Source organism: Magnolia sinica, chromosome 9, assembly GCF_029962835.1.
Source record: "Magnolia sinica isolate HGM2019 chromosome 9, MsV1, whole genome shotgun sequence".
NCBI classification, from domain to species: Eukaryota; Viridiplantae; Streptophyta; class Magnoliopsida; order Magnoliales; family Magnoliaceae; genus Magnolia; species Magnolia sinica.
This window is the reverse complement of record NC_080581.1, coordinates 12,642,160-12,714,248: the sequence shown is the minus strand read 5'-3', so window position 1 is coordinate 12,714,248 and position 72,089 is coordinate 12,642,160. Positions and strand designations below refer to the sequence as shown.

General features: G+C 39.4%; 2 protein-coding genes across 3 annotated transcripts; both read right to left on the bottom strand.

Moving 5' to 3' along the window:
• Positions 1-28,229: 28,229 nt before the first annotated feature.
• LOC131256138 (putative leucine-rich repeat receptor-like serine/threonine-protein kinase At2g24130) lies at positions 28,230-32,227 on the bottom strand. Its single transcript, XM_058257186.1, has 2 exons — positions 29,615-32,227; positions 28,230-28,875 (listed from the first exon to the last, which is right to left on the bottom strand). The coding sequence occupies exons 1-2, from the start codon at positions 32,187-32,189 to the stop codon at positions 28,478-28,480; spliced, it is 2,973 nt and encodes a 990-aa protein (XP_058113169.1). The 5' UTR covers positions 32,190-32,227; the 3' UTR covers positions 28,230-28,477.
• A 20,984-nt stretch (positions 32,228-53,211) lies between these two features.
• On the bottom strand, positions 53,212-71,866 carry LOC131256920 (serine carboxypeptidase II-2-like). Of its 2 annotated transcripts, XM_058258022.1 has the most exons (10): positions 71,547-71,866; positions 70,156-70,263; positions 63,658-63,753; positions 62,125-62,217; positions 61,405-61,490; positions 59,275-59,538; positions 58,542-58,678; positions 58,249-58,344; positions 57,107-57,212; positions 53,212-53,554 (listed from the first exon to the last, which is right to left on the bottom strand). In XM_058258022.1, exons 1-10 carry the CDS (start codon positions 71,836-71,838, stop codon positions 53,393-53,395), a joined length of 1,440 nt encoding a protein of 479 aa, XP_058114005.1. In that variant the 5' UTR covers positions 71,839-71,866; the 3' UTR covers positions 53,212-53,392. The 2 variants fall into 2 exon arrangements, with proteins under 2 accessions (XP_058114005.1, XP_058114006.1); XM_058258023.1 differs by lacking the exon at positions 63,658-63,753.
• Between the last annotated feature and the right edge of the window lie 223 nt (positions 71,867-72,089).

Here is a 72,089-nt window from a genome sequence, read left to right as displayed (position 1 = left end):
TTTCAATTGAAATCATGACTTAAAAGGTATAAACAAAATCTGTGTGGAAAGAAAAGTAAGACTTAGGCCTTGTTTGCTTGCCACTTAAAAATGATTTCATCTCATTTTAGTTAATAGCAATTATGCATTAGTGATTTCGGTAAGAATTAAAAATTACTCTGATAACCCATTATTAACAAAAGGGTTTGTTTGTTTTGCAACAAATTTCATGAAATTTTGCACCAAACAGAGCCTTAGTCTGTGTTTGGATGCACAAGTGAATTGAATTGCAAAAGAATTTTTTTCTTCACTTCTGAGCCTTACCACAACAAGTCCCCCGCCTCAGGTAATTCAAAGTGCTAAAGGTAATTCTTATGTGGACATGTTCCTACTTCACTGGAATAATATTGCAATTGAATTCAATCATGCATCCAAACGAACCCTTAAAGTATTATAGTTGGTGAGGTTTTATTGAGGATTGAACTTTCTATGGGTATTACTGTGAGGAGTCAACAAAGGGTGGTAGAAAATAAAAAAATTGTTCCTTTGGTTACATACATTGAATCACATGAACTGTAGACTGTTAAAAAGTTCCAGAGACACTTGAAATGAAGAATTTTCCACAGATTGTGCTATCTTTCCAAAGAGGTGGTGTGAATTCCTACAATGCCCGGTCACGGCCACGACAGCTAGGTAATCAATCACATAGCGTATATGGATACAATATGTTTTTTTTTCAACATCCATTTTTTCAGTGTGTGTGGTCCACCAGATGAACAGATTAGTCTGACATTTGGGTCATGGCATGTACACAGTGGGGGCCATCTTATGATCGGATGGATTGTGTATAAACATGCTACATTTGCAAAAAAAGGCATATGTTTGCTCTATGATTTCTTCTAAGAATGCCAAAATATCAGGTATTATACAATGCTCAGGTTGAGAGTTTCTACAGCATGCCCTGGTTTTCAGTTTGTACAAGTGGGGCCCGGGGTTCAAGTGATCCAAAGCGTTGATAATTTCCCAAATCTGGAAGGCCCATGAACTAAATAACTCCAGATGGTAAAATTCTCACCCTCCAATTGGCGGCACAGTAAAATTCATGTGACAGTATCTGGCTATTTGAACCACTCATTGGGTGTGCCCCACCATATGGATTGGCCACAACCCGAATGTTGAAAGAGTGTTATCTTTCCTTCTAGGAGTGATTGCTTTGTGCCCTCATTTTTGAAACCTTGGTGAGAAAGTTGATGATGATCTAGTGGGACCCACCAATTCAAATTCTTGATTACCTCCATTACTAGTCAATTACACGCACTGTCGCCTCTTGTAACAGTAGAGGACAATATCCCAAGCGACGAAGCTACGGTCGCAGTCGTGTCAGCAACAAGATACTGCTTCAGTCAGTCTAAGTCATCTGCTGCTTCGATCACAGCGGGCCTCTTGGGTGCAAAGAATGCCCAGTTTGATAAGTTCGTCGACCGCAACTTCCCACATGTTTTTAGTAGGTCTCTTTTCCCATGAAGCTCGCCAACTTGCCAAGGTAATCTTCTTCACCCAGTTCGGCAATCTCATCCTACCGTTGAACAGACCCTCGGTGGGCCTTCTTCGAGTCACCATTTCAAACGCCGGAATGCTGAAACGCTATAATCAATGTATTTCTTCTCCTTCCATACTATTGAATAGTCTTAAATCAGGTTGATAATGTTGTATTGGGAATGTGTGTGCCAAACGCGGCACATGTGTGCAGGATCTGGGGCCATTTGTTAATTGGGACCCAACATGTTTGTGCATTGGCCTGAGAATCAGTTTTGTCCTGTCATCAAGTGGGCTTCATGTGTATGAAAAAAATAGCCACATTTGACTTACATGTGTGGCCCACTTCCACCTGGTTACTGGTCTGGCCTGATTATTGGGCCATGGCTTGTAGAGGAACAGCATGGATTCACTCACACATGCCACATTGAAATAGCAGATCTTGAGTAGCCAAAACAGAGAGTTTGGAGCCTTCAAGAGGGAGAAAAATGTTACCTGGAGCACTGTACAAGCACCTGTATGTTATCAGCTCTCATTTCGGTTCTTAATTCACTGAAGAAAGCATATTCAACTGTGGTGCGTTTGGATGCTCAATCGAACTGGATTACAATCTAAAACAATTGCGATTTCGATTTGGGGGGCTAGTTCTTAATTTCAATTGAGTGGGCCTCGCCTCAGTTTCATAGTTTTTGCTTTATTGAATGAAGATCGCCGGCACAAAAGCATGCCGGTCTGCTCATCAGATGGACAACGAACGGTCTGACTCAACTTACAGGTGTGGCCCACTGAGCAAGAGGGTGAGCATATTTTTCGATGAGGCAGTTCTTCATGGTGGGGCCTACCATTTTCATGGTATGGATGTCCAATACAAGTGGTCTGTTTACAGGAAAGATGGCATGGCACCTTTCTTTAGCCCTTAGTTCTCCCAAAAGTAGATGTCGGGCTCGGGCACGGGCTCAGGCCATGGACTTTCCGGACGTGTCTTGGACAGAACTAGGCCCAACCCATTGGCAAACCCTAACACTGAACCAAAAAATACATCGACATAGCTATGGACGCAGATTGGGTACTGCCCCTGCCCCTACTAAGTAGGGACAGCAACGTGACAGAATTTGATTGGTCCACAGGCTATTGTTAGAGATGGGCCTTGGTTGAGTATGTATGCGTGGAGTCCATGTCTGATATGGACCTGCCATCCAATCAAATTCCACCAGATCTCATAGAAATAGGTGCATTTGTGTAACGAAAATGGATACTTGTGTAACCATGTCATTGTTTTGTTCTCATAAGAGAAATTATTATATGATTATGTGGTACGCATATTTCAACATTATACATATGGGTTTTCAATTATGACAAGTGGGCCACATGGTTTTCTAATCAGGATATTGTGTCCATATGGATGGACAACGCTAAAAGTTCTTCTTGGTCGGACAACCTTAGCCTTTTCATATATGAGATCTTCTAATCACCGATACTTTTGGAGAAAGCAGCATGCGGCCATGCAATGGTCTCTCTCTCTCCCTCTCCATGTGATGAATGGTCAATATTGAAGGAGGCCCCGCACGATGGGTGGTCCATATCAAAGGAGGGGCCCACACAATGGATGGCATGTGGGGCCCACATGATAGTGGGCCCCATATTATGGATGACCCACATCAAGGTAAACTCACATAATGGATTGTCCACATCAAAGGTAGGCCCCTAATGATGCTCACATCCAAAACAAGCCCCGCGTGATGGATGTCCACGTTGAAGGTGGGGCCCGCATGATGGACAGTCCATTTAAAAGGTGGGCTTCACATGGGGGGTGGATGTTGAAGGTGGCCCCACATGATGGACAATAACATTGAAAGTGGGCCCTACATGATGGACGGCCCACATCAAAGGTTGGCCCCTAATGATGAATGCCCACATCCAAGCTGCCCGCATGATGGATGGCCCATATTGAAGGTGGCACCCACAAGATGGACGGTCCACATCGAAGGTGGGCTCCACACAATGGACAATTTATTTTGATGGTGGGCAGCACATGATGGATGAACCACATCAAGGTGCGCCCCACATGATGGACGGTCCACATCAGAGGGTGTAGATTGCGTACTATCCCCTCCAAGACCTAGCTAGAGACAGATGGTCCTGGCAGAGGCTCTATGAGGCCCACCGTGATATATGTGTTTTATCCACACCATCCATCCATTTTGACGGATCATATAGGGCAGGAGTCCAAGGAGGCAGATGGGAGTCTTGAGTGGACCACACCACAGGAAGCAATGGTGACAATGGCCTACTGTTGAAACCTTCTTAGGGTCCACCGTGAGGTTTATTTGCCATCCAACCTTCTCATAAGGTTGGAAAGACCTGGATGAAGGGAAAACATAAATATCGGCTTGGTCCAAAACTTTTGTAGCCCTTGTGAGGATTTTAATAACAGGTGTGCCATCCCCACTGCTTTGTGTGATGTAGTCCACTTAAGACTTTGATTTGCCTCATTTTTGGGTTCATGCCCTAAAACGATTTATCAAAATGGATGGACAATATGGATAAAATACATATATCATGGCGGCCTTATAGAGCCTCTGTAAGGATCATTAGTCTCTAGTTATGTCATGGTGGGGGTAGTACACAATTTGTGCTCCATATCAAAGTTATCGATAATGAATAGTCCATATTCTGAAATTGCGCAGTTATATGACATGATACCATGACATGCAAAAGCTCATGGAGCTTAGAATTATGGCCAAATAGGGGGGGGGGGGTGTGGTATCTTGTTATTTACCAATAAATTCAATTAAGTGAATCCAAGATCCTAGACTATGAAATATACAATTGTATGAGTAACGAGTCTAAGATTAGAGATAGAAATATCTAGTGTGTGCGATGAATTAAGCTCCTAACATATAATCTATTTATGCATTTAATATAAATGAATCAATCATAAGCATAGATAGAATTGCATACATAAATAAACAATCGCAAACATAAGGTGTATAATGATTCAACTAAATACCTACACCACTCCCAGCTGACGCACTCTGTCACGCCCCAAACTTGGAAATCGGGCTCACAAAATTCCCGATCGCCGAATCCGGCGCCGACAGCCTCCGTAGAACCCCATTCTCGGCTCCCAGTGCCCATTCGCCAGGTTCCGATCCTGGGATGCTACGAGGAGGATTTTCAACATCAGTTTGATTCGTAATAAGCATAACCAAAGGCATAACCCCCAAACAACAACTAAAAACTCCATCACATTTTAACTATGATAAAAAACTTTACAAGTATAATGAGCATAAAGGAAAATACAATGATAATGAACAAAACTCCAAAATAATCAGCCACGTGCCCAAGCCTCAGCGCTGCTGCGATCCAACATCACCTGCACGCAACGGTCGTGTATAAGTTTATAGAAAGCTTAGAGGGTAGTGAAAGTGTGTGCTCAAGATGGTAATGCAGTTATGCAGTATCAGAGTAATGCGGAACATGCTGATGAAAGCCAAGAATACCATTAGCCGTACCAAGGTCATGCGGTGCAAAGAATGATGTCGGCCATACCAAGGCCATGCAATACGAAATGCAACTCAAGCATACAAATCCTTATCTAAGTCCACATATCAATACAGCTCAAAATCTGAAATATCACCAGGGTCTAGTACACTCCAAGCCAGATTGCCTCCCCATCAAGCGCAATAAGGTGAGTGGAAAAGACCTCAGTATCCGCTGCCAATATCGGGCTCGGCTCGTCAATAGCGGACCCATTCCTCGAGCTGGTCAGACTCAGCTTAGCATTGCCCCCTACTCTCAGGAGGGTAAGGCCGCAGCCCCTTCCAACCGACCACGACACAGTGGAAAGTGCAACCGTCTGGTAATCGGCACTCGGCGCTCATGCACCCACTCGGTGTAGACGTTGGAGCAACCTCTTCGTACCATAAGGGTTTAGGGACTTTCACCCAAGGATATCTATAGCACCCCATGTAGAACAAGATTTTCGGTATCCAATCCTGCCAACCACGATACGCCTGTGGAGGCTACGGCCCTGATGTCGCTAGGGTGTACGGTAACCATGTCACACAATGTTAATGCATAAATCACACTATCTAGTCATGCAGAAATCCTGCGCGTGTCATGCGCTCATGTAAGGCAACACCGCCTATCCAGGAGCCCCTAAACAATCTGTCCGAAGGCGTATGCTATGATCAGTCATTTCTCATATCAAGCATACATATGATGCGTATGATCATGAATCATGGAACTATACTAATCATGTTATGAAGTAATGCATTATCCTTACAACGCAGATGGCCTAGACGGCCTACACACAATGAGTACAGGCCTATCAATGGGCCCTAGGGAGAGTCGTAATGTGGACGTTTAACTAACATTTAAACGTGCAATGTGGATGTCAAACCAACATTGCTCCCAAGGCACGACTGTCATAAACATCATTACATAAGCCATGTTGGGATCACACATTGCAATAGACCTTAGGTACATCCCATTGGGCCTTAAATACATCAAATGGGCCAAATCGCATGGGCCTTATATTCATCAAGTGGGCCACATCAATGGGCCGCACCAATGGGCCTTATGTACATTGCAATGGGCCATAACCCGTGGGCCTTAGAATGCATCAAATGGGCCTAATCTCATGGGTCTTATGTGTATCAAATGGGCCACACCAATTGGGCCCTATATGTACATCAAATGGGCCTCAACCCATAGGCCCCAATACATCGAATGGGCCTCATAACATGGGCCTTACATCCACATCAAAGTGGGCCCCAATGGACTACCACAGATAAATTAAGATGGGCCTCATCCACATACCAAGGTGGGGTCCACTTGAGCTATGGATCTGGTTCATTCTTTATGCCTATGCCATAAAATAAACTTTTTAAAATGGATGGACAGGTTGGATGCAGCACCTACCTCATGATGGGGGTCCACATGAAGGCCAACCATCAAATATTTTATATTTATATTATAATATATAATCTATATAATATCTACACACACACACACACACACACACACACACACACACACACACACACACACACACACACCCGTCGTCCCATACGTGGGGGATGGCTCCCACCGTCCAGCCCTGGACGGTGTGGTGAAGACACATGCACCATGGTGGTTCCATCGTCCATGGTGGACGGTGTGAATAAAACAAATACATCACTGTGGGTCCCATGTGGGGCCCACCATAATGCTTATATGCCATCCATTCTGTCCATAAGGTCACGCAGACCTAGATGAAGAGTAAAAACAAATTTCAGCTTGATCTAAAACTTCTGTGGACCCTCAAAAAAAGGGTTTCAATCTATAATGTGGGCCACCTGAGTCTTGGATGGACCTGAATTTTAGAGGGTGGCCCACTGCCCTGAGGGCCCACTATATGAATGGTTTGGATGACAAATAAACATCAAGGTGGGGCCCACGGCTAGGGCCGTGGGTGCTGTCCGCCCGCCCGTCCCTGTGCGCAGGCAGCGCCTGCTGCCTTCTGACACAGCAGCAGCGCCTGCTGCTGCTGTTATATATATATATTTTTTATTATTTCAAGCCTTTGTGTGGTTTTCACAGGTGGGGTCCACATCTAGAGAATCCACTCCGTCCAATGGCCCTCCATGGCTCCAGACAAGCAAAACAAGCCCAATATTGGGCATATTTCGGCGTATAAAAATATTAGGGAAGGTTTCAATGGTGAAAACCACCATTTGCTACGGTATGGCCCACTAGGACCTCGGGTTGACACCATTTTTTGGTTCAACGCCTAAAATGAGGTTGGGAAAGGAATGGACGGCGTGGATTGAAGACATACATCAAGGTGGGGCCAAAATAAGTGAGCCACCCCCATTGGCTTGGAACCAAGCTAATATTTGTGTTTTTCATGCACGTCCAGCGTCCCTGGACGCTGGACAGTCTAGGCCTCACATGCACAAGGTGGGCCCTATTTAGGTGGGCCACCAAAGGGTAGGTGGTGTGGGTGCAATACATATAAGGTGGGCTCCACTTGAAGATGGTTTGGATAAAATACCTGTTTCAGGGTGGGGTCCATCCAAGTGGGCCATACAACCCTGTTATGATCACATAAAAAAATGAAATAGAGAGGGAGAGAGAGAGAGAGATAGAGAGTGGGACACGCATGATGGAGGGACCCCGGCACTGTGGGCCCTCCCTTGCAACCAAACATACATCAAGTGGGTCCTATTACACATGGGCCCATTAAATCAAAAATCCAACGGTGGAGATCCCTTCTCCACAAAAATAGACGGTCTAGATGACCCTAGGTATGCAAGAAAAATAAACATCATGATGGGGTCCATGGAGAATGGCTCCATCATGGAATGATCATGATGATCCAAGTGGGCCATCGGCCACATCTTAGGGTCCAAAGTGAGATCCAAACCATTGATCGGTTGGCCTCACTTGGCCCATCTTAAAAAAAATTAAAATTACCCTATCAAAGCACCCACCGCTTGATCTTCTTGCTCCCTTGGCTTCCTTAGCTCCTTGTGCTTCTCTTTGATGGAGGAAGATGAGAAATGGATGGCTAGGATGAGAGATCTAGGGATGAAAAGGTGAGCCTCACACATACATTTTTCTCTCCATGGGAGGGCTTGGACGTGTGGAGTTCTTCCTTGCTTACTTGGGAAGTGAGTTGAGAAAAGAGAGAGAGAGTTGTAAAGAGAGATGGGTGATGTGTGATGGAGTGATGGATGGGAAGAGAGGGATGGGTGAGTAAGGCCTCTTTTGACTTTTGTGGTTGCTTGGTGTAAGAAAGGCATGGGTGAGTAAGAGACTTTTTGACTTTGGGGTTGCTTGGGGATGGGTGAAAGGTGATGTGTACGTGACATGTACTTGACATGATGGGATGGATTGATTGAGGTGATATCTCGTAGAGATTCTCTCGGAATTCGCACAGGCAGCTTTTTTCTCGCACCGAACACTGGCACACATCTCTTAACTAGGGTATCGCCTCGGTGCGCGAGTCGCGGCATCGGAACCGCGGCGACGGCATGGTCGCTATGGTAAAGGTCTTGGGTTGAACCGACTCGGGTTGACGGTATGAGAATCAAGGTCGTGCACAAATACCGGTTAAGGGTCGAAGGTTACCGGAATTCGACCGGGAAGACCGCGGAAGTCTATGGAACGGTACTGTCTAGGATACGGGGCTTACACACTCAAATTTGAGTGTACTGGATTTTAGTATCTCAATGATTTTCTAGAGGTTTACCATTAACCTTTATAATGGTTTTTGTAACGCCTTGAAAATTGGGGGGGTGTGCATACACTCGACCTCCAAGTTTCGGGGTGTCACTTTTAACTTGATTTTAGTAGTTTGCATATAATCCAAATTAAATTAGCAAAAAATGAAATCGACTGGAACATAAACCACATCCACCACTAATCTATTGAAATGAGAGTAGCTAAATACACGAGTCTACAAAAATATCAAACGGGTTGCACAAGGTGTCGCCCGACAAAAAAATACATGTATAGAATGTCTAAAAAATAGTATGTTAAGTCCCCTGCTCAATAGTCCCAAGGCCAATCCGCCGCGTCTAAGGTGACCCGCCCATAAGCTAGAAGTAGGAAAGCTCCTCTTCCACGTCTATGCTTGCACCGCTCGGCTCGTCGAGCTCTGCATCACCTGCATCTACTGAAGAGTCTGGTTGGTGTTTTAAAACACCATCCCAGAGTGGGAGTGAGTGATCAACTCAGTGGGTGTCATTAGCCATTAGTTACATCAAATATCAATTCTATGATGAATTTAATGAAAAGCATACATTCACACATTTCTAACTAATCTTGTTAATGCATATGTATGAATTGTGGTATGATGCATGACCTTACAACAACACTCCCTCGGGCGACTTCGTCTAACGATCGCGCATGACCAATACTCCTTCATTGCGACCTCAACTGCCGAGTCGCCAACCTAACTAATGCAATGCGATCGTGAGCATGTTAGCCGAGTTTTTAATTAGTCCATTCATCCAACAGGTTGGGTAAACTGGTACACCCCGACGATGTCAATGCCCTTATCTGATTTGCAAGGTCAGGACCCCTCAACATGCTAGGCCAGGACCCCACGATCATTGATCCCATCGGGGTCCCCACCTCCGATTGCTAGCACATGGGAAGTGCTGGGAAGCGGGATCGCTCGCGGTCACTACGAGGAGACTCGTCACCCCAGCGTAGGCCGACAGCTCGGACATAGTGTCCCATTCCACCATGCCCAGCTCACGAGATTGTGGATCAATGTCTCGCAGTTTTTAGTGGGTGTCAGTGGGCAATGGGTGTTCCAGGTTTCAAACAGGCATGAGCAAGCATGGTTAATAAACATAATTGGTCAGTCGGTGGACTAGATTATCCGAATTCGGGCAAGCGCGTAACGCACGACATCGGGTGCAAGCAGCCCATGTAATCCCACTACTATCGCCCATTCACGGCCGCCCAAATCAGTTAGTCAAGTCACAAGATGGTTCAACCAACGGAACCGCCTTCATAATTTCCAGTTTCCTGACCAACCCGGAAAATGGGTTGTATTTAATAATACTTCTAAACAATTAAGAATTCAACTTCTAGTACAGATGGAGTCATTCGTACAATGCTCAATCATAAAATTTCAGTATAATCAAATGAATGCAACTACTCTTAGTAGCATAAGTCAAATGTGTGTGTGCAAGTAGTACCAGATTTCCTAAGAGACCAAAAACAACACATCTCTCATAGTTCAGAAAAAATACAGCAAGAAATAATGTAATCATACATGCTACAAGGAAGATCATGCAAAATCAGCTGTGAAATGAACATGCAACATCAATTTCGTGCCCAAACATGTTGAAGACCAATCAAGCAACAATTTATCATTGCATGCATGTTGGGTGGAACTATCATGTAGGTTCATTGCTGAATTTTCTCTAAATTACTCATACACGTCACTCTAACATCCATAATCATTATATTTATCCTAAAATTGGTACTTGGCCACCTAAGGATAATGGTCCGCACCTATGGATCGTTGGGAGCTTGCGGGATCATCCTAGGTGAGCCCAACTCGCGGGTCGGTTTGCCGAGATCCTAAGTCAAATGCATTTGCATGTTAGGATTACATGCAAGGCCTAGCTCAACACAAAGAGTTTCTAAAAAGAATAGTGGTTACCTTCCCAATCAGCTGAGAATTTCCTTGAGGAAAAAGGGGGAGCTGCAAGGCTCTACCTCTCTTGGGCCCCACCTTCAATTAAAGCTCCTTACTCTCCCTTATTTCCCTCTTCTCTCTCTCTCCTTCCTCTCTCTTCTCTCTCTTCACTCTCTCCTCTCTTTTGCTGTTGGAGTTGTTGTGGGAGTGAGTGAGAGGGAGAGTTAAAGGGTTTATACCCTGGAATTTTGGGCCAAATGGCCTTAAGTTCTGTTAACTCCCTTCAATGGCCCTGTGGGGTCCATTTCTGGCTGTTGGGGTAGGCCTGATGGACCCCTGACCATGAAATTTGTAGGATAGGTGCCCCATGGCTCGATGAAGGGCCGTGCAAAGTTTGGAGGCAAACAGATGCAGGGTTTTACCGCAAGTGGCCGATTTGTGATCAACGGTCACCGTTCCACGATCGGGGTTCATGTTTTGTGAACGGGCGTAGAAAAATATTTTCAGCCTTCGACATAAATTTAGAAGAGATCTGACGGCTGCAATGCCTCATATCTCTGTTTTAAATAAGAGGCCATTGATTTAAAATTTCAATCTTTGGGCCAAGGCTGGGGTGAGTCACGCTTGGCAAGCGCTGTTTGGATGGCGTGGATATTTAAATTTTAGGCGTCCTCTAAGTCCGTAACCCATGACGGACAACAAGCCCATTGAAGCCCACGGCCTCCCAAAGTTTTAGACTTTTCTGCCTTTCCCTGGCCATTGCACGGCCCGCACAGGCTATTGCCAAGTATAATCAGGCTAACCGGCTTAATGGCCTGCACTCAGTCCGAACATAACCAGACTCGACCACCTTAATGGGATAACCTGGGTTAATTTGTTGGTGGTACCCCTCACAAGAGCAGTTTAATCGAGCGGTCCTGCGGCAATTCCCATGTGGACACCTCAGGACACTGTTCTGGATGGACCGAGCGTTACAGTTTTTAATAGGTTGATCACCACAAATCACGTACGCACTTGTGTCGATGGTAGTCTTGCACAAGGATCTACACGTACATACTTGTGTCGGTGGACACGTATACACCCGTGTTGGTGGCTCCTTCGGAGACTCGTGAGGTTTTCTATAGGCTAACCAAGAACCTATGCGATCCTACGCAAGGACCTATGTACACTCCCTCCAGAGATGGTCTACACAAGGACTTGCGTATACTTCTGTTGGAGGCGGTCCTACATAAGAATATGTTTGAGTTTTGGGTTTAAATTCTATAGACTCTTAACTTAAACTTTTACTAATTTGGATGAGCTTCGTTGATAGAGCTTTCTTGAGATGTTCAATCAATTTTGATGAGGCTTCTCTTTTGCTCCCTGATATTTTAATGTGGATCTTTTTTTAATTTCAATGATCAGTTACCTTCCAATGTTATACCTGTGAGGATGCCAAGGCAATAGGATGATGAGGAAATCTCGTACAATTAAGGGATAATTGGTTCTAATTGGGGATTCACTAGATGTGCATTCTAGAGAATGATAGACATGAGGATTTACTTATAAGGTTTATGTCTAATCCCTAGAGAATGCAAGAGAACATGTTTATCTTCAAATGTAGTTTGAAATGCTCATAGTGGGGAATCATAAGAAAGATGATATGAATCTCTTTGGTTTAGAGTTTAGAAGCATGTCATAAAAGTTGAATGTATAGAGCCTCTAAAAATTTTAAAAAATCATCTCAAATACCAAGGTCCAAGTGTCCATTTTATAAGAAAAGGCCCTAATGGATCTATAATGGTCATATGTTCAGTCAGACCTAAATGGGTTTGGCTCAACAAAAAATAGCCGGGCAAAGTTTAAAAGTTGCTGGACAAAATCGATAGATTTCGGTCGGATCAAATCAAGTCAAAGATTTTCAAGTTAGATCGAAAATTGCATAGATTTCTATTTAGCTTGCTGGAATGTTTTGGCCATTTTTGATCGGGCCGAACATGGTTTAGATTGAACTAAAAATCCCTGGAATATCTCTAAAGCCTAGTTGATCTTGTTCAAGTTAAATCCTAAGGCTTGGGATAATCAAATAAGTGTTTTCCTATTAAGTTAATGATCATCCAGAGGTAGGTTGTTTTGGAACTAAGGGGTCTAAAGCTAGTTTCACTAAGGCACCTTAAGTTTACATGTGTCTTTTAGCCTTGATGTTACAAGTTTTTAAGTCCTCGGTTTTCCAATGTCTTCCAATGGGGGCTCAACCGACTCAAGACACACTAGCACGCGTTATTAACAAATAGAGGCACTGACACATCTAAGGTGCGCCTTGAATGATGGACGACCCACATCAAACTAGGCCCACATGATGGACGATCCACATCAAAGGTGGCCTCCACATGATGGGCTATGGATATTAAAGGTGAGCACCACATGATGGACTGTAACATAAACCCCACATGATAGACAATTCATATCAAGGTGGGCCCTACATGAAGATAGTTCACATCGAAGGTCGGCCCCTAACAATGAATGACAAACATCCAAGGCAAGTCCCCTTGATGGACAACCTACTTCAAAGTTGGCCCCTACATGATAGACGACCTACATTAAATGTTGGCCCCCATAATGGACAACACACATCCAAGGTAGGCTTCACATGATGGATAACCCACATCGAAGGTGAGCCTCACAAGGTAGATGGTCCATATTGAAGGTAGGCCCCACACAATGGACGGTTCACATTGAAGATAGGGATAAGGTGGGCCCCACATAATAAACTATAAACATCAAAAGGTTAGGCCCATATGACCGCGCGCGCGTGCCGAGCTGAGCCTAGCCACGTCACGTCGTGCCTAGCCAAGTCCGTGTTCATGTACGCGTGCGTGACGGGTCAGGTCGGGCCGCGGGTGCGGGTGTACTCATGCGGTTGTGTGTATGTGTATGGGTACTCGCGTGACTTTATTTTGTGCAAAAGTGTACTTGTGCTTGCACCTTTTCATTTTGAAAAAGAGAGATGTGGATGTTCAGTTGGTCGCACATGTTAGGTTTAAATCCAATGGACTAACCTCTTTTAAAAGGGTGCTTATAACACATCGACTTTCAGTCCAGAATTCCTAGGTGCCACGTGTGCCCTAATGAGTTTTAGATTTCAATTACATTTGGATTATTTCATAAGCAATGGGGAGTTTAGCAAACCATGAAGCATAGGTGATTCGCAAACAATAATAAGTGCCGCTAAACACATAGAATATCGAAAATTCAATCACAAGTAAATCAAGGACAAGGATCTAGTCCCACCCATATAAATATCCCAAAATGACTAGGGCCCTGGCCCATACATTGCGATCATCCATACATAAGCTAAAAGGAGCCGCCGAAGGTTTGGTAGTATGTCAGCTCCTCCTCGCCATCCACACTGGCACCCTTCAGCGCATCTAGCTCCATCATCCCTGCATCTATGACAGGTTTTGGTTGGTGTTTTAAAACATCGTCCCAGAGTGAGAGTGAGTAGCTAACTCAGTGGTGCCATTAACAATAAGTTATACAGATTATCATACACAGGAACAAATTTAGTAAAAGACATACATTTACAGAATCCTAAATACTCTAGTTAATGTAGATGCATGATTCAATGATATAATGCATGCTTCTCACTACAACACACCCTCGAGTGACAACATCTAACGATCGCGAATGACCAACACTCCCTCAGTACGACCACGATTGTCAAATCGCCAAAGTAACCAATGCAATGTAATGTAAATATTAGTCAAGTTGATTAATTATGTTCATTCATCTAGCAGTTTAGGAAAATTGAGATACCCCTACAGATCAATTCCCTAATCCGATCACGCGACTCTGGTGACCGTGGCCGTATGGCTCTCGCGTCCCTTTGGCCCGTTTGGGTTCATCACTCCCAACACTAGAATCATACAAAGGTGGTTAAGACAAATAGAGTCTTTGTTCACGGTTACTACGGGAGGCTCGTCAGCCCAGCGTAAGCCGACAGCTCGGGCATAGTGTCCCATACCACCATACTCGGCTCACGAGACTTAGTTGCTCACTGGTCACCACGGGGAAGCTCGTCACCTTAGTATATGCCAACAACTCGGGCATAATGTCCCATACCACCATCTCTGGCTCATGAATCTTATCGGCCGCAACTAATGGTTGTTAGTGGGTGCAACGGATACAAGATGCCTCAGGTTCAAGTACTCGTGTACAAACATGGTTAATGTACAAAGATAGCCAATCAGTGGGCCAATTTGGCTAATCTGGCCAAACTTAGTCGTGGGCTGACCTAACAGAAGGGCTGCCCAAGAAAGTTTCGGTTGTACAGCTTGAGAGCAACATCTCGCATGGTCCAACTATAACCGACAACTCGTAGTTTGGCTAATCTGGCCAAACTTACCCGTGGGCTGACTTAACAGAAGGGCTGCCCAAGAAAGTTTCGGTTGGCTGGCCGATCCGAAAAGGGCGCAATGTGTAAATACAATATCAACGAATAGATTTAGGCTATAGGTTTACGTTATAGGTTATAAGTGTAGGTTTAGGTTTAGGTTTTAGGTTATAAGTGTTAGGTTTTAGGTTTAGGTTATAGGTTAAGGTTTAGGTTATAAGTGTAGGTTATAGGTTTAGGTTTAGGTTAGATTATAGGTTACAGTTTAGGGAATTAAGTTTAGGTTATAGGTTAAGGTTTAGGATTAGGTCAAGGTTTAAGTTTAGGTTTAGGTTATAGGTTTTGGGATTTGAAAATAGGTTTAGGTTAAGGTTATAAGTTTAGGTTTAGGAAATCGGGTTCGGGATCTGGTTTAGGTTTGGGTTTTCAAGTTTAGGTTTAGGTTTAGGTTAGGTAGTTGAGATTAGGATTACGTGTGGATTTAGGTTTAGGGATTTGAGAATACGTTAAGGTTTAGGTTTAGGAAATCGGGTTCGGGTTATAGGTTGAGGTTTGGGTTTGGGTTTGGGTTAGGTTATAAGTTAAGGTTTAGAAAATTGAGTTTAAGTTATAGGTTTAGGTTATAAGTTAAGGTCATAGGTTTAGGTTAAGGTTCTAGGTTTAGGTTTAGGTTATAGGTTTTAGGATTTGAGAATAGGTTTAGGTTAAGGTTATAAGTTTAGGTTTAGGAAATCGGGTTCGGGTTTAGGTTTGGGTTTTCAAGTTTAGGTTTAGGTTTATGTTAGGGAGTTGAGATTAGGATTACGTGTAGGTTTAGGTTTAAGGATTTAAGAATACGTTAAGGTTTAGGTTTAGGAAATCGGGTTCGGGTTTGAGATCAGGTTTACGTTTGGGTTTTAGGTTTAGATTTAGGCTATAGGTTTTAGGTTATAGGTTATAGGTGTAGGTTTAGGTTTAGGTTTAGGTTTTAGGTTATAAGTGTTAGGTTATAGGTTTAGGTTATAGGTTAAGGTATAGGTTATAAGTGTAGGTTATAGGTTTAGGTTTAGGTTGGATTATAGGTTACGGTTTAGGGAATTGAGTTTAGGTTATAGGTTAAGGTTTAGGTTTAGGTTAAGGTTTAAGTTTAGGTTTAGGTTATAGGTTTTGGGATTTGAGAATAGGTTTAGGTTAAGGTTATAAGTTTAGGTTTAAGAAATCGGGTTCGGGTTTGAGATTGGGTTTAAGTTTGGGTTTTTAAGTTTAGGTTTACATTTAGGCTAGGGAGTTGAGATTAGAATTAGGTGTAAGTTTAAGTTTAGGTTTAGAGATTTGAGAATACGTTAAGGTTTAGGTTTAGGAAATCGGGTTCGGGTTATATGTTTAGGTTTAGGTTAGGTTATAGGTTAAGGTTTAGGAAATTGAGTTTATGTTATAGGTTTAGGTTATAGGTTTAGGTTATAGGTTAAGGTTTAGGTTTAGGTTATAGGTTTTGGCATTTGAGAATAGGTTTAGGAAATCGGGTTCGGGTTATAGGTTTTAGGTTAATGTTATATGTTTTGGGATTTGAGAATAGGTTTAGGTTATAAGTATAGGTTTAGGTTAGGGTGTAGGTTAAGGTTTAGGGAATTGAGTTTAGGTTATAGGTTATAGGTTTTTGGTTAAGGTTTAAATTATAATTATAGGTTTTGGGATTTGAGAATAGGTTTAGGTTATAAGTATAGGTTTAGGTTAGGTTATAGGTTAAGGTTTAGGGAATTGAGTTTAGGTTATAGGTTCAGATTATAGGTTATAGGTTTAGGTTTAGGTTAAGGTTTAGGTTATAGGTTTTGGGATTTGAGAATAGGTTTAGGTTATAAGTATAGGTTTAGGTTAGGGTGTAGATTAAAGTTTAGGGAATTGAGTTTAGGTTATAGGTTTTTGGTTAAGGTTTAGGTTATAGTTATAGGTTTTGGGATTTAAGAATAAGTTTAGGTTATAAGTATAGGTTTAGGTTAAGTTATAGATTAAGGTTTAGGGCATTGAGTTTAGGTTATAGGTTCAGGTTATAGGTTATAGGTTTAGGTTAAGGTTTAGGTTTAGGTTATAGGTTTTGGGATTTGAGAATAGGTTTAGGTTATAAGCATAGGTTTAGGTTAGGTTGTAGGTTAGAGTTTAGGGAATTGAGTTTAAGTTATAGGTTATATGTTTAGGTTAAGGTTTAGGTTGTAGTTCTAGGTTTTGGGATTTGAGAATAGGTTTAGGTTATAAGTTAAGGGTGTGGTCCCTGTAAATATAGATATAAACATAGCCTATCCAAATAGCCAGCCCACTCAAATGCTGTCTATAGGAATAGACAGCTTCATCATGGTCATAACAGCGGTTCTCACCTTCTAGGGACCCCCACTCAACATCCGGATAGTTCCGTTGCACATCCGAGTTTGCTCCATCAATTTTAAATAAATACGGATATAAACACGGCCTGTCCAAATGGCCAGGCCACTCCAATGCTGTTCATAGGAAATGGACAGCTTCATCATGGTCATAACAGCGATTCCCACCTTCTAGGGACCCCCACTCAACATCCGAATAGCTCCGACGCACATCCAGGTCTGCTCCAACAAATTTGAGCTAATACATAAACACAGCCTGTCCAAATGGCCAGGCCACTCCAATGTTGTCCATAGAAAATGAACAGCTTCATCATGGTCATAACAGCGGTTCCCACCTTCCAGGGACCCCCGCTCAACATCCGGATAGCTCCGACGCACATCCAGTCTGCTCATTTAAATAAAATGGATTATCAAGATCATTTAAATAAAATCAGGTCCAATCAACAATCTGACCTGGAGGATTCTGTTAACATCGTTGACGGCACCTCGAACCTTATTTAAATTTAGGTTGTGATCTGTGGCCACTGATGCTATTTGTCTTTCTGTGAAGTTGGTGATGATTTCTGCATCAAACCCGGCGAAAGCAGCCCTAATGATAAAGAACACTCTTTCCATGAATTCTCTCTCTCTCTCTCTCTCTCTCTCTCTCTCTCTCTCTCTCTCTCTCTCTTTTAATTTTTTAACTTTCCATTACAATAATAACTATCTAAAATCATGGCGTTTTCTCAAAATAGAAGTCTAATCCATCCCAACTTGTGCACTTGTTAGGACAAGCAATTCAAACAACATCCTGCAACACATTTAAATGCCTAATCAGTCTCACTCGAGTCTTATATATATGAGAAGGAGAGCGAGAGAGCAAGAGCGAGCCTCACTTGTCGTCGTGGATGGGAACTCCCCATTCCTCATCATGGTAAGCAACATACAAAGGATCCGCAGAAAATGAAATACCCAAAGATTTATCAAAGAAGAAAGTTGAATGATAATGTACAGTCTCTTAAATTGGTGCAAACCATACCTAAATTGAGTGTAATGAATCTACATCTCTTCTGCTCTTGAGTAGCATTAGCCATCAAAGAATAGTCAATTTGAGCTGCTTTCCCTTAAATCTTCGCAGGCATTCTTCCACAATGAGCAATTCTCATCTTCCGTTGCGCTTGCACAAGGGATACTTGCTCCCTCCTTGCCACAGCAATGCTCCCAGGAGAATCACTAATGAAATAATTCAAAATTAGAAGGGCGTGGTTGGCATGTTTGGGCTTCATGATCTAGCAGGTCTTGCCCTTCTCATTGTATGGTAGGACCTGCCACATGTTGCACTACACTCTTGTTTCTTTAATAAAATCTTGATTACTCTTCCAAAAAAAAAGAGCCTAGAATTGAATTCACAAAGTTGTCATCTGTAGACACTAATAACCAACCTTTTCACATTCAGATGTGGTGGTTCATCTGGATATTTTTTGGTGTGCGAAAAAATTAAAGCTAGTTCAACTGCAACAAAAGTTTAGTAATGAGACTCATTTGGAACTTAAAATATCATGCAACTATAATACCAATAATGAGGCTGCTATTATGAGTATAGGCATCCAGATTTGTCTTCAAAGTGGATTGAATTTTTGTAAGGCCCCTTTTGCAAGATTTAACAAATTCTAAGCTCCAAACAAAATCTGGCTGTTGCAGCCCAAGAAGTGACTATTATGAACTATGGAACTGTTCTCTTCCAAGAAAATCAGACATGCTTAGAGAGTAATAATGATTCATCTACTGGAATCTATGAAAAAGAACAGCCCATATACAAAAAACACAATCAAATTATGAGAAATCCTAATGACTTGTCGTTTGTGGTCAATGATAGTATGACAATACTAATTAAGCAGTAATGAGTTGTTCCCTCAAGGCCCACCTATCAAGAAAATTAAAGAAGATCATCTGTCATGATAATCATGGAAAGGGAAGTACTATGCATGCATAAGAACTTCGAAATTAGAATAGACAAAGCAAAAAACCAAATAGAGCTTACTTCAATAACATGAATTGCATCCCATGCACCTTCTTGCAAATAACTTCTTCGGCCATGCCCTGACTTTGAGCCATCTTCATCCCCAACAACCATCACAAATCAGTGCAATCATATAATTTTTTTTAACAAAAGGACATGCATTTTTAGTTGAAAAACTGACCTTTCGTTATTAGGTAGCAAGCCACAAAGTCTTCATTATCTTCCCACATGTATATTGATGAAATCCCCCCATCATAATACCTACCAATGCAGTTGTGCAAAAGAATTGCTATTACTTCTTCAGAAACAGAGAATAGTTTCTTTCATTTTCTGCGTACTGGCATTACTTGCCAAATCATTAGATGAAGGTCATGGACAAAAAATTAAGCCTACTGTAATAGATAAATGGTAAATCAAAGATCCAATCTCGCAACATTTTGTTTTGAATAGAACAAAACAGTGAATGTGCACTGAAGAGTATCCAATATCTGAAACATGATTTCCAAGAAAAGTACAATGCATTTTACGATTACCCTATAAAAGAAATCCATGCATAAGCATTATTTGATAACTTTGCTTGCTTCTTTTTAACTATTATTAGTTTGCCACTTACATATAAGGAGCCTAGTTCCTTGATATGAATACCAGGCAAGATAATTGCATTTCCACTTTATGGAACTGATTATTGCAATGCATTTCCTTAGTGCATCCAAACACAGTGGAATTAACAATTGAAATCCTACAGAGTCAGAAGTAGGTTGATGGGCGTAATGGGTACTGAAAAGTAATGCTCCTCAGCTAAATTTAGATGCACTTCTTCATTTTGCATCTTGAGGTGCTTTTCTGGAAATCACAATCATGTAACATTGAAGTTGGATTTGAAACGAATGCAATGGCTATTTGTGGGCTACTTCCTCAGAATGAGTAGTAGGAGACACCATCTTTTCCACTTGAATGAGCTTAATCAATGTGATTCAATTCAGTTGAGCTTCCAAACACACCTGTTTGTTTAAGTGGAAATCTGCTAAGTATACAACCTCCACTTATGAGATGGTTTCTTCTGTTTGAGAAATAAACAATGAGGGGGAAATCGGTTTCCTTTTCCTTACTTTTCCTCACATAATGAGGAAAACCATTCTGCATTCCCCCACGCGAGATAACAGGTCTCATTGTTCAACTATTGACCTTTTAAAATTTACACAGAAAACAACACTCATAACCAAACAATGGAATTATGGTTGATTGGATTTGGTTGGATTTTGCGGTTTTCCATTCCTTGAGGATTATGTAGGGGTTTTCCACTTCCATATTTTGGATTCTGTTTATCAAAACACAAAATAGAAAGAATGCAGCAAAGGAAAAAAGGAAATGAAAGAAAGGAAACAAGAGGAAATTCAGAACACAAAGATAACCAGGTATGCATGCCCTCTGAAGAGCCTAGATATATAACAACCTCAAATTGTTCTGTTCGGAGTTGAAAATTCCACCTTCCTTCTTTATAGCTGCTGCCAAACCCTGTTCGTGGGATAATGTCTCCCATTAAAGCCTGAAGATCGTGCCACATCTGATTCACGGGACTCTTCAAAACCAACCCACTAATCCCATTTGCTGACCAAATCATAGCAACTTACAGAGAATGATAGTAACATCTGCTATAGCCAACAAGAAACAGAAATCATCACCTGACCGACATACTAAATTAAAAAAAAAAAAAATCAACAAATTCACATAATGCAAATAAGTCAACATGAAGCCAAATAAAAACAAAAATCATTAAAGAGAACTCAATGAAATAACGAAATCTCCTCTACCAATCTTCAAGGCTTTCCACATATGGTCCATCCACAAGAATGCCCATCATATCAACAGTCTGGAACACCAGAAATGGTCCCCATACACCATATAACTTATAAAATCTATAGAGAAAAACAAGGAACATGACGCTCGTCTGTTGCTACGTACAAATCACATCCAAACAAGTTTAGAAGAAATCCATGGTGACATCATCAGACCCCAATGCTTTATCTCTGTCTCATATTACATTCGAGATCTCTTCCCAACAGTCCCTTGTAAGCCACTCTATTAACTCATTTGAAAGCCTCTTGAAATTTCCGAATAATCAATACAAAATAACCATAACCCATGAATAATACAAGGTGAAGATAGATCAAGGAAAGAAAAGTATAACTATTACATGAAGAGTCTCCAGCCGTGAGAAGCCTCTGTTCCATTCTCTTGTAAGACCCCAACACCATTAATTCCAACAACCCACACCATTAAATCCGGTAACGCAGTCTCTACAGCCCATCTCCACACCAATATCAATCCAAAAACCCCCAACTCCGGAAACCCCTAAATCCAAAACCTCCAAATTTGAAATCCCCTAAATTCAAAAACCCCCAAATCTATCAACTTTCCGCTTTCGAATCAACGGCCCAAAAGGCAGCATTCTACTATTACCATTGCTACCACCTCCCAGCTGAGGAATCAACTAGAATGGCTGCCCCTAATTCAAGCAACGTGCTAAAATGAGAAAACCCTAGGGAGAGGGAGAGGGAGAAATAGAGAGCGAAGGGTCGAGAGAGAGAGAACGAGAGGAATCAAATAGAATAGCTGCCCCTAATTCAACCTCTGTCACTGCCTCTTCTCTGTCGGAATCATCACCCGCAAACCTAGAGAGCGAGGAAACGAGAAAGGGAGAGGAAGAGGGAGGGAGGGAACGAGAGAGGGTTTTGACGGAACAGGGAGAGAGAGAGAGAGAGAGAGAGATCATTTTAGGGATTTTAGGGCTATTGACGTTGCCATTAGCCAGGTAGCCAACGGTCGGGGCTCTGTGATCCCCACCATGATGTATGTGTCTTATCCATGCCGTCCATCCATTTATCAAGATCATTTTAGGGCTTGGACAAAAAAAGGAGCCAAATCTAAGTCTCAGGTGGACCACACGACATGAAAACATTAGTGATTGAAATCCACCGTTAAAAACCTCGTACGACCCACTGTAATGTTTATTTGACATCCAAACTATTGATTAGGTCATACAGACCTAGATGTAGGGGAAAAAAATATCAACTTGATCCAAAACTTTTGTGGCCCCGAGAAGTTTTTAATGGTTGGTGTTCAATTAACACTGTTTATTGTGATGTGGTCCACTTGAGATTTGGATCTACCTTATTTTTGGGCTCATACCATAAAATCATATGGAAAAATGTATGAATGGCATGGATGAAACACATACATCATGGTGGAACCCATAGAGCACTGACCACCAGCCACAAGTCTGGTGTCAGGGGGAGTAGCCAATCCGTTTCCCTCTCGGACGCATGACGACACCAAGTTTTGTGAGGCCCACTATGATGTATTTGTTATATCCACATCGTCCATCCATTTTGAGATATCATTTTAAGTCATGAGCCAAAGAGTGAGGCAGATAAAAATCTGTAGTGGACCCCACCACAGAAATCTCAGGTGCGCCACACCACATGAAAACATAGTAAGTGGATATCTATCATTAAAATCCTCCTAAGGCTCAATGTACTGTTTATTTGACATCCAATATATTGATTAGGTCATACAAGGCTAGATGAAGTGAAAAAACAAAAATCAGCTTGATCCAAAACTTTTATGGCCTCAAAATGGTATGACATCCAATATTGTACTATTTATATTTTTTTAGATGTCTTCACATAGTTTTAAATGGTATGGCCCACTTGAGTTTTGTATACAGATGATTGAGATATCTCATAAGCTAAAGGAGAGACATCAAATGCACGGTGTTGATATTCGACACACATCATGATGGACCCCACAAAACTTACTAACATTAATTCTTAGGTTCTCAGGGTGTCAATAAGTTGGGTCACAATTTTGACCAGAATATTTGGACCATTTTACATGTCTGGTCCATTCACTCTATTTTACTGATCATTACCCTCAATTTGACTAGTTACTCGCCTCGATCATACTACATATGAGCAAGATAGTGGGCAAAGAAGATTGATCAACAATTTGAGTGAATTTTGTTTTAAACATCTGAAGTTATTTACTCTTCAATCTGGACTGATCAAACTGTCCAAAAATGGTTAAAGGTTGTTCGTGATATTAAAAATATATGAATGAATAGAAAACACAAACATCAGCTTGATCCAAAACTTCTATGGCCTCCAAGAAATTTTAAATGGTAGAGGTTCAATCACACTATTTCCTGTGGTGTGGTCCACTTGAGCTTTGGATATGCTTCCTTTTTGTTCTTTAGACCTCAAATTATCTGTAAACATGGATGAATAGAGTGGATAAAATAAATAAATAACGGTGGACCCCCACAGAGTTTACTCTGATAAGGGTAACGAGTAATTCACCTAAATATAGTAGAGAAGGGTTTCCTTAAAACATTGATCATAATCATATATTGGGTCTTCCTAAATGTGATTCACATATCCAACCCACTCATTATGTGTGTCCCACTTGGATGAGGGATCAGACCAAGTTTCAACCGCATCCAAAACTCATGTGGGCCCCACCAAGTGCTTTTATATTTTTTAGGATGTCTTCACATAGTTTTAGATGATATGGCCCACTTGAGTTTTGTATACAGATGATTTTTGAGATATCTCATAACCTAAAGGGGACACATCAAATCCATGGTGTTGATGTTCGACACACATCATGGTGGGGCCCACAAAACTTATTAACATCAATTCTTAGGTTCTCACGAGGTCAGTAAGTCGGGACACAATTTTGACCAAAATATTTGGCCCATTTTACATGTCAGGTCCATTCAGTCTATTTTAGTGATCAATACTCTCAATTTGACTAGTTACTCACCTCAATCAGGCTACATATGAGAAAGATATTAAGCATACAAGATTGATCAACAATTTCAGAGAAATTTGATTTAAACATCTAAAGTTATTTACTCTTCAATGTAAACTGATTAGATTGTCTAAAAACAATTAAAGGTTCAATTAGTGGATGTGGCTAATAGTCGTCGGTAAAACTGTGCAAAATTTTGTAAGTTAAAAATACAACACTTCTGGCAACAAAAATATTCGTCGCTAATAATATTATTGCCGATGGTTTCGGTTCGTCGGTAAAAGTCATGGCGAAAATTTTCAAGCCACCGGGAAAATTTTCTAAGTACAAACTTTTGACGACGAATGTTTTCATCCCTAAAAATATTATTGTCGACAGTTTTGGTTCGTCGGTAAAAGTTATGGTGAAAACTATGGGTTGAATAAACAACACTTTTGGCGATGAACATGCTTGTCGCTAAAATTATATCGCTGTTTTTTAGCGACAAAAATATTCATCGGTAAAACGTTTTAGGCAAAATTTTCTTAGTAAAAAATAAAACACTTTCGGCGACGAAAGTTTTCGTCGCTAAAAATATTATTGCCGACGGTTTTGGTTCGTTGGTAAAACTCAGCGCGAAAATTTTAAGGCAGCAGGAAAAATTTTAAGTGAAAGATACAACACTTTGCGACGAAACTTTGTCACTAAAAATATTGTTGCCGACGGTTTTGGTTCGTCCGTAAAACTCGACGTGAAAATTTTCAAGGCAGCGGGAAAATTTCGTAAGATAAAAATACAACACTTTTGGCGACAAGTTTTCGTCGCAAAAAATATTATTGCCGACGGTTTTGATTCGTCAGTAAAACTCAACGCGAAAATTTTAAGGCAACGGGAAAAACTTTGAAGATAAAACACTTTTCGCGATGATAATTTTCGCCGCTATTAATATTATTGCCGACAGTTTTGGTTCATCGGTAAATTCAGCCTGAAAATAAAAAATACAACACTTTTGGCGACGAATGTTTTCGTCGCTAAAAATATTATTGCCGACAGTTTTGGTTCGTCGATATAAGTCATGGCGAAAATTAAATACACCACTTTTGGCGACGAAAATTTGCGTCGCTAAAAGTAGATCCCTGCTTTTTAGCAACGAAAATATTCGTCAGTAAAATTCTTTGCGCAAATTAATGGAAGTTAAAAATACAACACTTTTGGCGACAAACATTTTCGTCGCTAAAAATATTACTGCCGATGGTTTTGGTTCGTCGGTAAAAGTCAGGGCGAAAATTGTCTTAAATACACAGCACTATTGACAACGAAAATTTTCGTCGCTAAAAGTAGATCTCTGCGCGACGAAAATATTTGTCAGTAAAACTCTTTGGGCAAAATTATGGAAGTTAAAAATACAACACTTCTGGCGAAAAATATTATTGCCGACGGTTTTGTTTCATCGGTAAAAGTGAGGGCGAAAATTTTGTGACTTAAATACACAACACTTTTGGCGACAAAAATTTTCGTCGCTAAAAGTAGATCTCTGCTTTTTAGCGACGAAAATATTCGTTGGTAAAACTCTTAGCTGGAAAATTTTCAAAATAGCGGGAAAATTACTTTTAGCGACGAAAGTTTTCGTTGGTAAAAAATTTATTTCCGACGAAAAAGAATTTCGTCGCTAAAAGATCTTTTAGTGACGAAATTTTTTTCGTCAGTAAAAATTTCATCGTTAAAAACACTGTTTCTTGTAGTGTTTAGCTGACGAGTGTAGAGAAATATCTTTGACCTACAGTGCAAGTTTGTATGAAATCTAATGGTTAGAACGTCATAGTTTATCGTCCTAAGTGGCGGGGCTAATTGTTTTAAAAATTCAAATTTCAAGTTATTACTTGAGAGAATTGCGTTTTACAAGCGCTGGTTGGATAGCGTAGATTGTCCGTTTTCAGGAGTTGTTTGAGTCCATTGCCCGCGATGGACCACAAGCCCAGTGAGATGGATATTACTCTATAATTTATGAACCAGTGGTACACTAACGAGCGGTCTAGAGCTTGTTTGGGTAATCGGGGCATTTCTTAAATAAATTGGGTAGAGAGATTTCTTGGGTGTAGTTGTTGAGGTATGGATTAACTAAGTTCATAGTATGACTTATTCAAAATTAGCGAAAATGGTGATTCGGTCATGATCACTCTAAACTGTCGGTTTAAGCTAAAAGATTAACCAGGTTTATTTATTTTATTAATTAAGGTCCGACTCATAGCTGGCTTAGGTTTGGGTAGATTTCTAATTTAGTTACGGTTGTTTGATTAGTCGATAGCAAGTTGGTTAGATTTGGGCCCTATGTGAACAAATCATGGAGCTAAACTCGATGTTTAAGTGATCGGTTGGATTCATTGGTTTTATATGATTAATCAATCTTATTTGTACGGTTCTTTATCGGTACCAGCGAGTCCACCACCATGGACCTTGTAAAATTTTGGTAGAGTCAAAGTTAGTTTTATATATATATATATATATATATATATATATATATATATATAGAGAGAGAGAGAGAGAGAGAGAGAGAGAGAGAGAGAGAGAGAGTGGTGGTCTCCTGCGCACCGTCCCGCAGGAGACTTTCGGGGTGTTACAATGCTTAATAGTGAGTATCCAATTCGGGGTGTTACAGTGCTTAATACACTACTTTTGAGTTTATAAAAGGACTTTCATTCCGTTTTCAAAAATACGAATATATATATATATATATATATACACACACTCTCCTTTGAAAAATTTTCTCTATTTCTTTTTTGTTTTATGAGTTTCAGTTGTCGAGTTCATCACTCAGTTAAATCAATACTTTCGGGTTAAACTACAAGTGGTTTGAGCTCGCGTATAGTGAGTATATTGATTGGACTAGATAATAGTCGTTGTATCCTGTATGTGGATTGCTATGCTATAGCTATAATTGGGACGTTGTCCAAGGAAAGCAAATTTGATTTCAAGTCAAGCGACTCATGTCATGCCTTGACTTAACTCTATAAGTCTTTGATCTCATTCTTTTATTTTCTTTTTTATTTTTAATTTTTAATAATGTATTTAATACAATCAAATATATTCAAATAGCTCATGTATTAAAGAAATTTATTATCCTAACGCTCCCTAAATGAAGGGTAAAGAGACTTTTCGTGTCTCCTACGTAAGGAATAGATGGGCCTGATTTCATGTACAAGACATTTAAAATATGCAGACGTCCGCTGAGCATCCCTGATCCAGAACATCTCTTCTTCGTTTCCGTAGCGTGTGGGTGAATGAAGGCCACCAACTTCACCTTGTTGGCAGTGAGTAGAACACTTTCGCTTTGTAGTCCCACCTCTGTGTTGTGACATCCACTCCGTCCATCATGTGAAAAACCTCATTTTCGCCGTACATCTAAAAAAATCATTCGACACAAAGTCAAGTGGGCCAAACCTTGGAGAACAATGTAAACTCACCCATAATACTTATCTGTTCAAGCGCTGTGGCCTGCCTGAGTTTTTTTTTTTTTTTTTCAATGGAGGTCCCTTCATCCAGTTGAGGTTCACCTGAATGTATTGCATGAAATATGAACACAATGGTAGCCCCACACACTAACTATGCTTGGTGTTCCTCCCAATTGTTTCCTCTGGTGTGGCCCATCGAAGATGTGGATCGGACTTATTTTCACTTCATATATATAAAATGGAGGGACAAACCTGATGGATGGAGTGGATTTCGCATACGTGTTACAGCGGGCCACACAAAGCTCAAGTGATGTACCCGCTATTGTTGAAGATTTGGGTCTAACACGTACATGTGTGATGTTTTATGCATTGAAAAATTAGCCAAATCTCCTGAATTCCGGATTGGATTGGAATCTCCTACATCGCACAAATACAACATGCACTTCCCACGTTGTGTGTGTGTGTGCGTGTGTGTGTGAGTGAGTGACTGAGAGAGAGAGAGAGAGAGAGAGAGAGAGAGCACCTTTATTAGAACTCATGTCTACAGGAATATAAAACACATTTAAAAATAAAAGACTATCTAGTGATAGCACCATAGAACTCATGTCTACAGGAATATAAAACACATTTAAAAATAAAAGACTATCTAGTGATAGCACCATACCATGCTCAAATGACTTTAAAAGCACATTAAAAAAATAAAAACTCTTCACTGATTACCATCACTTCATGAATTGATAAGGATCCTTCCATAGATTAAAACACCCACAAATCACATAAAGAATAAGATAATCCCTCCACCAGATATTAAACAACCCTTTTCTTTCCTTCTCATTCCCATTCACATTCCCATCAGCCAGAAGAACCTTCACTCCATGGACCTTCAAAGGTCACATCTCTACCCAGATATTCTTTCAACTGGCCCATCTCATGGGCCACATCGATCATGGTGGGCCGCGCCGACGGAGATCGCTGCGTACAAATAAGACCCAGCTCAATCAACTCCATGATCACTTCCCGCCACACCTTGCGAGAATCACACGTGCCGTCCGATGGCGCGGCCTGCTGCAATGCCTGTTCGATGATAGAGTCAAGCTTGTGAGGGTAGTGGCTCTTAACCCATGCATGCATGCTCGAACCTGACTGAAAAATGACATCCGTTGGCCGCTTTCCGGTGATGACTTCTAAGAGAAGAACTCCAAAGCTGTAAACGTCTCCCTTTGTTGATGCATGCTTTCCCATTCCATACTCTGCATTCATGCAAGCCACCAACGTTTCGTTAGGTAAGAATGAGAAGATTGGTGCTAAAATACGCATGGTGCGTAGTGCACCTTTGTTTGCCAGCCCATTAGCACTAAACATGGCCTTAATCATGCTTTCTTACGTCGAAAAAGCACCATAAAAGTAGGGTATGTACGGTGCATCTGTCCTTATTATAGAACTATAATATTCTAAATGACCATAATGCCCCTAAGTGTCGTTTTTTTTTCTTTTTCGGAACTGGGTTTTCCATCCACTACCTGATGAACACAAAGGGTAAAACAGTCATTTTGACTGTTTTGCATGTTGTTGCAGACTTGAGAACAAGGAAGCTTTCATGGACATGATAAGATGAGCTCTGTGTTGCCCAAGCAGCAACGCCCAGTGATCTAAACCGTCCATCTGGCAGGCCACATCATGGATGGGTCATTGATCTAAAGCACAGTCCCCCATCGTCTTAGTCCATGATATTTTTACTGTTCAAAGTGGTCCATTGAAATATTACACTTCCAACTTGAGGTTCGTATCATCAGTTGGCGCGATTATCCAATCAATCCCATCCATTAGATGGACCAATTGGATAATCCGAACATGCGTGGACCACTTGGATCATCCGATCATGTAGCCATGTCTATCCCGTTCAGAAACACATGATAGATGGGCAACTCTCTTGATTCATGGCAAGAAGCTAAGAACTACAAACATATATAGCAAGAGAAATATACATACCTGGAGCGATGTAACCGATGGACCCACATAACAATCCGGCCGTTGAACTGAAGGAAGATGAATCAAAGACGGCATTGCTTGTGCCCCCACCCTCAATCACCAGCTTTGCAATCCCGAAATCCGTTACCAAAGCCGTCATATCATCGTCTAGAAGAACATTGCTTGGCTTCAGGTCACAATGTATAACCCTAACAGGAGAATGGTGGTGCAAGTATGCCATCCCTTCAGCTATGTCTCTACAAATGTTCACCAGTTGAATCAAGCTCAAACTGCGGCCCGCCCCATGATTGGGGTATAGATGACTTTCTAGGCTCCCGTTCGACATTAATGGAAGAATCAGCGCCTTAAAATCTGGCCGGCTGCAAGCTGTTATGATCTTTATCAGGTTCCTGTGTCTAGTCCTTTTTAGCACCTGGCACTCTCTCTTGAAGCTCCCCAAGATATCTCCACCACACTCTGAATCCATTACTTTCACTGCAATTTTTGTTTCGTCATGGAGAATTCCCTTGTAAACATGCCCAAACCTGCCCGACCCGATTAAGCTCGAGCCGTTGAATCCGCCAGTGGCCTCTGAGAGCTGTCGATAAGAGATCCTTGGGTACATGTGTTCTTTTGTTTGCTGTTCTTCATCATCTGATACAGCCTCATGAAAGGCTGCAAATGACTGTCTTGTTTTCAATTTGAGTACTAGAAGATACCCAAAAATGCATAGTACAAAACAAGGGGTGCCCAAAGAAGTAAGAAGAATCGACAGGATTATGAACCGGTGGTGCCGTTTCTTGTGACAAGATGACATGCCGGAAAATGACCCGCATAGGCCTGAATTTCCCAAGAATGAATCCAATGCCAGTGATGCGAATGCTCCCTCGTTCCATACAAATCCTGAGAAGTTATTGAAAGAGCAATTGAGTTGCTTAAGTGATGTAGACGCTTGTAGAGATGCCGGTATCTCTCCCTTCAACCTGTTTGAAGATAAATCAAGAACTTGGAGATAAGGCAAGTTGCCAATTGAAATTGGAAGAGGCCCTTGTAATAGATTCCTAGAAAGGTTAAGATACTCAAGCGCGATGCAGCTTCCTAGTTGGGGTGGGATTCTGCCGGACAGATTATTTGAAGATAGATCAATGGCTAATACCATGTCCATCTTACTTAGCTCTAACGGCAAAGGCCCTTGTAAGAAGTTGCTAGAAAGATTCAAATACAATGTCAAGCTCCTCAATCTTGCAACTTCTCTAGGAATCATACCTGTTAGTCTGTTGTGAGAAAGATCCAAAATCTCCAAGTTTATACACTTGCCTAAACTTGGTGGTATCGTTCCTGAGAAATGGTTTTCATATAGCAAGAGCCTTCTTAGCTGAGAAAGATTCGACAAGGCATCCGGAATCAATCCTGAGAGCCTGTTTTTTGATAAATCTAGAAGACCCAAATGAGGAATTTCACCCAATGTGGATGGAATTTCTCCATAGAGAGAGTTATTAGATAAAAAGACCCTCTCTAGCTTCCCCATGTGGCCCACTTCGAGCGGAATTGATCCGTTCAATAGATTGCTCGACAAGTTCAAGAGGGTGAGATTAACAAGAGTTGAAATGCTCGGAGGAATTGAACCGTAGATGCGATTCTCTCCAAGTTGAAGTTGTAGAAGACTAGTAGAAAGATCCCCAACAATGGAAGGAATCTCTCCGCCGAGATTATTTCCCACCAATTCAAGTTCTTGGAAACGAGAGCAATTCAAAAGAGAGGCGAAGAAAGGTCTAAGGTTAGTGTTCCCATCATGGCTTGCCAAGTTGTTGTAAGACAAGTAAAGGAACTGCAAACATGGCAATTTGTCGAAAATCGCGGCCGGCAATTCCCCGCTTAGAGAATTAGAACCCAAATCAATCCATTCAAGCTTGGTGGAGTTAGAAAGAGATGGTGGGATTGGACCCACCAAATGATTGGACCACAGTAGAAGAAACCTCAACTCAGTTAGCTTGCATTGATTACTCAATGGGATTTTGCCGGTGAGAGAATTATTCGAAAGATCTATATATTGCAATGAAGAGGTATTGTGAAAGAGAGTAGCAGGAATCCGACCTACAAGTCGATTGCTACCCAAATCAAGATAAACCAACCGACAAAGAAAACCCAATTCAGCTGGTGTTTCCCCTTCGAGGAGATTCGACTCGAAACTAAGCTGGCTGAGGTGGGAGAGAGCTCCAATCTCCACAGGAATTCGACCTCGAAAGAAGTTGCCAGACAGATCAAGAATGACCAAGAATGACAAATTCCCTAGAGCTGGAGAAATTGTGCCGTGGAGCGACCTCTTGCTGAGATCGAGCTGTGTGACACGCTCCTTCACATGGCTACATGTTACACCAGTCCAATTGCACACATGCAATCTTGAAGAATTCCAATCTTGGAGCGCGTTATCTGGGTCGACAACGATCTGGGATATGAATGAGAGCAATGAGGCACGATCAGTTGATATGGAAAGCTTTTCATGTTCTGATGAGCCGATAATGAGAATGAAAAAAAGGTTAATAACAATAATCAAATGTAGTAAGTTGGGGTATCGAACGGAGCCGAAGATAGCCATTCTGCAGTCTGCAAGAGAGACCGAGATGGTGAAGAAGAAGATGAAGATGGGGAGTAGATAATAAGAGCTACACCACCTCATTTTTAAGAAGAGAGGAAGGAGGGAGAGAGGGAGAGAGACGATACACGGTAGTTTGGTGTGTATACGAGAGCTGCCTAACTGCCGTTGACATGAACGTTTGGCGCCTGATGTTTGACCATTAAGAGAGAAGGCGGGCGAGAATCCGACCGTTCGCTGTTAGGCACGTGTGAAGTTGCCGTTGCCACGTCAGCACCGTTATTTAACGTGAAAATGTATTTTTGTGTTGTTGGTGGCTTCCGTGTCAGCATGCCTACTTTTGTCAGCTACTCAGTTAGTGGGAGTGCCTAATTAGGATAGAGAACTGCTAATAACTCTCCTTCGAGTGCACTTTCCAGCACGTGAAAACGAGTCACACGTGTAGAAGATCAAATCCGTTCGTCAGACAATACCAGCAGTGGCTGTGGTTTATATAGAAAACCAAGCCTATCTGAAACTCATGTGGTTGACACCGGTACAAAATAAACGAACGGTTAAGATAAATTGATCAGAGAATTAAAATTCTTCATCTGCATGTCTGGCCCACTTGATATATATATATATATATATATATATATATATATATATATATATATATATTCGCCTGTTAAGCGGATCCGATCTTGTGTACTTGTTACTGGTTTCCACGTGTGAGGTGAGTGTACTTTCAGAATGTACTCCACCAGTGCAATTAACATTTATTATTAGAAGATTATTTCCGTGATAAGTGATAGTTATGGTTGTTTAAGGCCATTGGCATGCTGGGTTCGATGGGAAGACACGACAGCTCGGCACGGGATTGGGAGTCGCTGTCCGACTCGCAAATAAAGTGACGTCACTACATTATGTGTGCCCCACCATAATGTATGTGTTATATCTATGCTATCCATCCATTTCGAGAGATCATTTCAGAGTACTAGGAGACAGAATAAGGCATATCCAAAGCTCAAGTAGACCCACCACATAAAAATAGTGGGGATTGAATGCCTATCATGAAATAAAAAATAAAAAAGAAATTTACGCTACAGAAATTTGCGATGTTTTCCGTTATTTCATGTATGTGTTAACTTATAAATAGTTGGATCTCAAATAAACATAACGTATTTTAGATCCCTAAGAAGGTTTCAACAGTGGGCGCCACTTCCCCCACGTTTTTTGGTTGGTGGTTCCACTTGAACTTTATATCTGCCTCATTCTTTTGCTTCGTTCCCTACAATGGTCTCTCCAAATGCATGGATGATGTAGATTCAACACATGCACCATGCATGGTGGAGCCTATAGAAAGTGGTGACATCACTTCAGCAACGAGACTCACCACTGAAGTGACATCGCCAAGTTCCATGGGCCTCACAATGATATATGTTTTCTATCTGTACTGTCCATTTATTTGAAAAGATCATTTTATGACATAAGCCAAAGAATAAGCTAGATCCAAATCTAGAGTAGACTCCACCACCAAAAACAGAGAGTTGCACCTACTCCAGTAACCTTCCTTAAGGTCTATCACGATGTTTATTTGAGATTCAATTGGTTAATAAGCCAACGCAGACATGAAAGAAGGGAAAACACGTATGTCAGTATGAACGAAAACTTGTGGCCTTTGGAAGTTTTTAATGGTGGCATCACTCTACCCACTTAATCCATATGAAATTTGATCTCTCTATATTAGGTTTCGGCATGCCCAACATGTACATGCTGCACAAACAATCAAATTTGATCCAAACATCATCCAATTATATAAGCCAAACATGCATCTAAAATACAGACAGCTGATTTTAAATGGTCAAGTGTTTTAGTGAAGAATGTGACAAATGATCAACCAACTTGAGTTCATGAATGCAGTAGATTCGCAATCCGTATGCATTATATATCTAAACCTAATTTGTGACATGTGACTGCTTGCAGAGGTGAGAGTGGGAAGCTAGTCATGGAGTGCTACATGTGTAGGATATGATAAGATAGGGTTGAAGACCTGGAATATGGTAAAGCCATTCGTGAGAATCTGATCTCACCATGGATGGCGATTGGGTAGTGAAGCCCTTACTCCATTCATGATCCCACCATGGACGACGATTAGGTAGTGAAGCCCTTACCACGCTCAGAATTGACTGAGAAGGCTATCATGTTGTTAGAAATGAGTCTGGGACCTTTTATTTTCAGACGCTGTAAAATACCTCACCAATCAAAATTCACCACATCACCGCACCATAGCTAAGGGTGGTGAGAGCCTTGCTATCTAATCTCTGTCCTCTGACCATATGCCTGGATTTGGTGGTGGTATGGTGAGGATAAAGTGAGAGCCACCCAAGATGGGGCGCCCCTTAATTACCATGGGGCCAACCTTGATGTGTGTATTTTGTACTCGTCCATCCATTTTCCCATATCATTTTAGGGCATGATCCAATTATCAAGTGAACCATACTCAGAAACAGTAGTATTGAACACTGAGAGCCGATTAGGTGAGACCCCATCTCACCCAAGATGGTGCGGACCCTTACTGTGGGGTTACAGTGGGGCCCACCTTAATGTATGTATTTACGCCGTCCATCCGTTTTTCCATATTATTTTAGGGCATTATTCTAAAAATGAAGCAGATTTAATTATCAAGTGGACCATACCATAAGAAACAGTAGTGATTGATGATTAATGGGCTACAAAAGTTTTGGATCAAGCTGATATTTGTTTTTTCCCTTCATCTTCTCAGTTTATGTGACCTTATCAATAAATTGGATGGTAAATAAAAACTATGATCATATTAAGGTGTGCCCTAAGAAGCTTTTAACAGTAGTCTTATAGTATGGTCCACCTGATAATTGGATCTACTTCACTTTTTGGATAATGATCTGGAAAAATAGATGGACAGTGTGGATATATAGTACATACATTAAGGTGGGACCCACAGTAACCCCACCCTAAGCGCCTCACCTTCATGGGTGAGGTCAGGGTCTCATCTAATCTACTCTCGCTGAACACCTTATACCATTAAAAACTTCTTAAGACGCCCTTTAACATCTAAGCAATGTTTATCTGCCATCCAATCTTGATAAGGTCACATAAACTTAGATGATGATGAAAAAAATACAGATATTAGTTTGATCCAAAACTTTTGTAGCCATTAAGTTTCTCATAGTATAGTCTACCTGATAATTGGATCTGCTTCATTTTTGGAATAATGCCCTAAAATGATCCAGAAAAACATATGTACAGTAAACATGTCAAGGTGGGCCCAAGGTAATGTCCACACCGTCTTGGGTGAGGCCGCGGTCTCACATAATCCGCTCCTATCTAATAGCATGTGGCCCACCAATCAATTCTTGCCACGTAACTACACCGCGAGGGGTGGTGAGGGCCTCACTACCTAATCTACGTTGGGCTGGCCATGGGTGGTTTTTGTCCTAAAATCATATCAATTAGTCAATCTGATCCATTAAAGGTGCCGTACGTTGAAAAACATAAAAGAAGCTATGATTTAAATTAGCAGTAGAATCACCCTGCCACGTGTGCTGCTCTACCGTATCGTGTACAGGTACACGGCATATGTATATCTCACATGTAGACACGTGGCTGAAGTGCACAAGATCTAAACAGCTCATCTCTCATGCTCCGGTATGAATGGGCCATTACCCAAAAACCAGGAGGGTCGAAAGATGATAACAGCCCAGATTAGAATCAATCAAATTAGACTTATCTCATGATGGGGCCCACCAAACAAGCTATCTGAGTCTTTACATGCCTGACACATGTCCCGTAGCAACTTCCGTACGTGTGTTAAAAGTGCCATATGTGCCGTGTAGAAATTAAAGTTCATGAGTAGGACTTTGAGACAGGAAATTTTTTAACATCTATGGATGTCGTACATTTGGCATGACTGGATTAATCGGGACCGTTCATCTGGTTGGCGTCAGCATCCATTGGTGAAACTTCTCAGGAGCTGGGCTATCATAACCATCCCACCAGCCACCTACAGATTGACACTAAAATTAAAAAGCAAGGGCCCAAATTCAACGAGCAAGATTCAAGGGTCCTCTGATGGTTTGTCCTAGTACAATCGGCATGGGTTATGTGGTAGGGACCTCGGGATGAACGGTCGGAACCTTATCTACGAGGACTGGGAAGTTTCTTTACCGTGCGCCTGGCATTTACCTCAGATCAGAACCGCCCAACTAATGGGACCCACAAGACTTTTAACACGATGTCATGAGATTGGGCCGTGGTAGACTCACAAGAATTTTAAAATGAGGTCATGAGTTTGAGTATTCGTTACGGTGAAATCCCACTCTGGCATGGGTACGTATATAAAAAGCAAAAAACTAATGGGACCCCACCATGGATAGATTACACAGCCAAAATTATACCGAAAATAGGATCCCAAACGGCTGACTTTAGACATCTGATTGTCTAATCAATCTGATTTTCCGGATATTATTAGTCAAACTGCCGTTCGAAAATAAAATAAAATAAAATAAATTCTCAAAATTAAATATTGACTTATAATTTTAATTAAAGAGAAATGCTAACACAACTAGTCATACGTCCAACTAATTTGTGCCATTCGGAAATTTTAAAAAAAAATCTCAAAATTAAATATTGACTTTTAATTTTAATTAAAGAGAAATGCTCACACACAACTAATAAAATGTCCAACTAATTTGCACGTGGGAGCCACTACGGTAATTTTACCATATATTTAGTAATATTGTGCCACCATAAAAAATAAATGCCCCCAAAATCAGGACAATCCAGCCATAAAAATTGGATGCTACGGATGAATGTGGAGTTATTAAGTGTTGTTTTATAGTTTTCTATGGTGTACCCCACTTACTAATTGGATGAACCTGATTTTTAGGGCATCTCATTTTTATGATGGAACAATCTTAATGAGTACAAAACATCATGGTAGGCCCCATACATCAACTAGTTGGATCATACAACTATCTGCTTGTGAGCATTATTCTTTAATAAAAATAAAAAAATTTAATGCACCACTACTTTCAGCATTCATTCCTTAGCCTTGAGTGATTATTAAGGAAGGAATTGGGGCTGGATCAGCCTAACTCAGCCTGAATCGGAGATGACTAAGGGTGACTAGTGGTATCAAACCGGGTCACTCATTACTGAATCTAAGTCGACTGGAGCCATGTCCATACCATATGTTCTAGTGGTTCTCAATGACCAACTCTTTTCTCATTTCGGATATAAAAATGTTAGAAAGATTGTAGTTAACACTAATAAATGATGCCCTCTTAAGAATATGAACTGTCTAAATACTAAAATTAGGTCGTGTAATGCGACGTGCTTGATTTTATATCACCGTGGACAGAAGTGATACCTAATTTAAAGGTCATGCGCATGCCTACGTGAACCTATGCTCATATGGGAACTTTGTTTTAACTAAATTTCATATTCGTACAAGTGGGAGGTTTATCAAAAACTCACCAAGGCGGCATGTTATCATCGTCCGATATCCAAATCGTCCGATGATATGAGTGGGACCAACTTGATCTCACTAATGCTTAAGAAGCAAAAGTAAGCAGGACACACGTCACGTTTCACTCCGAATTCTTAAATAATGACTTGGATAATCAAGATTCAATTCAGTCCGTTTTTTCCCATCTAGTTGTAAACATCATCTAGAGAAGTGGCTCGCTCGATCAAAAATAAAAAGGTTATAGCTTTAATCAAATGAATATACCTCTCAGGTGGGACCCACATTGTGTTTCATGCTGAAGAACTATTTTCCGTGTAAATGTGATGACCATGAGATCAATGTGAAAGATTAAAAAGGCTTGGAGAAAAAGTACAATATATCAACTATATAAATAATGCTTGTGTTTAACTATTCTATTTTGTTGAGAGCATGAGTCACCATATTCTTATAGAGCACATATAAATATAATGTATTTTCATACCCAACTTGGCAAGTTGCTATTGTTATAAGCATGCCCCACTTGCACCAATGGCCCATTTAGAATACCAATGTTCATTAATCTACGATTAATCAACTTAAAAGGGAAATGCTCATCATTCCCAACAACCAACAAAGATTATTAACGAATTAATAATGAGATTATCAAATCTATAGAAGTGCAGAGGGACACGGCCAATTGATAAAGCTACCACTTATCATTAGGGCAAGGTGGACCGCGTTTTATTAAATAAAACATGGGATATATTAAAATGCATCGACTAGATATGCGGCCGAGATTCATGGGCAAGATTGAAAATGTGATTCATGTGGCTGACCAGCGTTCCACAAGTGTGAAAGGTTCGGATCACTGATCAATGGTCGGTAGGACAGAACCATGGGCTGCACTTGAAAACCAAAGTACACTGCATGGCTTGGATGCGTCTATGGTGCATCCCTGACTGTGGCTCCCACCATGACGTATGTGACTTACATCCACGCAGTCCATCCGTTTTGATAGCTCATTTTAGCGCACGATACCAAAAATAAAACAGATCTAAATATCAGTTGGACCACACCACAGGAGATAGTGGTGACTGAATAACCACTATTAAAAACTTCTTAGGGGCCGTTGGTATGTTTATTTTCCATCCAACCTGTTGATAAGGTCACAAAGATCTGGATGAAGGGACTACACAATTATCAGCTTGATATAAAACTTTTGTGGCACACAAGAAGTTTTTAGTGGTCAGTCACCAATACTTCCTGTGGTGCGGTCCATCTGAGATTTGGATCCACAATTTTATTTTTATTTTTTGAGATAATACCCTAAAATGATCTTTTAAAACTGATTGATGGTGTGGATTTAATGAAAATACATCAAGATGATCTCTACGGTAAGCAATCCACCGACCTCAGTGGATCCAGGGATCCACCCAAGCGGCCTCCGCATATCCTTGTGTTATGATCTAGTGGGACATGATGCCAACCTGGCAAGTTTGTGTGAGTTAAAGGTTCATCAGGTTAGCCCTGACCGGTCCAACAATATTCTGGTCTGTTAATAAGGTCGGCCACGTGCATTCTGTATGAGTTCTAGCATACCATGCATAAATACAAAGCTCTGGGACACTTCACTAGATACTGTATCACCACCATCCAAACCGCCATGTGCTTGTGATGTGGGCCCATGCACATCTGCGTACTTGCATTTGTGTAGTTTCATATTACAGCGAAACCAAGTGTTATGCATGGACGTGAAGGTCCTACAACAGTTAACTGGTGGGAGCCCGTGCAACAATTGTGGGCTCACCTTGATCTATTTGTGACATCCGTTCCGTCCATTATTTGAGCTGGTGCATTTTAAGACACAGACAAAAAAATCAGGCCCATCCCAAACTTAAGTGGGCCACACCAGATGGAAGAGTGGGGATGAGAATGCCCACCATCAGGAACTGGAGCCTACAGTCGTGTTTATACGCACCACAAACCGTTCACAAGGCAATACCCATCATGATGAAGGGAAGAATCAAATATCAACATGACCCAAAACTTTGATGGGCCACGAGAAGGTTCTAATGGTAGGGTCACACCCTCAATGTTACCTGTGGCGCGACCAACATGATCCTTGGATCTGCCTGATTTTTGTGCTCACATCCTATCATGATTTAGGGCAAATGATGGATTGATCGGGTGTTTTGTACGCACATCATGGTGGTCCTCGTAGCACATTTTATTGCATCGGCTACCTAGTTGTAAATGTTGTTTGGACGTTTTCAATTTATGCAGAAACAAGAGAGTTCGATTGATTGAACAGGCAGCTCAATCAATTGAGTGAAATCTGGATTATATAGATTAGTCTCTAGATAGTTTTGGATAGGTTCGAAGGATCGACATAATTCGAAAATTTCATATTTTAAGAGATTTCACCTCTATATTTTTGTTTTTATAGTGAATTACTTATCGCTTTGTGCTGTGATTTTTTGTCTCTATATAAAATTGTCAGTTCTTATGCATGTTTTGTTTGTGTTTATTTTTTCATCTATGCGATTCAAATTCAATGATCACTTCTGCAGTTCCCAACAATAAGAAAGTGGCATCCGTTACATGGTTTACAACTCGGATGAGTCCGAGACATCTCGTCCAAGTCGACTCAGATTCTATAATACCTAATCCCATTCGATACCATGAGTGAGCCCAACTCAGGCAGTCAGATCGATTACCAAATACGATCGTGCATATGGTCTTGTGTGCGGACATAGTGCTGTTAATGAGCTCAGGTCGTGTATGTTGCCCTGCATGATAACTTGCAACGATGATAGTGAGTAATGATCTGTTGGACCATTTGCATGGGAACCTTCCAAAAAAAAATTGTCAGATTTGGAATCAATGCCATTTACATCAACTATCTAGACCGTCAAGTAGGTCCAGATCACTCTTTCTGTGGTTGATGTGATTGGATTCTCCTCCAACACCCGATGCTGAAATTATCATCTCTAAATGATTTAGTCAATTCATTAATTGTTCATGCAACGGACTGAATGGTTTGGATCAACCTATCAATTTTATAAAGGTGGCCTATTAAAAGTTGGCTGGACTTGATGGACAATCCGGAAAGGAACCAGCGCAGTGTTAGTTAATATATTGCAATATATTAACATAGTAGTGGATATATTACATTATTCAGAAAATATAGTAGTTATAAGTTGTCCAATATTATATTGCACTTGCATTAGTCCCCTTCAGAAAATTTCACGTTGTCCAACGTTATGTTGCACTTGCATTAGTCAAATTTTAAGAAATTCATTATTTAAAAAATGATTTTTCTATTTTAAAAAATGAAATTAGATTACTAAAGAAAATGAGATCAAATAACGTATGCTATCAGAAATTCAATCAATAAGTTTTTTTTACAACTTAAATCATTTATTTTTATTTAAATTGTTTAAAATCTACAAAATGAAGTTAATAATTCAATATTTTGATATTTTGCATGCTCAATGATTGATTTTGACATTCAATTTTCATAATTGGGAAATTTTGAAATTTTTGAAGAAAAAAATTCAAATTTTCTTTAGTTCCACTATTTAACTTGTAATTAGTGTGTGGAAAATTCATGTGATAATGAATGGAGGCTTATTTATATGCTGAGAGGACTTTTTTATTTTTTTAAAAAAATTTTAATTAAAAATATAAATATAAAATAATTTTTCGACCAAATGTTATTTATACTTTTTATTTATATATTTATGAATATCTATTGATTTTAACATTAGCCACACTCATTTATTTATTTCAAAATAGATTTAATTTTTAAAAATTATAAAACAAAATAATTTTAACATATATTTTTAAATAAATGCACCGTACATTATAGGAAAATTTTAACTTTAAAATTGTCACAGCTGAGATATCTCCCCAGGTGTGAATATCTCTCACAGCGACACAACCATTTATCTAAACCCTTTGGAGAAAATTCATTTAAGACTATATATATATATATATATATATATATATATATATATATATATATATAGAGAGAGAGAGAGAGAGAGAGAGAGAGAGAGAGAGAGAGAGAGAGTCATGCTCCCCTACGCACCTACGCACGTGCGCACCTTTGCACACGTGTCATGGGTGTCTAATCTGAACGGTCCATGTGATGCGGAATCCCATGAAACCCCATGTGACAAATTTTCACCTTGATCTAAAATTCTGGTGGGCCATAGCAAAGAGAAATGCAAATCAAGGGAGGAAACTGTTTTCATTTTCATGGCCCATAAAAGTTTTAGATCAAAGTAAAACTTAGTCCCGGGGGGTTTCACGAGGTGCTGCTTCACATGAACGGTTCAGATTTTGGATCCACATCACGTATGATGGGTTCTCAAAAAAGTTCATACGTAGTACGTACGAACTAATTCACAGGTGAGCGTTTCCATGTGTGTGTGTGTGTGTGTGTGTGTGTGTGTGTGTGTATCGACCTAATTCTATTTGATTCGATCCAAATCGACAGCCTGGATCGATGCAGTTCGGGTAGGATCAGGCAGATCCGATCATTTATTGAATCGGACTTGGATCAATGTCAATCCGGACTAGACCGATTCGAAATCCGAATCCAGACCAATCCGATCCGGGCCCTCCATGGTATGTATTTTATTTTATTTTATATATAAACGAAAGAAAATATCATTTGAGATAGAAAGACAGAGAGAGATTAGTATTGGGAATTAGAAAGGGAATGGGATTTTTGTAATTTTTTAGAAATAAGAAATATAGATGAAAATGGAAAAGGGGAGAGTTGATAAGAACTCAGGTGGGTTTTAAGAACTCACATTGGTTTTACGAGAGTTGCAGAGAGAGAGAGAGAGAGAGAGAGAGAGAGAGAGAGAGAGAGAGAGGTGAAGGTTGCTTGATATGCAAGGCAAGTACTTGATGGGAGAGGGAGAGAGAGAGGGAGGTGAAGGTTGCTTGATATGCAAGGCAAGGGAATCGGATTGGCTAGTCCCGCTGACACTAGCCAATGGCTGGTGGTTGGTGCTATGTGGGCCCCACCATGATGTATGTGTTTCATCCATGTTATCCATCTATTTTTACGGATCATTTTACGATATGAGTCCAAAAATGAGTTATATCCAAATCTCAAGTGGATCACATTATAGGAAACAGTGTTGAACGAGGGTCAACCATTAAAAATATTTTGGGAGCCATAAAAGTTTTGGATCAAGCTGATCTTTGTCTTTTCTCTTCATCTGGGACGGTATGACCTAACCAACAGATTGGATGTCAAATAAATAGTATAGTGGGCCTTAGGAGGATTTTAATGGTGGATATCCAATCGCTATTGTTTTCATGTGGTGTGGTCCACCTGAGATTTAGATTCCTCTCATTTTTTGGATCAACACATAACATTATCTTTAAAAATAGATGAAACACATACATCATGGTGGGTCCACAGAGTACTGACCACCAGCCACGGAGTTGGTGGCAGGGGGAGTAGCCAATCCATTCCCCAAGGCAAGTACTTGATGGGAGTGATCATGACAGCAAGTTCTGTATTCACGACAGCAAGAAAATATATAAATTTAATAAAAAAAATTACAAAATTTCTTTCTGTATTCACGACAGCAAGTTCTGTGGGTCTGATCATGAGGTATGTGTTATATCCAAACCGTCCATCCATTTAACGAGCTCGTCTTAAGGCTTGAGACGAAAAATAAGATAGATCTAACAATCAAGTGGACCACACTGCAAAAGGCAGTGGGGGATTGAACGTCTACCATCGAAACCCTTTTTGGGGTCACAGAAGTTTTGGATCAATATGAAATTTGTTTTTCCTCTTAATTCAGGTCTTTGTGAACTTATGAACAGATTGGATGGAAAATAAATATTATGGTGGGAGTAAAATCTGTGGGACCCACCGTGATATATGTATTTTATCCCCTCCGTCCATCCGTTTTAACAGATAATTTTATTGCATGAGCTCAAAAATAAAGTATTTAAAAAGCTCAAGTGGACCACACCAAAGTGAAGTACATCACTGTGGGACCCATGTAACTTTGATCTCCTTTGAACCGTTCGTACAACTCAGAGCTCGAGGAGCGGCAGTTCTCGTCTTCGCACAACACGTACCTACAGCAATTATATAGCTGGTGTGAGTGAGGTAAACTAGCCAATCCGCTTCCTTTTAGTAAACTATGTGGGGCTTTTTTGGTTTATCTACACCGTCCATCAATTTTTCCAGATCATTTTAGGGGTTGATACTAAGTTTTAAGTATATCCAGTGATCAAGTAGATCGCACCATAAGAAACAATGGGAATAATGATTTCCACGCTGTTGAAAGAAATGGACTGATCCGAACCTTGCCCAATCCGATCCGACTCGGTTTTCCTGACCAAGTCAGACTCGGATCGGTTCAGACCAACAGGGGTTCAAATCAGTTCGAGTCAGATAATCCGAACTCAGTCACGGATCGGATCGAGTTCAGGTCAAGCCCTGCACATTTCAAACCGAGTCGAGTTGGACCCAATCCGATCCAACTCGGTCGATGCCCAACTCTAGTCGTATCTATGCTGTCCATCAATTTAGAGATATCATCTTAGGGCAGGAGAAAGAATGAGGCAAATCCAAAGATCAAGTAGACCCACCATAGAAAAATAGTAGGGATTTAATACCTGTCATTAAAAAAAAAAAAAAAAAAAATTTATTACGCCACATAAGTTTTTTGTGTTTTCCCTTGTTTCATGTATATGTTAATCAATAAATAGGTTGGATCTTAAGTAAACATCATGGATCCCTAATAAGGTTTCAACATGTGGGCGTCACTACCCCCACTTTTTTTTCTTGGGTGTATCCACTTGAACTTTGTATTTGTCCCATTCTTTGGCTAGTTCCCTGCAATAATCTCTCCAAATGCATGGATGATGGAGATTCAACACATACATCATGGTGGGGCCTATAGAAAGTGGTGACATCACTATTGAAGTGACATCGCCAAGTTCCGTGAGCCTCACAATGATATGTATTTTCTATTGGTATTGTACATTTATTTGGAGAGATCATTTCATGACATGAGCCAAAGAATGATCCAGATCCAAAGCTAGAGTAGACCCCACTATAGAAAACAAAGAGTGACACCTACTGCTGAAACCTTCCTAAGGTCCATCATGATGTTTATTTGAGATCCAACCGTTTCATAAGTTAACGCATACATGAAAGAAAGGAAAACAAAGATATCAGTATGAATGAAAACTTTTGTGGCCATTGGAAGGTTTTAATGGTCACATTACTCTACCCACTTAATCCATACCAAACTCAATATCTCTATGTTAGGCTTTGGCATGCCTAGCATGTTCATGATGCACAAACAACGGAATTTGAGTCAAACATCATCCAAGTATATAAGCCACACAAGCTTCTAAAATATAGACCGCTAATTTTAAATGGTCAAGTGTTTTAGTGAAGAATGTTAACCTATATTTACCACTAAAATATAGACGGCTAATTTTAAATGGTCACGGTTGATGATTAATGGGCCATGAAAGTTTTGGATCAAGCTAATATTTGTTTTTTCCCTTCATCATTTAAGTTTATGTGACCTTATCGATAAATTGGGTGGTAAATAAACACTATGATCATATTAAGGCGCGTCCTAAGAAGTTTTTAACAGTAGTCTTATAGTATGGTCCACCTGATAATTAGACCTACTTCATTTTTTGGACAATGATATGGAAAAATAGATAGACAATGTGGATACATAGTACATACATCAAGGTGGGACTCACAATAACCCCACCCTAATGGCCTCACCATCTTGGGTGAGGTTGGGGTCTCACCTAATCTACTTTCATTGAATACCTTATACCGTTAAAAACGTGCTTTAATGTCTATGGAATGTTTATTTGCCATCCAATATGTTGATAAGGTCATGGAAACTCATGACAGGTAAAAAAAACAAATATTAATTTGATCCAAAACTTTTGTGGCTTATAGTATGGTACACCTGCCAATTGGATCTGCTTCATTTTTGGAATAATGCCCTAAAATGATCCGGAAAAACGGATGTACAATACACACGTCAAGGTGGGCCCCACGGTGAGGGCTGCACCGTTTTGGGTGAGGCGCCCGGGTCTCACGTAATCCGCTCCCCTCTAACAGCATGTAGCCCACCAATCAATTCTTGCCACGTAACTACACCGCGGAGGGTGGTGAGGACCTCACCACCAAATCCGCCTCCGGCAGGCCATGGGTGGTTTTTGTCCTAAAATCTTATCAATTAGTCAATCTGATCCGTTAACGTGCCGTTGAAAAACATAAAAGAAGCTGTAATTCAAACTAGCAGTGGAATCACCCTGCCACGTGTGCTGCTCTACCTTAATCCGATTTTCGTGCTCTACCGTATCATGTACAGGTACACGGCATATGTATATCTCACATGTAGACACGTGGCTGAAGTGCACAAGATCTAAACCGCTCATCTCTCATGCTCCGCTATGAATGGGCCATTACCCAAAAACCAGGATGGTCAGAAGATGGTAACAGCCCAGATTAGAATCAATCAAATTAGCCTTATCTCATGATGGGGCCCACCAAACAAGCTATCTGAGTCTTTCCATGCCTGACACATGTCCCGTAGCAACTTCCGTACGTGTGTTAAAAGTGCCATATGTGCCGTGTAGAAATTAAAGTTCATGAGTAGGACTTTGAGACAGGATATTTTTTAACATCTATGGATGTCGTACATTTGGCATGACTGGATTAATCTGGACCGTTCATCTGGTTGGCGTCAGCATCCACTGGTGAAACTTCTCAGGAGCTGGGCTATCATAACCATCCCACCAGCCACCTACAGATTGACACTAAAATTAAAAAGCAAGGGCCCAAATTCAACGAGCAAGATTCAAGGGTTCTCTGATGGTTTGTCCTAGTACAATCGGCATGGGTTATGTGGTAGGGACCTCAGGATGAACGGTCGGAACCTTATCTACAAGGACTGGGAAGTTTCTTTACCGTGCGCCTGGCATTTACCTCAGATTAGAACCGCCCAACTACTGGGACCCACCAGAGTTTTAACACGATGTCATGAGATTGGGCCGTGGTAGACTCACAAGAATTTTAAAATGAGGTCATGAGTTTGAGTATTCGTTACGGTGAAATCCCACTCTGGTATGGGTACGTATATAAAAAGCAAAAAACTAATGGGACCCACCATGGATAGATTACACAGCCAAAATTATACCGAAAATAGGATCCCAAACGGCTGACTTTAGACATCTGATTGTCTAATCAATCTGATTTTCCGGATATTATTAGTCAAACTGCCGTTCGAAAATAAAATAAAATAAAATAAATTCTCAAAATTAAATGTTGACTTATAATTTTAATTAAAGAGAAATGCTTACACAACTAGTCATACGTCCAACTAATTTGTGCCATTCGGAAAGGAAAAAAAAAATCTCAAAATTAAATATTGACTTATAATTTTAATTAAAGAGAAATGCTCACACACAACTAGTAAAATGTCCAACTAATTTGCACGTGGGAGCACTACGGTAATTTTACCATATATTTGGTAATATTGCCCCACCATAAAAAAATAAATGCCTTCAAAATCAGAACAATCCAACCATAAAAATTAGATGCTACAAATGAATGTGGAGTTATTAAGTGTTGTTTTATAGTTTTCTATGATGTACCCCACTTACTAATTGGATCAACCTGATTTTTGGGGCATCTCATTTTTATGATGGGACAATTTTAATGAGTACAAAACATCATGGTAAGCCCCACACATCAACTAGTTGGATCATACAATTAGCTGCTTGTGAGCATTATTCTTTAATAAAAATAAAAAAAAAATTAATCCACCACTACTTTCAGCATTCATTCTTTAGCGTTGAGTGATTATTAAGGAATTGGGGCTGGATCAGCATAACTCAGCCTGAATCAGATATGACTAAGGGTGACTGGTGGTATCAAACCGGGTCAATCATTACTGAATCTGAGCGGACTCGAGCCATGTCCGTACCATATGTTCTAGTGGTTCTCAATGACCAACTCTTTTCTCATTTCGGATATAAGAATGTTAGAAAGATTGTAGTTAATACTAATAAATGGTGCCCTCTTAAGAATATGAACCGTCTAAATACAAAAATTAGGTCGTAATGCAACATGCTTGATTTTATATCACCGTGGACAGAAGTGATAACTAATTTAAAGGTCATGTGCATGCCTACATGAACCTATGCTCATATGGGAACTTTTTTTTAACTAAATTTCATATTCGTACAAGTGGGAGGTTTATCAAAAACTCACCAAGGCAGCATGTTATCATCGTCCGATATCTAGATCGCCCGATGATATAAGTGGGACCAACTTGATCTCACTAATGCCTAAGAAGCAAAAGAAAGCAGGACACACATCACGTTTCACTCCAAATTCTTAAATAATGACTTGGATAATCAAGATTCAATTCAGTCCGTTTTTTCCCATCTAGTTGTAAGCATCATCGAGAGAAGTGGCTCGCCCAATCAGAAATAAATAAGTTATAGCTTTAATCAAATGAATATACCTCTTAGGTGGGACCTACATTGTGTTTCATGCTGAAGAACTATTTTCCACGTAAATGTGATGACCATGAGATCAATGTGAAAGATTAAAAAGGTTTGGAGAAAAGGTGCAATATATGAACTATATAAATAATGCTTGTGTTTAACTATTCCATTTTGTTGAGAGCATGAATCTCCATATTCTTATAGAGCACATATAAATATAATGTATTTACATACCCAACTTGGCAAGTTGCTATTGTTATAAGCATGCCCCACTTGCACCAATGGCCCATTTAGAATACCAATGTTCATTAATCTACGATTAATCAACTTAAAAGGGAAACGCTCATCATTCCCAACAACCAACAAAGATTATTAACGAATTAATAATGAGATTATCAAATCTATAGATGTGCAGAGGGACACGGCCAATTGATAAAGCTACCACTTATCATTAGGGCAAGGTGGACCGCGTTTTATAAAATAAAACATGGGATATAGTAAAATATATCGACTAGGTATGCGGCCAAGATTCACGGGCAGGATTGAAAATGTGATTCATGTGGCTGACCAGCGTTCCACAAGCGTGAAAGGTTCAGATCACTGATCAATGGTCGGTGGGACAGAACCATGGGCTGCACTTGAAAACCAAAGTATCCTGCATAGCTTGGACGCGGCTATGGTGGATCCCTGACTGTGGCTCCCACCATGACGTATGTGAATTTACATCCACGCTGTCCATCCGTTTTGATAGCTTATTTTAGAGAATGATACCAAAAATAAAGCAGATATAAATATCAGGAGGACCACTCCACAGGAGATAGTGGTGACTGAATACCTACTATTAAAAACTTCTTAGGGGCCACTGGAATGTTTATTTTCCATCCAACCTGTTGATAAGTCACAAAGATCCCGATGAAGGGACTACACAAGTCTCAACTTGATACGAAACTTGTGTGGCACACAAGAAGTTTTTAATGGTCAGGCACCAATGCTTCATGTGGTGCGGTCCATCTGAGATTTGGATCTACATTTTATTTTTATTTTTTTGAGATAATGCTCTAAAATGATCTTTCAAAACTGATTGATTGTGTGGCTTTAATGAAAATACATCAGGATGATCTCTACGTAAGAGATCCACCGACCTCGGTGGATCCAGGGATCCACCCAAGCCGCCTCCGCATATCCTTGTGTTATGATCTAGTGGGACATGATGCCAACCTGGCAAGTTTGTGTGAGAAACAGGTGGTTCATCAGGTTAGCCCTGACCGGTCCAACAATATTCTGGTCCGTTAATAAGGTCGGCCACGTGTATACTGTATGAGTTCTAGCATACCATGCATAAATACAAAGCTCTGGGACACTTCACTAGATATTGTATCACCACCATCCAAACCGCCACGTGCTTATGATGTGGGCCCATGCACATCTGCGTACTTGCATGTGTGTAGTTTCATATTACAGCGAAACCAAGTGTTATGCATGGACGTGAAGTTCCTACAACAGTTACCTCGTGGGAGCCGGTGCAACAATTGTGGACTCACCTTGATCTGTTTGTGACATCCGTTCCGTCCATTATTTGAGCTGGCGCATTTTAAGTTATAATAAGAAAAATCAGGCCTATCCCAAACTTAAGTGGGCCACACCAGATGGAAGAGTGGGGATGAGAATGCCCACCATCAGGAACTGGAGCCTACCGTCGTGTTTATACGCACCACAAACCGTTCACAAGGCGATACCAATCATGATGAAGGGAAGAACCAAATATCAACATGACCCAAAACTTTGATGGGCCACGAGAAGGTTCTAATGGTAGGGTCCCACCCTCAATGTTACCTGTGGTGCAACCAACATGATCTTTGGATCTGCCTAATTTTTGTGCTCACGTCCTAACATGATTTACGGCAAATGATGGATAGATCGGGTGTTTCGGGAGCACATCATGGTGGTCCTTATAGAACATTTTATTGCATGGGCTACCTTGTTGTAAGTGTTGTTTGGATGTTTTTATTCTGTGCAAAAACAGGGAGTTCGATCGATTGAATAGGCAGTTCAATTGATCGAATGAACTCTGAATTATATAGATTAGGCTTTAGATAGTTTTAAACGGGTTCAAAGGATCACATAATTCGAAAAATTCATATTAATTTTCTCAACCCTTTTGAACATGTTCGCTTGATCAAACATAAAATCTCAATCAATCAAGAGTTACTTGATCAATGCCGATCGATTGATTTTAATATCAATGGCACAAGCAGTTTTTGTAATTGTGTGATTTGTTTCATATTCCAGATATAACACTAATACACACACACACACGTGTGTGTGTGTGTGTGTATAGGGAAATGGTTCTATGCGTTCAACCTCTTGGGAACTTCCCATGAGGTTGAGTTATGTGGGTCCCACCGTGATGTTTGTTGAACATCAACACTGTACATTTGATGAGTCCTATTTAAATTATGGGATATCCCAAGAATTAACCGTATGCGGAACTCATGTGGGCCATACCATCTAAAATCATGTGAAGACATGCCTAAAACATAGAAAAGCACTTGGTGGGGCCCACCTAAAATTTGGATGCATTTGAAACTTGGTCTAACCCCTTATCAAAGTGGGACACACATGCATAACGGATGGGTTGGATTTGTGAACCACATCTCGGAGGGCCCAACAAATGATTATGAATGTTTTAATGGGAGGGTAACCCCTCTCAACTTTTGTATGTGGCGTGGCCCACACAAGTCATGGATTGACTTGATTTTTAAGCCTAAGGCCCACCATGGAATGGTGCATATGACCGATGGGGTACATGTTTGACACGCATGACACCGTGGCCACACAGCTTGACCTCATGGGAAGTTCCCATGAGGTCGACTGCATAGAACCATTTCCCATATATATATATATATATGTGTGTGTGTGTGTGCGCGCGCGCGTGTGCATATGCGTGCAAGCGCACATGCATGCCCATGTGTGGGTGTAACTACGGAATTAGGAGAGAAAAAGATGGCTAAATTAATTCTAGGATTTAAATGGGAGAAAACAAGAGTTTTCACATCCTAAGATATTTCACCCATCTTATTTTCTTTTTTATAGTGAATTGCTCGTCACTGTGATTTTTTCTCCCGCGTGAACTTGTTAGTTCTTATACATATTTTGTTTGTGTTTATTTTTCATCCGTGCGATTCAAATTCAATGATTGCTGCTGCAGTTCCCAACGGTAAGAAAGTGGCATCCGTTGCATGGATTACAACTCGGATGAGTCCGAAACATCTCGTCCAAGTCGACTCCGATTCTATAATACCTGATCCGATTCGATACCATGAGTCACCCCAACTCAGGCAGTGATCAGATCGATTACCAATACGATCGTGCATTAGACAATCTGAGTCCTCGAGTCTCTTAACCATGGTCTTGTGTGCAACAACATGCCAGTGTGCATGGACACAGTACAGGTGCTGTTAATCAGCTCAGGTCATGTACGTTGTCCTGCATGATAACTTGCAATGATGATAGTGAGTAATGATCTAGTGGGCCATTTGCATGGGAACCTTCCAAACAAATTGTCAGATTTGGAATCATTGGCATTTACATCACCTATGTAGACCGTCATGTAGGTCCAGCTCACTCTATCTGTGGTTGATGTGTACAAATCGCGGTGATTGGATTCTCCTATAACATCCAGTGCTGAAACAATGCATCATATATATATATATATATATGGAAAAGGTACTATGCCCTCGACCTCACGAGTCCGTCCCATGAGGTCGATCTGTGTGGGCCCCACCGTGATGCGATTCGAAAATCTACCCCATCAGTTAGAAGCACCATTCCATCGTGGGCCTAGGTCTCAAAAATCAAGTCAATCCGTGACTTGTGTGGGCCACACCACATACAGAAGTGGGGAGGGGCCGTGCACGGTTAAAACATTCATAATCATTTTTTGGGCCCACCGAGATGTGGTTTGAAAATCCAGCCCATCCATTATATGTGTCCCACTTGGATGAGGGTTCAGACCAAGTTTCAGCAGCATTCAAAACTCAGGTGGGCCCCACCAAGTGTTTTTATATGTTTTAATTGTGTCTTCACATGATTTTAAATGGTATGGCCCACCTGAGTTCCGTATACGGCTGATTTTTGAGATATCCCATAATTTAGAGGGGACCCATCAAATGCACAGTGTGGATGGTCGACATGCATCACGTGGGGCCCACACAACTCGACCTCACGGTAGCTTATCATGAGGTTGAGCGCATAGTACCTTTTCCCTATATATATAAAGGAAACTTATTATGCCTACTTTTTTTGTGATCATTTAAGTTCTAAATATACATGAATGTTTATGTGAGCTTAGGTGGGATAATGTGATGGAATTGCATTTGATCCCATGCAAATTCCACGATGTATTTGGAGACTACAGGAAGGATTAGAATTAGGTGGGATGGAATTGCATTTGGTTCAATGCAAAATTTCTAGTGGATTTTGAAATACACTACATATGTTGGTCCCACATTGATGCATGGATTTTATCCATGCCATCCATTCACATGTGCCTTTTACACATGAATTGATTGACATCAGTTGTAAATCTGATATGTTGATTACAATTCCAGGGTCCACCAATCATGAGTTTCACTTTAATACAGAGTATTCCTATGAGGAACAATTTGATCCCCAATGTGGGGATTGGATGGTCAAAATACCATGGTATTTCCAGACATGCAACCATTGTACAATAATAGTATTAATTCTATCTAATGCAATTCCATACCATTTAAATCAGTGGGCCAAACAGGCCCATCATCTGAAATTTCATAGAAAATTTTAATTAATTTTCAATGTTTTGCAGTGTTTTTTTAAAATAGCGATACATTATGGGATACATATGATATTTTCCACGGACACCCAATACACTTCTGTATTCCAAGATGCAGTAGATGCGTTGATATTTATGCTACAAGCACTTACGTGGATGCTAACTAGTCCAAATGCAATTAAGTGTATGAGAAGATTCTGATATACTTAGACCATTAGATCATTTTTGGATTATAACCATGGTTACACTGAAAGATTAATAAATTCCAAATCATCAACTATAAGGTGAACCAATGGTTCAAATTTATTAGTGGCCCACCCAATCTATTGAAACATGAATTGGGTGCCAATCATCTCTCTCTTAGTATGGTATAAGACTAATAATTCAGGAATCGGATGTCTGTGTTGAGGTTGGCAAGAAGGTCCCAGAAAGGAAGGCACTGAAGAGTGTAAGTGCGGCTCTGGGTTTGTGCTTTGGAACCTCATGACCGGCTCCCCTTACTGTTACATAGGTCAGACCCTTGTACACTTGAGTCCAACCTCCGACCTGTTCCATACAGCATTTGCATGATTTAGATAAGTACTCTAATAAGGAGAGAAAATACAGTGTTTCATAGAATCCAAACCGTACAACAGGTGTGCTGTGTCATTTCTACCATACAACCAAAAAACTGAGAAGATCCAAAACTCAGTGGGCCACACCACAGGGAACAATGTTATATTATGCTTAAAGTCTCCGAATTCACTTGGTGTCCGGCCATCAGAGTTCCGGAATGGTCTGAGTCTTGGTGTGTCTCTTAATTCTATTGGGGCATGTCTGATGATTGGATTGGATGGCACATACACTGCACGGTGGTTCCACATGCAGACCTGGTCTTGATGGTTAGACCTGTCCAACCACCAGGTCCAGGTTTTAAAATCTAAAGATGATATAAGATGGTATAAGTTTCATAGTCCAAGTTCTATTGCATCCCATTGGAAGAACTAAGCCTGTTTGGTATGTGGGCTTAGGTGGGATGGAGTAGCATTTGGTCACATGCAAATTAGAGAGGACGGGAAGGATTAAGATTGCGTGAATGCGGGATTTCGAAATCCATTACATCCATGGGCTCTAAATTAATGCATGTATTTTATCCACACCATCCATCCATATATGCCTTTTACACATGACATTTGAGTTATATACACGTACTAGTGACCAACATGAGTTGTACGAATCTGGTCCATTGATTATAATTCCATATATAGTCCACCAAACACAGTTTCACTTAATGCAGCATTTTTACTAGACGAAGAATTTGATCCCAAAGGTAGGATGGTCAATATACAATGGTATTTCTAGACATGCAATCATTGTGCAATAATGGCGTTAATTCCATCTAATGTAATTTCCAGACATGCAAACTCATGCTTTTTATTATAATTTAAAAACACATAAACTCAACTCAACTCAACTTGAAACCCTGTTGGGTCGAGTCAACTAGAAAAACTCGAATGAGTTCCTCAAGAACTCATATCTTTTTCTCACTTTGTTTTAGTAATATTTAACATTAAAAGTATAAATAATATATGAATTATGATGAGATTTTTTTCTAGTCGTAGTAAAATCTAGTCGAGTAGAGTTGAATCAGCAAGTTCAGTTATTTCAAGTATTTAAACTATGCTTTTTTTCTGAAAGGACTCCTTCAATACAAAAATCAGATAAACAAGAAGGGAGAAAAGAGGAGAGAAATCAGTTGTGCCTATCTCAATCTATCATCTCTATGTTCTTTCAATATAATCATATAAGATTGTAATGCAATGTGGGGGTCCTCATCCTTGCCTGAGTTTCAACACAAGGTCTAGGGTTCAGGGGTATGTGGGGGGATAAAGAGGAGAGATCACAATCTTTTTCTCTATAAGAAAAAAAAATATTGTAATTCAGTGGGAGTGTGGATAAAGAGATCAGAATCTTTTTTCTCAAAAATAGCCTTCGAGTTCGTAATGATAGAGAAATTGATTAAAGTATTGTTTACAATGTATCTAATGTATATAAAAGAAAAATTAAAACCCTAATTTGATTCGAAATAGAAAACTTTTATACCCAAAATAGTAAAAAGAATACTAATCCTATCAAAGCTTGTAAACAATCCTTAAATGACCAAAACAAGGAATCTGGACAACAACTGCACTCTCAAAACCTTGAAAATAGAAAAATAGAACTTACTAAAATTAGGGGCCAATGAATGGTAATTGGTAAAGGTGATGAACTCATCAATAACTTTTTAATAATATATTATACATGCAAAACAGATAACCAATCACAAAGTATGGTCGTCATGTGGTTAGGTTATTTTTGCCCTAATTTAAGTCTTTCAGCTCGATTCTTTCAATCCTAGTCATCCATGAAATCAGTCGCCACCTGTTCTCCATTATATTGAAATCATACATACATACATATATGCACACACTTGCTGTAGAGAACCAAGCAATGCAAGGTACATGTGACGGGATGAATTTTATTTCAATAATCCAAACCATTATATTATAGGCCTGCAGTTGGATTGGGACTAGAAAGAATAAATAAATAAATAACATGTAGCTTGGAATATTTCAACCCTGTGATTATTTGTTTACGTCCTTTAATTATAGATGGTCGGCTAATTCTTTTAATAATCAAATTGCTGAAATATTTCAATTTTGGGAGTTTTTTTAAAGAACCCAACATCAAGACTGCAGACCATCTTAGAAACTATTTGGATAGCCAAGGACCCAAATTCATCAGCCGGTGCTTAAGTTCCTACTTATCCTATTTCTCCATAATATAGCAAACAACACAAGGGGGAGTTATATGATACTAGGGCAATGGTCTCAAGCTTGTTACAGACATATTCTCATCAGGGGAATGACCAGGCTTTGAGACCTCTTGTCTACCTCCAAAGAAAAAAAAAATACTCTGGCAATGCATATGCTTGATATGCAGGCACTCAGAAAGTACACATTTCACATACATAAACTCAAATATGGAACCCAATTCATAATTGATTTGGTTGAACTATCCTATCCTCTAGTTTGTGGATATTTGTTTGCTGGAATAGGACTTGGATATTTTTCATTCTTAAACTTCTACTGTCTGCCGATTCAAATAGCCAAATTATCAAAACATCTTAATTGGGACCCATAATTTGGACAGTTTAATTTACTTGTATACCAAGCATATAATTTCTAATTAAAATTTTAATTTCCTGTATATCATCCATAACTCTGTCAGAGTATCAAAGTTTTTCTCATTAGCAACTCCCCATACCAGTTGCAAACACATCTCTTTCTAGAATTACTGGGAAAAAATTATTTCTATTCTCCCACAATTTAAACCAAAAAAAATCCAAATAAATAAAACAGAGAAAATAGGTAGATAAATGACGAAGCCTACCACGTATGAAGGCCTGTGCATGACGGACATTTTGCTTAGTATATTTATAGATATATTAGTTCATAATGGAAACTGTAAAAACCCTAAAACTAAATGGGTTAGCTCAAACTAAACCTAAGAAGACTAGTTCTGTTATAGTATGGTGACTCATTTCAATGCCCACCAAAATCAAGATAACTCGGATGAGACAACTCGTTTCAAATGATATTTATTATCTGTTAGAGGTTATTATTCATTTTTTGTTCAATTCTTTCTTAGAAGATATGGAACCCCAACTGAACCAAAGTCTCTAAATTACTAAAGATAGGACTTCCATTTCATGATTCTGTGTGACAAAATTATCTTATTAAATGATGGATTTAGGCCGCGTTTGGATGTTCAATCACATTAAATTGCAATTAATTCAATAGCCCTATCCATTCTCAATGTGGATCCAACCCCAGTTTGCATTACTATTGTTTGAGGTTCAACTTGAAATGCAAACTACATTTTGTGGTTTGATTAGTGATATGATTTGAAATAATGCAAAACCCAAATAGGTAATGTCTACTATAATGGTTCGACAAATTGCAATTCAGTTCATTTTGGTTCAATTGAGTAGCCAAACACATACTTATGTAAAAATAAATTTTTATTTATAAAAATTAAAATTAAAAAAAAAAAAAAAAAAAAAAAAGAAAACCATACCTGACCATTATCATACCAAGCATGCCAAGGGATCACTGTTGGAAGGTTGAGAGCGTCTACCCAGTAGCGGGTTGATGTGACTGGGATTACAGTATCTGTATCTCCACTGAATACATCAAAGGAAAACTGCATAATATGAGGGTCATAACACATGATTCTGACTTTAAAAAGAATATATATATATATATATATATATTAAAAACATTAGGAAAACTTCATAATATGAGGGTCTTAATACATGATTCTGACTAAAGAAAACAAAATTGTATTAGAAACATCAGGAAAACCTGACAGACTTGTATGGCAATCCCGTCCATATTAACCCGGCCCTAGATCACTGTCCATTCGCTAAACCCAGACTTGGATCGTTCCAATTTCCCCAAAATCAAGAGATTCTAAGACTCATCTCTCTTCCAAATCTCTCTTTTGTTTTCTTAACGCAAGCTCAGTTTTTTACTATGCCATAATTCCATTTTGTCAAATAACAAAAGACTAAATTGTGAAAACTATAACTTGTTTATTTCACCGAGAATTAATAAGAACATATAGAAAATAGCAAAATCTATAAGAGATTTGCGGAGATCTTAGAAGGTACATATCTTGATCGGGTTTGGCTCCATGGCTCAGTGATAGACAGACTCTGTTTCAACATGTAGATCACGGGATCAAGTGCTCATGTAGTGTGGGTGTGGATGTGTGTCTAGTGTGGATCTTCTTTTCTTCTTCTTCTTCTTTTTTTTACATGTCAGGTCCAGGTCTCGCCTTTTGTGATTGATCAATTCAGGTATATTTGAGTTCAGGTCGGGTCCATCAATTCAGGTATATTCGGGTTCAGGTCAGGTCCATCAACTTGGACAGGTTAAAATCGGGTCTAATTACATTTCAATAGTAATATCATATATTACATATATACATTGGATGGACAAGCAAATTGAATTGCAAACATCAAGTTCGATCAAGATGAAATGGCCCTCAAATTGAAGTTTCACATCCATAATTACAATTTGGGGCCAGACCTTCAATAATAATTCTAACTGAATGAAACAATTGAAAATTCAATTTTATAACCCATCCAAACACGCCAAATATACGCCTTTCAGATGGTATTGTTGTGGAGATTAATGAAATAGGTGAAGAATCACCTGAACACCCAAATGCGAAGCCCTGAAAACATAAGCTCGTGATAAATATCCAGAACAGATGTAGCAGTGTCCTTCCAATTACCACTCACCAAATGGCTACAAAAATGAAACAAGAATTGAGAATTTCACAAACATACAAACCCGTTGAAATGAAAATCTCAGTTGGAATTTGGAAATCCATAAAAATCAAATTTTGGAAATTTCCCGCCAAGAGGGTCATCATTCAATGGTCTGATGGAGGGGTTGTTTGGATGGTTGTAAGAAATTTCTGAGTATTGAATGTAATGTTTTACTTGCATGGGAGCCACTTGGTCGGCGCAAACTTCGGAATGACATGAAGAGCCGTTTGAACCTCTGGTGTGTTGAAGTAGACAGTGGAATGATTCAATGTGCAAGGATCATAGTGTTTGCCGAGCCATCCCACCAATTGCTGAATTGCATCATCACCATCCATTAATTGTCAAATGAAGATCACTTGAAAAATCCAGCTTTGGAAGAAACAGTATAGCTAAAATGTAGAATGTACAACAATAGATTCCAGCCTCACATTCAACTGAAATCCGCAACGGAGAGTTCGTTTTGGAGTGCGACTCGCCTGGTCGGTATGGCATTACATCTTGTTAAGATTTCTGCCAAAGCCCGTGATACTGAAACCGAGTCGACTCCATCGAGTTGACTCAGTTTCGACGAATTTCAAATTTGTAGACAACTACGTCGATTCAGGTTCATGCATTTTGGAATATAAGTGAATCGAACAGGTTAACCACCGCGATTCAAATATGCGAAAGTTTCTAATCTTTAAATGAAATAGAAAAATCGTTAAAGCCATGTTTGGGTGCACTAGTCAATTGAATTGCAAAATTGCAATGTAATCTCCTAGCATTTATAATGAAGAAGAGTCCACAAAATTGAAATTAACTTCCTTTCAAGCCCAACTCAAAATAATTAATGGTAACAAGGTGATCACTTGTTGCAATTCAATTCGATAGCGCATCCAATCGCGCGCTAAGTATGGCATGGACTTACGTGTGATCTTTTCAATAGCCCGTTCGACGTTGTCTCATTGGCAGTACAGGCAGGAGTGTATATGCTATAGATATCGATGTCGCCAAGTTCTTGGCTAGCAATATCCTGCATCCTTTTGCACGCAGGCGACGGTTTTAGAAACGAATCTCGATGACAGAAGAAATTCAGTAGCTTATAGGTTTGATCAGATATCAAACCAGTTGTCCATATGAATTGGTAGGCCCCCAAATGATCAAAGAAATCATCACTTAGAGGATTTCCTGCCTGCATACCAAAGTATATCTCAGTCAGTTATTTGTTGGGTTGGTGGGCCAGCCTGTTGGGTTTCCAGGCCTGATCGTCGGTGGGCCATCCTTGGGCCTAATGTTTAGGTCATTAGATGGGCCTGATCTAGAACTGCCTGAGTCAACCAGCGCTGCGATACGGCCCAATGTTTGGCTCGTTGGTTGGACCAAGGCCTGAGCCTGATAGCTAAAATGGTCTGGGCCTAGACTGAGACTACAGCCCAAGGTCCTAGACCAACACAAGTCTAGAACGGGCCTATCATAGCAGACCCAAGATTATACTGAAAAAAATTAAAAAATGGACCTGACCCCACCTGATAAAAAAACTGTCTAATAAATGTTCCCACTGTATCCGTTCATTAAGTGGGCCACACATGAATAAAGATATAAACATTTATAAGTGTGAAACCAATGGCTACATGCAAAATGCATGTGTTGCCTAATCCTATTTGTAGAATAGAACAGACATATATAGAGAGAGACTGCGCACCTTCTTATGTGAGCACCTGTGCGCACCTTCGCACATGTGTCATGGCATAGCATATGAATGGTCCATGTGATGCGGCACCCCCTGAAGCTCTGGTGGGCCAAGGCAAAAGGAAACAATTTTCTCCTTTTATTTGCATTTCTCTTTGCTATGGCCCACTAGAGTTTTGGATCAAGCTGAAAATTGGGCCATCAAAGCTTCACAGGTGCCACCTCACGTGGACTGTTCAGATTTTGTGTCATTGACACAGGTGCTCATGTGAGAAGGTGAGCATTCCTTATATATATATATATATAAGAAGGTGTCCAAAGCTCGAGTGGACCCACCATAGAAAACAGTGGAGATAGTAACTATCACCATTGAAACCTTCCTAAGGTCCGTCATGATGTTTATTTGAGATCCAATCTGTTCATGTGTTAAATCAGACATGAAATACAGAAAGTTCAAATATTAGCTTGATCTAAAACTTTTGTAACGCTTAGAAGTTTTTAACGGTGGGCATCACTCTCTCCACTATTATCTATGGTGGTCCACTTATGCTTTTGATCCGACTCATTCTCTGGATCATGCTATAATATGATCTCTCCAAATAGATGGACGGAGTGGATACATAATATACATCATGATGAGGCCCACAAAACTTATTTACGTAACATCAGTAGCAAGTCCCGCTACCCAACCTGTGAGTAGCTAATCTGCGTCCGTTTCCTACTAAATTTCTTGCGGTTTTGTTTATTTAGTTTCCTTATAAAATTTCCTCACCATCTGACGAATAACGTGACGCCAGCAGTCGACCTTATGGAAGGTACAATACAGCCAAGCGTATAGTACCTTTTCCCATATATATATATATATATATATATATATATATATATATATATATATATATATATATATATATATATATATATAGTTCTTTTAGTATGATATAAAACTCCGGTGGACTATGGAAGAAGGAAATAGTTTCCTCCCTTGATTTGCATTTCTGTTCGCTATGACCCACCAGAGTTTTGTATTGGGTTGAAAGTTAGGTACATAAGGTTTCAAGGGGTGCCGCATCACGTGGACTGTTCATTCTGTGCCCATGACATGTGTGCAAAGGTGTGCACATAAGAAGATGCGCAGGTGAGCATTCCTCTCTCTCTCTCTCTCCGGGCTATACATATCAGGCCTAATCCAAGCCCACAGATCACACTAACTAGGCGTGCCTGGGCCGTTGCCACCCCTCATTAGACCTGGGCTTTCATTAAGTGTTTATAGCCCAACCCAACTTTTTTAACATTACTTGGTTGAATATTTGGATGGTGGGCCCATCCTGGCCCATTGGCGGCCCTTGATCAGGTGGGCTGTAGATCTTACCATTATTCCCTTTAGGTTGATGGATTTTGTCAGCTTCCATTTCTGGGACCACAAAATGGCTTGGGCCAGCTGAGGAATGTAGTGTCCTGTAACAAAAGATTTTGATATTAACAGGTTTCCATAAATAAGTATTTACTCTAAACAGGATTTATATGATACATGGACAAGTGTGGTCCATAGTTCACTGATCCAGACCATTGATTCGTTGTTTCTCAGCATGGATGGACTATAAATCAAAATTTCGTTGATAGAACTAATATTAACCTTTTGATTTTGTGGATACATAGTTAAGATGAGAATTTCAACGGTCCACATTCAACTGGGATCTTCCAGTCTGGGAGGATTCTAGGACACTCTCATTCCATGGTGGGACTCAATTATCCAGTGGTCTGGATTACGAACCATGGGCCCCACAGGCCCATGTGCTGAGGCATCCAACATATGCACCAGATGGGCCCAAGATATATAAGACCAGACCCAGAAACCAATCCTGTCCATTCATCAGTGGGCCCCATGCATACTCAGAATGTGGACCGTCGGCAATACGCTCTAAATCCATTGTCGGCCTGATTCTTGGACCAGATCATCTGAATGGCATCGGACCACCTGATGTGCGACACAGATGTCCCACACGTGGAAGATTGGCACATGTGTGGTTCATGTAATGGTGTGTGTTGGCTTAAGAAACAGAGGATATTGGATACAGGAATCCCATGACACCTGCATAACTCTCTCCTGTGATATAGAAATCCCTTCCTTCATATTCCGGAAATCTCTTCAGCCACTCTTCAAGAAATGCCAAGGAATCCTTGGCTGCAAATACAAACACAAGCTATCAGTACTGTGCGCAATAGTGCGCACTGTGAGTGGGTGTGCCCATTATCATCCGACCGTCCAATCGAGTGGTTAAGTCATCAGAACCATCATGAAGATCACCTTGTACAAATATGTATCATATAATCGAGTGGATCAAAAGCTTATTTTTCTAATAATCAATGGCTGCAAATTGTTTCTATGGTGTGGCTCACCTCATGAATAGACGGCTGATTTTTGCCTTAGGTGATCATCACGGTAGGTTCAACCTTTTGGAAGGATTGGATTTCACATGAACATAATAGGTTGGAAGTTGTCCGCTGGGTGGACCATTTCGTGTGGTCAACCGATTGTTGGACTTGATACATTCTCAAGTAATGTTATTTAAAAAGAGAAATGCTCACGTATAATCAGTTGGATTGTAAATTACAGTCACGTTCATGCGAATCCACCCCGTCCAATAGGCTGGCCTCACCATGAGAATCACCTTATGGAAAACTCATTCCAATCCATTGGTCAGATGGGCCACCTCATTGAAAATAATTTATATCCACTGATAAATGACAATATACAAGTATAGTCTGGATAATGCGTGGATGGGGATGATTTATATACAAGGTGATCCTCATGGTGGGCCCAACCTATTGGACGGATTTGATATGTCTCGCACATGGCATGTTCAAAGTTATCAGCTAGGTGGATGGCTAACCAATCACAAGCAGTTGTACGTGAGCAGCTCACCTTTAGAAATATTTTTAGTAATAAAATACAAAAATAGGTGGGCGCTGTTTGGGTGGATCCCCGGATGCACTGTGATCGGTGGTCCCTAACTGTGGGGCCCACTGTGATGTATGTTCCTTACATCCACAACGTCCATCCATTTTGACAGCTCATATGAAGTATATCCACATCTTAGGTGGACCATACAGCAGGAAACAGTCAGGATTGAATCCTCACCATTGAAAACTTCATGGGGGGGCCACCGGAATGTTTATTTTCCATCCAAACTGTTGATAAGGTGCAAAGGTCCTGGATGAAGAGATCACACAAATATCATCTTGATCGAAAACTTTTGTGGCCCACTGGAAGTTTTAACGGTCAATTACCATTGTTTCCTGTGGTATGATCCACCGAAGATTTGGATCTAATTCATTTTTGGGATCATGCCTTAAAATGAATTTTCAAAACAAATGGACGGCGTAGATATAAGACGTACTCCAAGCGAGTAACTTGCTTCGGGTCATGTGACTCAAGTTAAGTCAACCAATTTATTGAGTTGACTCAACCAGTCATGCCGAGTCAAGACTGAGTCAGGCTTATAGATGAGTCTAACAATGACTCAACTCAAAATTTCATGTTGACTTGGCCAAGTCACGAAGTTCAAGAACTATTCTTTAAATAGTGGAATATTTGTGAGAAAATTATGTTCGAAAGTAGTACCAGCCCTTCCATCTCCATTATTAACTATATCAAAGGAAATGTTCGAATATGAAAAACCAGTGCCGACAGGCGAGTCGATGAAGAGAACATTGGCCACTGCATAATGGTTACAAACAAATAAACATAGATCTGATTAAAAACATAAGCAACAAATATTGAATTTTCATAAACAAGTAATTTCAGTGGGCAAGCATGCAAGATCCAAGCCGCTCATCAAGTGGGGCCCATTAATTTGGGTCCATTTCAAAAACAATCATAATGGTCCCACCAACATGGTCCCTTATACTCTCATACTAGCATTTTTTAAAAAGAAAATCAGACAAGTTGTGGAGTGTAACAACCTATTAGAATGGATAATGACCACAACTTGCACAATAATTCAAGCATATTTATATTGGTTTTTAGTACACTTTTCAACTCATCAAACATAGTACATGATTTTTCAAAATAAAAATTATAACAAACCTTTATATCAGGAGTAAAAATCTATACTATATATAATGTGAGTAGTGGGGGAAAGACTTGTAAAGACTTTTAAAATAAAGTTAGCAGTATCTTGAAAATTTAAAAGTGTATTATTGGCAACTTTCTCAAGTGCACTTGGATAATACTCGTAAAAACCTTGCACAAACTTTTCTTTGCATGTAGCACGCAACTTTCTCTCTACAAATAGTTTTTAATCAATTTCTTCCTATGTGTAGCCTCTGCCTTTCCCTTTATATGCTTTTTCTCTCATCTCTCCATGTGTGTAACCCACACATTTCCCTCTAAATTACTCTCTCATCTCTCCACAAGCACATGAGACGTCCCAAAAAGTTAAAATAATGATCTTATTTACTCTAATGACTAAGGGAGGAACCTTGATAATGAACATCCTTCTATTATCTACAAGTTAGAAATGAAAAATATGAAAAAAAAAATTTTAAAAATATTACTAATGCTAATTATGACATATTGGTTTTGTCAATTACTTTAGTAACATAAAATAAATGTGTCATTATTATGATTTTAACACTTTTAAACTAAACACGGGAATCATTGGTCGAATACAAATGTATTATAAATATAGGTAAAGGAATTTGTAGTTGTTACACTTTTTCTTAGCATTATTGTGAAATTTTTGAATTCAAACAGCAATATCGGTGTATTTTAGTAACGATTTGACATTTAAATAATGTAAAAATATTAGCATTAGAATTTGTCACCGATAAAACAAACACAAAAATTGGTGATGAAATACAAATATTGTCAGGAGACATAAAATAATTTATAATCATTACACATTTCATTTACATTACCTTAGTGATTTGCTAAACAAACATGCCTTAAGAAATGAAATCCTCATGGCACGGCTACCTCATCAAAGATAGTAAAATGATTCTGTTGTTTCAAAATTCTAAGATAACATACTCTTGTCAAACGATATATTTGGATGTACCATCAAATTCAATCACAATAACTAGATCAAAAAAATGAAATTGACCGAATCGTGAGCGCATTCTTTAATATTGATATTGAGTAATTGGTGTGATTACATTACTTTCAAGTTGGAGTTGAAATAAATGAAATCCCTATATAAGGGTTGTTTATTATTATGAGGCTCGATAATACCATTTTCGCTCGTTTAAAATGTTGAATTGAATTTCATATGTAATTATATATATATATATATATATATGATGATTTATGTTATTACTCTGCTAACAAGGATTCCATTTTTATTAATCTTTTTTTAATCATATCAAAATGCAAAAAATATAGAATAATATCTCATGTCCCTTGTTCGTAGGAAATCATATATATACTAAACGAGTGAAATCTTTGAATGAAATCCTCATAATTTCATGCTATCTCAATATGCCAAAATTCCACATTATGTGAATCTTATTTCTGTTTCCTTCGAATTATTAAAAAATTCGGCTATCCAAACATACCTTGAATGCTCATAATTCAATACACATGTCTATTCAAACAAGACATTAATCTTCATCATCATCATTTATGCCTTACCTTAAGTAAATGGGGTCACTAATGTGAATCTTTTTTTATCATTTCACTATATCAAAGTCCATAACTTCAGTTAGACTATAGGTCATCAAGCATTTTCTTAATAACTCAAAATATGTCTTGTTAGGCCTTTCTTTTACTATTTTAAAGTCTTCAACTTGTATCAACTCAATCCTTCTAAATATATTGTTCTTAGTTTTTGTTGCGCATAACCAAACTATCTAAGTCTTCTTTTCCCCATCTTATTACCTAAATATGCTCTTATTTGTATTACTAATTATTACAATAATGTAAATGAAATGTACAATGGTTACAAATTACTTTATCTCTTAATATTATATACATTTGACATCCGATTCTCGTGTTTGGTTTATCGATGATAAAATTATAATGATGGCATTTTTATATTACTTTAATATTAAATCATCACTAAATACACCGATGTTATTAGTTGGACACAAGATTCTCACAGTAATGACATATAAAAGGTGAAATGGTTAAAATTCATCTACATGTCTATATTTGACTTATGAATTCCGTACTTGGTTTGTCGGTGGTAAAATCGTAATAATGACCCTTTTCCTTTCTACATTACTTAAGTAACTAGCAAAATAAATAAGTTTTTTTATTCTCTTAAACAAATTCATTTTTATTTCTATCTTTTCTTTTCTTGTCACCCATCCATTTTAACATTCCTATTTTAGATTTACTCATCTATTTCAGCATCCCTATTTTAATCACACTTATCCTGTGAATATGTTGTTCCTTAAATATTTAAGATTCTATCAAGATTCTATCTCACAAAGCATGTTATTCTTACAGCCATCATATAAGGCCTGTTTGAAATACGAGATTAAATGATATGAAATTTCATTACATGGAATTAACACAATTATTGAACAATAATTAAATGTCTGGAACTACTATGGTATTTTGATCATCCAATGCCACGTTTGAGAACAAAATTTTTTTTTGAGAAAAACACTGCATTAAGTGAAACCAACATTTGGTGGACCATAGAATTGTAATCAATAGACTAGATTTCACAATTGATGTCAATCACCTGTATGCATATGCAACTTTTGTCATGTGTAAAGGGTGCATATAAATGGATGGCGTGAATAAAACACATATATCAACGTGGGGCCCATGGATGTAGTGGATTTCAAAATCCACCAGAAATCTTGCCCTATCTCCTACTGGGACTGGATGATATTTGACCTAAATTAATCCAATCATTCCCATCATTTCCAAATGTTAGATGAAATCGACATTAGACCAAATCTAATTTTATACCAAAAAATCCTACATTATGAATGGGCCTTAAAATTTTCATTGCATTTCAATGATACACGATGATCACATAAAATTATAAAGATACATCTTTATTTCTTCCACCACACTTAAATTCTTTGGACAACAACATCCTTCTCAATCTCTCTATTCTCATGAATTGTCGACCCACGATATCAAAAATTGTCGTTTAGAAAACTTTTGAGTCAGTAACCTTTACTAATTCATCATTTTCATTCTTATTATTAAACTTGTATTGCAAATATTTTGTTTTAGTCCTAGTAATGTTAAATTTTTTAGATTCTACCGCACCCCTCCATAATTTTAGCTTTGTGTTTACTCCATCCCCCATCTTACTATTCAAAACTATGTCATCTACAAATAACATAAATTATTGGATCTCTTTCTATAAATGTCTCATTAACTCATGCATAACCAATCCTAAAAAATGTATGAGATCAATGCAACCCATAGTACAAGCCTACAATAATTGGGAACTGACTTGTCTCTTCACTAGTGGTTCTCACATTTATCATTGCTCTCTCATATATATTATTGATCATTTTAGTACATCCTCTTAAAACTCGTTTCTTTTCTAATATTGACCAAACTAACTCTTTAAAGACAATGTTAAAATATTGACATCAAAATTATTATGGTTTTAATTACATTTTAATCTCATATAAGTCATATTATACGTAAGCAACTAAGGCCCAAGTATTTATGGTATGTACTAATAAAGGGGGTTTATACTAACAAGCTAATTAAAAAATGCTTAAGTGTTTATGAACCTTTTGGGGAATACTTTTAGTATTTCACACATGAAAAAAGGCTTCTTGGATAAGTTATATTGAAGAAAATGTAATATTACGAATTTCAAAAGAAGAGTTTTTTCTTGAATAATAGAGTTTTAAGAGAAGGTTTTCTTGCCCCGATAGTAGACTCACAATAGTTTCAAGTACCCATCGGTGGTGAAATCCCACCACGGCGTGAGTGTGTGGATTTGGGTGTGGGTGTGGGTGTGGGGTGTGTATTTGTAAAAAAAATAAATTTAATTAAATTTAATTAAAAAATGAAATTTTCTTCTTAAAAACAAAGTTTAATGATTTTAAGGCTTTTCGAGAGGTGCTTCAGAGTCTTCAAAGTGAAAAATTTTATTACTAGTATATGCGAAAGTTGAGGGTTTTCCTTCTTAAGCTTGCATTTAAAGGAATTTTATTGTGTTACTAGGAAAGGTACACTATATATTATTCTTTATAATTTATCTATGCTATAATAAAATATTTCTTTGTCGGATAACTCATAGATGTAACCCAAGTAGTGAATCATATATATTTTATAAATTTATGTGGTTTGTAGTTGGTTTTTCCTCCATTATCTTCTTTCTATCTATTACACACGATCTTTGTATATTCTGTGTGCCATTGAAATCAAATGATGTTTGATTTTGGTGTCCTGTTGATCGAGTGATAGTTCTAGTTGTTTCAAATGGTATCAGAACTTTTTGGTTTGTATAATTACTTAAAAGATATTGTTAGTGGTAGATTTGAAATTAAGAAATTTGAAGGGTAGAAAAAATTTAAGCTCTGGAAATTAAAAGTTTAAGATTTGTTGGTTCAACAAGAACAACACAAAGTATTACTTGGTAAGGCAAAGAAACCAAAATCTATGACCAATGATGATTGGGATGAGATGGATCTCAAGGCATTTTCAAATATCTACTTGTGTTTAGTCTCTAACAACACTTTTCTCAACCCTCGTAATATTAGAATATCTTTAACATTTGGTTGCCACAAATTAAAATTATTCTTCCCGTTGAATTTCTAGATATCAAACTTTGACTATAACATCTTCGTTGAATTCCCAAACATCCTTAAACATGATGCTCTGATGCCACTTTCTTAGAGTTAACTGTCATTTTCTCACACCAATATGTTGTAATTCCGAGCCACAACAAACCCAAATCAACCCTATGTATTAGAAATTCGAATTTAAAACCATCGTCGATCCTACGCTTTGCGGAAGCACGCTCAACGAAGATAAAACAATCATAGCAAATAGAATAACCAAAACAATCAAGCAAGCAAATATATAGCACATCGATTTTACGTAGAAAACCCTTAAAGAAAAAAACTACGACACAAAGCGATGAAGATATTCACTATAATTAAAAGTCATAAAGTTTACAATACTCACCTTCTCCGATTACAGAATCACCTGATCTCCACTTGCGGTGCGCACCTAGGAAAATCCCTAGCCCCTTGAGAAAATCCATTCTTAAGCCCTTACAAGTGTAGAAAACCCTTTGACCACACAAGACTCTTGCCCTTAGAGAGAAAACACTCATAATCTCAAGCCTTAATCGCAATTAGGCATAAATACCTTTATTTCTACACAACCACATAACTAAACCGAAGCTCGTCGGTCAAACCGACTGACATTGCTCAGCATTTGAGAAAACTCATATTCAGTAGGTCAGTCCAATGCATCGACTCTCAGACTGGCAAAATCCAATGCATCCCGCACAACAATAGTTCATAAGTTTAATTCCATGATAATTAGTATATCTTAATATGTCTCCTTTATTCTTATAAATATTTATAACGATACTTATCCATTTATCTAGCCTTAATCTAGAAATAAATAATTAAATAAAATATTAAATTGAGGGTGATATGTATTGAATGGTCCTATGTACCACTATTTTATTTTTCAAATATTTAATTAATATAAATAAGAAAGGAGATTGGGGACTATAACAACCCTAATTATCTTAATTAACTCTAACATGGTACTAGAGCTTATCTTAAGCCTTTTTCTCATCTCCTCAAAACCCTAGTCTCTTCTCTTCTTTCATCCACGCACCACATGTTGCATCCACCTCTTCCATCTCCGGTCATTAATTGACGCTATTACCAAACCGATTAAATCGCTTTCACCTCGCCCATCTGCCGCTACACCACCCCTCCCGCTACCCCAACCAATATTATTTATTGGATGTTAGAGTGATGGTATTATGTATTGGATGATCCTACGGCTAATGTTATATTTTTTAAAAATTTTATTAATATAAATAAGAAAAAATAGTGGGGAATATAATAACCCAAATTACCCTAATTAACTCCATCATAAACTAAGAATAATTAGAAAAAGTTCAAAAACAAAAACAAAAACAAAACAAAAGATGACGTATCTTACCTTGATTCCAAGCATAAGGGTTCAAATAAAGGGTCTTCCCATCTGGCTTTATATGAAATGGACCGATTTCCTCTGCCATGCCATATCCAATGGAAGAACACCCAGGTCCTAAAAACATATTCAAATTAGAATCATAAAAACAGACCCAAAATAAAAATAAATAAAAATAAATAAAATAAGCCATTCAAGAGGAATTTAGAGAAATACCAGCTGTAGATTCTTAGTCTAATGACACAAAAGTGCTGAATTTCTTTATTTTTGGCATATCAGCCTAAATATTATGGATCAACAATCGATTAGTTAATGGCCCACCTCAATCGATTAGCTCTAACCTTCTTATTAGTTAATGGCTTGCAAATACATGATTAAGAAAAAATGCATGAACAAGCCATATTCAGTGGAAGAAAGACCAGAGATTCAACTGCTAGGATCTTCCTATTTGGGTGATCTTTTAGGAGTACTTCATCGATGATGGGGGCCATCAGATCAATGGCTTGGATAGACCAACCATAGGCCTCAAATCTATAAACTGAGTTTCTAAACGGATAGGAACTCGCCTCAAGACGGACGTTATACACAAACATGTAAACAAGATTGATGAAGAAGAGCAATCTAAACCGTTAATCTGGTGAACATAGGATTGGTCAGGAATGGAAAGAGCTAAAAGTCTTCTCGAGAGAGGCCCAGATCACACGTGTCAGGCAAGTGAAATGGAGAAGGGACATCACCGCACGTATTCCAACTCGTGCAAGATCAGGACCATTCATTAGGTGGGGCCCACTATGAACACGACCTGGACACCAATCAGGTGGTCCACTCATCAGGCAGGCCACACTTATTGGGAATTGGACGGTTAGAAAGATGGATAAAGGTCGATAATCAATGTATCACGTGCGGTCCACCTGATGAGTGGACTAGACTGATTTGCATGGTGTACAATCGTGGGTCCCATTTGGACATAGTCTAGCATGAAATTCACACTCATCTGACAATCCTAACCGTTGGATTAGCGGTTAAGATCATCTCTCAGTGTGATTTTCGGATCATGCTCCATGCATAAGGGACCACACATTCCGACGGTCTAGATTGTAGTCTAGTTTGGTAATCCAGACCATCCATCAGCCAGGCCCACCACAGTTTGGGGATGATGAAGACCGGAAGATCTTACCCCTTCACTGAAGAGACTACATAAAGACAGTCAAGAGAAAACACAGTGGACGGCTAGGATAATAAATAAAATCTGGAGCATCCATCCATGGCAGGGCCCACCATCATTATATCAACGGTCCATATCACCTAACAGCAGGGTCCACATGGTTCACATAATAAAAGAATCATGATCCAATCATATCTAATCAACAGAGATTGAGATTAGGAGAAGTGGGGCCCACCTCCTTGGAGCCAGAGAACAAGCGGCTTGGATGAAGGGTCCTCAACGGCTTCAAAAAACCAATAGAAGAGGGCCCTTCCTGAGAAGGGGTCCACAGTCACATAGCCAGAGTAATGAGCAAAGCTGACATTGAAGGATTCCTGGCCTGGGAGGGTGTCCACCTTGTCATCCTCCTGTGGGGCCCAGGAGAAGCTGCTGCTGCTGCTGACCGTTGGATCTTTAAGAGCAAGAACAAGAAGAAATACTAGAAGATGGTAAGAAACAACACATCTCTCTTTGTTCTTCTTCTCCATTTTCAGTATAGATTGAATTTTCTGGTGTTTGGCTGTTTAAAAAGGATCATGATTTTTTTTAGAAAAAGATGGGTGGGACCCATGTTGTGATCGTTGGGTTGGCGACGCGGATTAGCTACTGACATGTTGAGTAGCGAGACTCGCTACTGAAGTGACGTCACCTAGTTCTGTGGGTCCCACCATGATGTATGTTTTGTATCCACACCGTCCATCTACTTGTAGAGATCATTTTAGGGCATGATCCAAAGAAT

Excerpts from the sequence above, each read along its gene's own strand:
- LOC131256920 (XM_058258022.1), bottom strand. The coding sequence starts at position 71,838 with ATGGAGAAGAAGAACAAAGAGAGATGTGTTGTTTCTTACCATCTTCTA. Across the intron at positions 58,345-58,541 it reads ACCAAGTGGCTCCCATGCAA|CCATTTGGTGAGTGGTAATT; the intron begins GTAAAACATTAC and ends TCATTTTTGTAG. Across the intron at positions 57,213-58,248 it reads CTTCGCATTTGGGTGTTCAG|TGGAGATACAGATACTGTAA; the intron begins GTGATTCTTCAC and ends TGATGTATTCAG.
- LOC131256138 (XM_058257186.1), bottom strand. The coding sequence starts at position 32,189 with ATGGCTATCTTCGGCTCCGTTCGATACCCCAACTTACTACATTTGATT. Across the intron at positions 28,876-29,614 it reads CATCGGTTACATCGCTCCAG|AGTATGGAATGGGAAAGCAT; the intron begins GTATGTATATTT and ends GCATGAATGCAG.